We start from the raw sequence: 72,089 nt of genomic DNA on the forward strand, positions 1-72,089 counted from the left end.
TCATTTCTTCTTTTTGTGTGTCTTGGAGCAGTTGGGCCAAGAGTCATTCTGTATGCAGTTATGGCCAGTCCCGGATATAGCCAAGTAGGTCTTTCATCTTCAAGTGGTACTTGGGCATCGATGCATAGTCTGATGATGGTGCTAGGGAAGTGGAGCCAGGATTCAGGGTCACTTTTCTCACTAAACTCTTGTATCTGTTCAGCAATGAGTTTATGAACTTTGATTTCCCCTCCCACCATAATGCAATGTAGCAAGATGGCTCTTTTAGGGACTATTTCTGAAGAGTTTGCAGTGGGTAGGATGGATCTCCTAACTATTGCATACCACCCTTTAGCTTCCGGTGTTAGGTCTCCCCTTCTCAAGACTCTTGGAGCCCCTCTTGTTTTTCTCACCCATTCAGCTCTGATGGCACAAAGGTCTTCAGCAATAGTTGTATAGTCAGGTTCTCCTATCATCCTTTCTTCATAACTTGCTTGGCTGAAATGTATGTTTTTCAGGCCAAGAGTTTTCATGATTGCTTTGGGACTGAAGTCAACTTCCACCCCTCTCACATAGCTTTTGTATGTGGGTTTCTTGGTTGAGTCTTCCCTCACTGCATTTGCATAGAACTCCTTCACCAAGTTGATGTTGATTTTAGTGATTGGCTTAGTCAGGAGCTCCCACTTCCTCTTTTTGATCTTCTCCCAAACACCTGGGAACTCATCCTTTTCAAGGTCAAAGGGAACCTCAGCTAGTACCCTTTTAGGTCTCATCCATTCGGCTTGAATCTCATGGAAAACTGATTTGTATCTCCTTGCATCGAATTCCCTGTTCTCCTCCATTGGTTGCTTGTCTTTTCTTCTTTTGTGGCTAGATGAGGCTGCCATTGGTTCTTTGGTTTTGGTAAGTTACAAGCTAAAGTTGACAAGGTGAAGCAAGAAGTGTTGTTGGAAGTGTGGTGAGGTTGTTTTCGGCAAGATATATTTATGCTATGATGAAGGAAAATGTGCATGAAGGAGAATTGGTGGTGTGGAACTCGTTCCCCAAGTGGTTCTTTATAGTGCTTGTAAGTGAAGACTGGACGGCTAGGGTGATTTGTGAAGGGTGGCTTGATGGTAATACATGAATTAGGGAGAAGGACGAATTGCTTTTCATTTTCTTGGAAGTATTCTGAGTGCATTAGGTTGTACATGTAGCTATCTTTTCATGCAGAACTTCCTTTTCCCATATGTTAGTTTCAAAGACTTGTGAACTTCCTTTTTGACCAAGCACGGCACCTCCCCTTTGTCTTTTTCCTCCATTTTTATCTTTCCTTTTGTACCTGCACAAACAAACAAATTTGCTATCATTTTTTTCGTGCATGTGAATAATGAATAGTACTTGTACATGTCTTTTTTTTCTTCTTCTTTTTGAATTGTAAATCAATGATTGACTTCCTGAGCTTATAGCCGTGACTTTTGTATGTATGCACACTTATTACTGGACACCAAACTTAGTGTTTGGTAATGTGTCCTGATGACATGAAATCCATGTTGGTTGTCCTTAATGAATGTGCATAATTCTAAATAATCCTAGTCACTTTGGCGCTTTGATCCTAAACAATTTTACTACCTAAAGTAATTGAAATCAAAGTATTAAAACATGCAAATGGTATACTTGTCATGAATTTCTAAATCCAGAGGAATTTCTTGCTTTTCATAAACTGTGTTCAAAAGGAACACCAAACTTAATGTTTGGTCGTGCACCTTGAATGAAAGATGGAATCCAATTTGAGTAAGATTTGGGAGTGCCTTCAGGCACACCAAACTTAGAGACCAATTGTAATTTACATGCAAAGTTTAGTGCACTTTATCAATAGTTGTCCTGAGGATTCAAGTTCATGCATAAGAAACCAAGCTTTATTAGATGTAAAGCAAAGCACTAAAGAGTAAGGATACTAAAACATGGGTTGCCTCCCATGAAGCGCTTCTTTAACGTCACTAGCTTGACGGTTGTCCTTTGTTAGAGTGGATTGTAGTGCTTGATGTCTTCTCCTCTTACTATGAAAACGTCCCCATTTGATTCCTTCATGACTTCTAAATGTTCCATAGAAAGAACCTTCCTGATTGTGAACACTTGAGGGAGCTGGGAAGGGATGGTTTTGAGGCCAGGTGGGATTGGCAGATAATGACTTGATATCACTTCATCTCCCGGAGAGAAACCTTCAGTGGGAATTTTCTTGTTTCTCCACCCTCTTGGCAATTTCTTTACAATTCTTCCCTTTCTCTTGAAGCTTTCTTCATTGACCCTTATGCCGGGAGGATCCTTCTGATCTGTTTCTATTGATTCTTGTGGCTTTAACTCTTGCAATTCTTGTTTGCTTTCCAAGGACTGTTTCAGAGTTTCAGCTGCCGGATTGCTTTCCTCCAAACACAGATGGCTACTATCATCCTTAGGCTTTTCAGGTTCTGGTTCAGGCTCAGATGCAGGTTTGAAAACTTTGAAAATGAGCTGTTCATCATGTATTCTCAGAATTAGCTCTCCTTGTTCTATATCTATGAGCGCTCTAGTAGTGGCTAGAAATGGCCTGCCCAGAATGATAGGGTGTAAGTAGCTTTCCTCCATGTCCAAAATGACAAAGTCTGTGGGGAAGTAATAATCTCCCACTTTCACCAGCACATTCTCAACTATCCCTTCAGCTTGCTTCTGAGTTTTGTCAGCCAGTTGTATGATTACATCAGTGGATCTCACCTCATTCAGTTGTAGCCTCTTCATAAGAGTTAGAGGCATCACATTTATGCTAGCTCCTAGATCACAGAATCCTCTGTCAATTTTTGTTTCCCCTATGATGCAGGGGATATGAAAACTTCCTGGGTCTGTTTTCTTAGAGACTGTGTCCTTCTTGATGAGGGCACTGCATTCTTTGTTCATTGTTACCGTTTGTCCTCCCTTCAAAACTCTTTTCTTGCTCAGCAATTCCTTTAAATACTTGATATGTGTAGGCATCTGCTGGAGGATCTCAAGGAAGGGAATATTGATATGGAGAGACTTAAATGTCTCTAAAAACCTTGAATAGGTTTTCCCTTTTTCACCTCCTCCTAACCTCTGAGGAAATGGTGCTTTTGGTTGGTATATTCCCAGCATGCCTTTTTGCAGTTCCTTGGCTTGCTCAGTTCCACTTTCCTGCTTAGCTTCTTCCACACCTTCCTTCAAGATTTCTGGCTCCTGCTCTGAGGGCCTGATTCCTTCTTCTTCTGAGACTTCCTTCAATATGGTGATGGCCTTGCATTCTTCCCATCTCACTCTCTTTTGTTCCCCTTTAGGATTCTTTTCTGTGTCACTAGGGAACACTGCAGTTGATTTGGGGGCCTGTTGAGATAGCTCTCCTACTTGAGACTCCATCCTCTTGAGTTTTTCACCATGGTTTCTTAAGGTAGCTCTCACATCATCCCTGAAGCTTTTCAATTCGGTTATGTCTTGACTCATGGTTGCCATCATTCCTTCTATCCGGTTTAATTGATCTTGAAATTGTTGGTTCGGGTTAGGTTGGGTAGGTTGATTATTTTGGCCATGATATGGTGGTTGAGAGTAAGTGTTTTGTGTGGCTTGGTATGATCTTTGGTTGGAGTTTTGGTATGTGGAATTGTTATGTTGGTTGTGGTTGTAAGGTTTGTGGTTTTGTGGTTGGGTTTGTTGGTTCCCCCACCCAAAGTTTGGGTGATTTTTCCATCCTGGGTTGTAAGTGTTGGAATGTGGATCATATGATTGCCTTTGTTGGTTTCCCACATAGTTGGCCTCTTCCCAATCACCTCCTTCAATGCTTACTTCCTCTTGATCTTGTGTGTGTATTGCAGCCACTTGCTTTGTTTCTAATTGCCTGGTAAGCTCTGCTAGTTGCTTGGCAAACACCTTGTTTTGGGCTAGAATTGTATCAACATGGTTCAGCTCCATGACTCCCTTAGTGTTGTGCCTCTCTGATGCATAGTAGTACTCATTCTCAGCCACTGTCTCAATCACTTCAATGGCTTCTTCCACAGTCTTTTTCCTGTTCAATGAACCTCCTGATGAATGGTCTACAGCCTTCCTTGATTCATAAGACAGTCCATCATAGAAAATATGCAATTGCACCCAATCATGGAACATGTCTGGTGGGCATTTCCTTGTCAAATCCTTGAATCTCTCCCATGCCTCGTAGAGAGTTTCACCATCTTGTTGTCTAAAAGTCTGAACCTCAGATCGAAGCCTATTGACCTTTTGTGGGGGGTAGAAACGTGCCAAAAACTTGCCTTCCACCTCATCCCATGTTGTTAGACTCCCCCTTGGGAATGATTCCAGCCACTTAGCTGCTTTGTCCCTAAGTGAAAATGGGAACAAAAGCAGTTTATAGGCATCTTCCTAGACTCCATTGGACTTCACAGTGTCACAAATTCTCAGGAATTTTGTGAGATGTTGGTTGGGATCTTCATTAGCACTCCCACCAAATAAACAATGATTCTCCACAAGTGATATTAGCTGTGGTTTGAGTTCAAAATTGTTGGCCTGAATGGGTGGTTTTTGAATGCTGCTACCACAATTCCCAGAGGTTGGGTTTATGTATGAACTAAGAACCCTCCTCTCAGGAATGGCATTGTTTCCATCAGCTCTCTCATGGTTGTGAACTTCTCTATCCATGTTGAGATCTAGAGCTTCCTCAAAATTGTCCTCAGATTCTCCTTCAGATTCTTCTTCTCCCAGTACTCTCTTCCCTCTTGCTTCCCTTCTAAGTCTATGAAGGGTCCTCTCTGGTTCGGTATATGGAGGAGTTGATGTCTCTCCTCTCCTACCTGTCATACAAGAACACAGCACAGGCAACAAACAAGTGAAATACTCTTGGTTAATGGAAGAGTATGGTTAGAGCAATTGAGGAATTAATTCAAACAGTTAGTGAGTCAGTGAGTTAGTTGCTTGAATTTAAAGGCATAAAGAAAGAAAGCATATAACAGAGTGCAGAAATTAAAATTCAACAAGTAACTTGTACTGAATTAATCAAAACAAAAAAAATGCTCAATCTAGTTAACTTCCAATTTGAGAATTGTCAATCGAAAACCAATCCCCGGCAACGGCGCCATAAACTTGATGCGCATAAACTTGTTATGCTACAATTTAGGAAATTGCACGATCGGCAAAATTCCTTCCGGCAAGTGCACCGGCTATCGTCAAGTAAAAACTCACAATAGAGTGAGGTCGAATCCCACAAGGATTGGTTGAATGAGCAATTCGGATTAGAAATGTGTTCTAGTTGAGCGGAATCAAGATTTAGATGAGAATTGTGGAATGTAAAATTGGCGGGAAAACGTAAATGACAAGAAATTGAAATGGCGGAATCTTAAATTGCATGAATTAAAGAGCAGAAGCTAAATTGCTGAAATTAAAAGGGAATGGGGGTGATTGCATGAATTGAGTTGCAGAATGTAAAGAGAAAGTGGAAATCAGAAATGGGGAATTCATTGGGTATAGGAGATATTGAGATCTCCGAATCAAAACATGTTTATCTCTTCATTCAACCAATGCATTCATTAAATTTTGCTTGGCAATCTTATATGATTGGATCCCAATCCCTTGGCTCACCAATTCTCTCTAAAAACAAACAAATTCCCAATCCCTTGGTTTAAATGTTCATAAGAAGAGATGATGCTCGATCACTGATTATACCACACAGTTTCATGAACCACAATTTGGTAGGATTACATGTCACAATATCCATCCAAACCCCAATCCAATTCACTGTGAGAAAGCTTCTCTAGCATGAATCCTCCATTCCTTTCCCAAGGTTCCGAAGGATTCCAATTATGGGTAGTTTCTTTCCCAAGACAACTACCCAATGGAATTAGATCAAGAAGCTTTCTAACAAAATTCAAGAGAAAAGATTGAAGAAGAATATAAAATATTATTGATTCATTGAATTACAATAGAGCTCCCTAACCCAATGAAAGGGGGTTTAGTGAGTCATAGCTCTGAATTCAATTACAAAGATATGAAAACTAGCTCAATGAAAAGGTCAAAGTCCTTCCTAACTTAAATTCTATCCTATTTATACACTTTCTATATTGAGCTTCTGTTGTGTTTCTTGGGCTTTGAGGCCTCTCCCTGCTTTCCTTTTGCCTTGGGTTTATGATCCATAATCTTGATGAGGCTGTTGATCCAAATTCTGTAACATTCATTGAGCCAACTTAGTGATAATCAAATAATGACACATGACTCAATAAATGGAAATTTCAGACTCATCAATCCTTCAGGCCCAATCCCATAAACCATGATATTCAATTGGGTTTCATACCAGAGTAAGTTTAAGTTAATGTTTGTGCTCAAATACTAACTTAAACCGCAATATTTTTGGCCCGGAAACCTTTTCCAAGAGTGGCGTTTAAGTTGCAGTTTAAGCTTAAACAGCAGCTTAAACGCCAGACACTTCCAGTGATGCCTTTTGTGGAAGCACGTTTAAGCTTCAGTTTAAGGTTAAACTGAAGCTTAAACGTGGAAATGGAAGAAGGCAGCCCTGGAGGGTAATATAGTCGAACACGTTTAAGCTTCAGTTTAAGGTTAAACTGAAGCTTAAACGTGGAGATAGAAAAGGCAGCCCTGGAGGTCGAACACGTTTAAGCTCCAGTTTAAGGTTAAACTGGAGCAAACTGGAGCTTAAACGTGGAAATAGAGAAAGCCATCCTGGAGGTCGAACACGTTTAAGCTCCAGTTTAAGGTTAAACTGGAGCTTAAACGTGGAAGCTGAGAAAGGTAGCCCTGGAGGTGTCGAACACGTTTAAGCTCCAGTTTAAGGTTAAACTGGAGCTTAAACGTGGAAATGGAGAAAGCAACCCTGGAGGAGAAAACTTGGTCGAACACGTTTAAGCTCCAGTTTAAGGTCAAACTGGAGCTTAAACGTGGAAATGGCTCCCTGGTGCTTTTCCCTTTTCTGGCGTTTAACCTCCAGTTTAAGGTTAAACTGGAGGTTAAACGTGGAACTGCCCCCCTTGGTGCCCTTCTCACTTCTGGCGTTTAACCTCCAGTTTAAGGTTAAACTGGAGGTTAAACGTGGAAATGCTTCTTTGGTGAGACTTTCATTCTGGCGTTTAACCTCCAGTTTAAGGTTAAACTGGAGGTTAAACTTCAATTCCAGCATTTCTTAGCCTTCCTGATTCTGGCGTTTAGGCTCCAGTTTAGGCTTAAACTGGAACTTAAACTCCTCATGTGATATTCAAGCTTCCTTTATTGATTTTGTTGCTTCCTTGCTTAGCCTCTTCTTCCCTGAAATCATCCAAACAATTTGCATCAAAGCCTTGCAAAATTTCATGAGAAATCTTCCATTCATAGCATTCAAGTAATATAACTAAAACTCATGGAATTTGCATTAAAATCATACTGTTTGGATGGTTCATTGCTTTGTTATTCATTTAACCATTCTTGGTTACTTTAAGCTCAAGAAAATGCATAAAACAACTAAAACTAACAGAAAAATGCTAGTGAAACTAGCCTAAGATGCCTTGGCATCAGTGTCACGGATCATCACATTCATCAAGTTGAAGAACGAATGAATATCTTAGAAAAGAAGTAGGCGTGAATTGAATAGAAAAACAATAGTACTTTGTATTAATTCATGAAGAACAGCAGAGCTCCACACCTTAATCTATGGTGTGTAAAAACTCCACCGTTGAAAATACATAAGAACATGGTCTAGGCATGACCGAATGGCCAGCCTCCAAACGTGTCTAGGATAGCATAAGACTTATCAAAGATCAAAAGTATGAAAATACAATGGCAAAAGGTCCTATTTATAGAAAACTAGTAGCCTAGGGTTACAGAAATGAGTAATTAATGTAGAAATCTTCTTCCGGGCCCACTTGGTGTGTGCTTGGGCTGAGCATTGAAGCTTCAATGTGTAGAGACTTTTCTTGGAGTTAAACGCCAACTTTTGTGCCAGTTTGGGCGTTTAACTCCAGCTTTTGTGCCAGTTTTGGAGTTAAACGCCAGAATTCTTGAGCTGACTTGGAACGTCTATTTGGGCCGTCAAATCTTGGGCAAAGAACAGCAGAGCTCCACACCTTAATCTATTATATATTGCTAGAAAGCCCAGGATGTCTACTTTCCAACGCAATTAAGAGCGCGCCAATTGGGCTTCTGTAGCTCCAGAAAATCCACTTTGAGTGCATGGAGGTCAGAATCCAACAGCATCTGCAGTCCTTTTTCAGCCTCTGAATCAGATTTTTGCTCAGGTCCCTCAATTTCAGCCAGAAAATACCTGAAATCACAGAAAAATACATAAACTCATAGTAAAGTCCAGAAGAGTGATTTTTATTTAAAAACTAATAAAAACATAATAAAAACTAACTAAAATATACTAAAAACATACTAAAAATAATGCCAAAAAGCGCATAAATTATCCGCTCATCAATCAACTTGATATCGCTTGTTTGGTGTGTATAGGAACCAGATAGTGCCTCGTGAACGCGGTCGAGGCCGTGGGTGAGGACGTACCGGCACTCATGAGCCGAAAACCAATCCGAATGATCCGGTGGACTTCATGGCTTCATTGCAAAACATGGCTACTGCTATGCAGGCCACTGCTGAGGCTCTCGGACAGCAGATGAACAACAATAACCATAATGGGGGGAATGGTGGAAACAGGACTCAAGGTCTAATGACATTGGCGACCTTCTTAAAGGTCAATCCACCGAAGTTCAAGGGGATTACTAATCCAACTGATACCGACACTTGGTTTCAAGCTATAGAGTGGGCACTACAAGCACAGCTGGTGCCTGAAGAGCAGTGTGTCGAGTTTGCTACTTATCTGATCACTGGGGAAGCGTCACATTGGTGGCAGGGAACCCAAAGTCTCATACAACAGGGTGATGATCCTATCACCTGGGATGCCTTCCAGGTGAAATTCTACAAGAAGTACTTTCCGAATTCCGCCCGGACGGCCAAGGAACTGGAGTTACTACAGCTGAAGCAGGGTGCAATATCGGTATCTGAGTATACGGATAAGTTTGAGGAGTTGTTCAGATTTTCCCGCATGTGTTAAGGGGCTCCGGGAGACTTCGAGGAGTGAAAGTGCATCAAGTATGAGGGAGGACTTCGGAGTGACATTCTGAGCTCCGTTGGACCGATGGAAATTAGAGTCTTTTCCGAACTTGTGAACAAGAGTCGTATCGCTGATGAATGTGTGAGGAAGGCTGCTGAGGCAGATTATGACCACCGGGAATCCCACCGCAGGGAGCACAACCAAGGATTCACAACAAGAGGATAAGAGTTTAAGAGAAGAGGATACCCACAGCATTACCCCCAAGGACGAAATGACCTTGCGATGAACGAGGGTTTACAAGGAAAAGGTAAGGGAAAACAGACAGCGGCTACTTCAGATGTTTTGAGCTGTCAAAGATGTGGACGTCATCACCCAAATAGGTCGTGTCGTTATGGTTTGGGTTTGTGTTACAATTGCGGGAAGTCAGGGCATTTGGTCAAAGATTGCCCATACAGGAGGGATCGAGGTACTGCCGGATCCGATCCTCAGATTTGAGATAATAAGAAAACCGATAACTTAATTCTTTGCTACTTTAGACAATATTGGAGATTGGTATTCACTCATAACACATGGTCGAATAATTATGATATGTTCTAGACGACACTAAGTTATTTTAATAGAAGGTTTGGCTAGCATAAATGAATAGGTAGGTCCTTAATAAAATGTGATCAAAGTGACACAGCGGAAGCGAGAGACTCCAGAGGTGAGGCGCTGCAAAGATTGGTAAAACGCGAGTGACTATTGGCTAGGTGGAGAAGGGAACCACTCACGCAGACTCATGGAGCGAACAATATTTTCAAGGATAAAGTGAAGTCTCTTGGCCAAGTAGTGGGTAAACAAAGGTAGCTACAGATCCTTCTAAGGTGGAGGTAGTGATGGATTAGGGACGACCGACCTCAGTTACTGAGATACAGAGTTTTCTGGGATTAGCTGGCTACTATCGGAGGTTCATCAAAGGTTTTTCGCATTTGGCTTTGCCATTGACAAAGTTAACCCGCAAAGACGCGCCATTCGTTTGGACTTCTGAGTGTGAAGAGAGCTTTCAAGCGTTGAAACAAAAGTTGACTACCGCACCTATGTTGGTGTTACCTAAACCAAATCAACCTTTCGAGGTGTATTGTGATACCTCACTAAAGGGCCTGGGGTGCGTGCCGATGCAGCACCGGAATGTGGTGGCTCATGCCTCACGACAGTTGAGACCTCACGAAGTTAATTACCCAACGCATGACCTGGAACTTGCCGAGGACTAGAACCGCTATTGATGTTGTCTGGGTAATTGTGGACCGACTGACAAAGTCGGCTCACTTTGTGAGATTTCATTGTGTGCCTACGACTATAATTTCTGACAGAGATCCCCGCTTCACTTTGAGGTTTTGGGGTGCGTTTCAGAAAGCTTTTGGAACCCGTTTGAGCTTAAGTACAGCGTACCATCTTCAAATAGATGGTCAATCTGAGAGGACGATCCAGACCCTAGAAGATATGCTGAGGGCTTGTGTTCTAGATCAGCCGGCAAGCTGGGATCGGTATATGCCGCTTGTGGAGTTTGCGTACAATAATAGCTACCATGTGAGCATCGGAATGGCTTCGTATGAGGCTTTGAATTGGGGAAAATGCCAATCTCCACTATGATGGTATGAAGCTGGGGAGAAGAGTCTTTTAGGGCCCGAGATGATAGCTGAACCCTCGATACATCGAACCATTTCTGATTCTTAAGAGAATTACACCGGTGGCATATCGGATGGCTCTACCGCCTCATCTTTCGAACATGCACGACGTATTTCACGTGTCGCAGCTTCGGAAGTATACTCCTGATGCTAGCCATGTGTTAGAACCAGAATCGGTGTAGTTAAGAGAATATTTGACTCTACCGGTGACTCCGGTCAGGATTGATGACACAAGTATTAAGGAGTTGCGCGGAAAAGAAGTTTTATTAGTGAAAGTGGCATGGAGTCGAGCCAGTGTTGGGGAACACACTTGGGAACTTAAGTCAGAGATGCGAGTAGACTACCCACACCTGTTCTCAGTTAACTAAATTCGAATTTTGTGGGCAAAATTCCCATTTAAGTGGGTAGAATGTAAAATCCGGTTAATTAATGGCTAATTAACCCATAAATTAAAATATATTCTAGAAAGTGAGAAATGAGGTTTTTATGGTGTAATGTGATAGAGAAATTAAAAACAAGAATTTTGACACAAACTTTAAAGAAATCGGCTCAAGATTGGGCTGAACGGGACAAACCGGGCCAACCGGATCCAAGTTGGCCCCAAGGTCCCAACCAACTCTCATTTAATGAGAAAGCTCAGCTCTCTCTTCCCTCTAAAACACACACACACACGCTGGAAATTAAAGAAATGGGGAGGGGGAAGATTGAAACCCTTGCTACTATTCACCTCAAACTTTCATGGATCATAACTTTTGATTCGGAGCTCCGATTGACACACCGTTTACAGGCACACGACCACGGCGTCGAGCTCTATAAAACCCATACAAACAATCTTGAGGTAAGCCACGTTTTCTTCTTCGAAATTTCAGCCTTGATTTTCGAGTTTCTTGGGTAATAATGTTGAGATTTTGAACTCTTTTGTGTTATAGGATCAAATTAGCTTGAGAAAAAGGCTTGTTCTTGCTCCCTTGATCCTTGGGTAAGGTGAGATTTTCAATCCTAAGCTTAAGACTTGAGATTTTGTGATTTGGTGATTGGGTTATTGTGTTTTTATGTGATATTGTGGCTTAGGCATTATATATATGTGTTTTGGAGCTTGATTGGTGATTTTGGAAAGTTTGGAAAGGAGCCTTGTGTGGGAAATTTGTTGGTGATGCTTTGGAAACCTTGGAAGTTGAATTTGAGAGTGTTCCGGGTGGAACGGGAATCAGCTAAGGTATGGTTTCGGTTTCCTGTATCTAAAATGTAATGTTGTGTAAAAACGTAGGCTAGTGGCCATAGGATAGGGTTTTTGAAATAATGAGTTAGTTGATGAATGATGTAAATTGTGTCGTTATGCATGAACATTGGTGGGTTGTGACATATTGATATATTTGATGAATTATGGAATGTTGATGTAATTGTGGGGTGATTTGGATTTGGATTGGATATGTGAATTATGATGATAATGGTGGGCAAGCATGTGATGTCGTATGTGATGTGCATTAATGTGTTTAATTGATGATTATGTTGAGGCTTTTATTGGTGAGCATGTGTTGAAGGGTGATATTGAAATATGTATGTATATATGGTAATTGATGGATTGAAAATTTGTTTGGAACTTGAATTATGAAATGTTGATTATGAGGTGAAACTTGTTAAATTGAAGTTTGGTTAAATATGGTAAAATTGGTGGATTGTTGATTGGAAAAGGTTTGAAAATTTTTTATGTCGGAATGGATGAGTTTTGGGTTGATTTTATATGGAATTGGTAAATGTATGTTTAAAAATGCGGAGTTTATAAGTTTTGGTAAAATCGAGATTTTGATGAACTTTAACGGATCATATATTGAGCTTTTGTTTTCAAAATTTGATGATTTTTATATCAATAAAAAGATAATTTCATAAGCTTTAAAATGGTTTAAATTTGGTTGAAATCTGACTTTTGTGGAAAGAGATATGATCGATGGAAGTTCTGGCAAAAAATCTGAATTCTGCAACTTCTGCAGAATTTGTAATTTCTAGTTTGTGTGCGGACGCACAGCCCTGTGCGCACGCACACTAGGCTAGAATTTGGTCCTGTGCGCACACACAGCCTTGTGCGTACGCAGAGACTGGGCTACTGGTGGCAGCGCCAGCATGCCCTGTGCACACGCCAAACCAATGAAGGATTGCGAGCTGTGCGTACGCACAAGCCTGTGCGCACACACACGTTGGGAATGGCATGCTGGTGGTGGCGCTAGCACACCTTGTGCGCGCGCTGAACCCTGGAGATTTTACTTTCTGTGCGTACGCACAAGCCCGTGCGTACGCACACGTTTAAAAATACTTCTGGGCATGCGCACGCACACCCCTGTGCGTACGCACGCGACCCAGTTCTTTTCTAAACCTTTGTTTTCAAGCTCTTCACATTCCCAACAAGCTCGTAACCTTCCGAGACGTTATTTCAGGCTTATAAACCCCCAATTTCATCCCTTAATCTTAAATTAATATAGAATGCCTAGTGAATGAGAGTAAGCTAGGGAAGAGGGTGACTTGTGGGTGAAGAAAGGGGATGTCATGATGAGTTATAATGAAAGATGATGATATGAGTTGTTGAGGAGGATGGTGGAGTGTTGTATATGATATGGGCCGAATGGCTGAGTGTGATATGAGCCGAGAGGCTGAGTATGATGTGAGCCGAATGGCTGTGTGCGATGATGGTTTATGGTTGATTGTGAATTATGAACTTGAGCCGGGCGGCTGAGATGAATGTTGAGTATGGCTGAGGATACATGCATGTGTAATTCATGAATAATATAGTAAATGAACAATGAATGGAAAAGGTTGGATGTGAGTATGTTTGTATGTTTTCTCTCTGGTTGTAAGGGTGACAGGACACCGATACCCTCGAATAGTAAATGGGCGACAGGGCGCAGATACCCTCTAATGGTAAATTGGTGACAGGGCACAGATACCCTCTAATGGCGACAGGGTGCATATACCCTCTAACGGTGACAGGGCACGTATTCCCTCTAATGGTATTGACGCGCAACAGAGAGACTGTAGCTGGGTTAGCTACCTGACTCGTCGAGTTGGCTAGATAACCGACAGATGAGACTCATCAGCCACTAGGACAGGCATGCATCATATGCATTATGTATGATTTATCTGGATTGCCTAATTAACTGCATCATTATTTGCTAATTGCCTAATTGTCTTATCTGCTTCCTACTTGTGCATTTCTTTGTTTGATATACTTGTGTTTGCCTCTCGATTACTGTTGGCGGTTGGGAGGTTTGCAGGACTTGGAATGGGGATTTGTAGTTAGACTGGAGACCCTTAGTTAGTTACATGTGTTTTATTCTTATGGTCTAGACTTGTTTATACGCTTTGATTATAATCTGGAAGTTCTAGGATTGCCTTCGCCTTTCCCATGACATTACATGTTAGATATTTGGGCACTGTTACCATGCTGAGAACCTCCGGTTCTCAGCTATGCGGATTTTGTGGTTTTCAGATGCAGGATGTGAGGCTCCTCGCTGAGGCATGCTGGAGACTTCCTTTTGGCGGAGACCCTTAGTATCTTGGATTTTTATTTTGGTTATCATATACCTGTTTAGATACTATATTCTCCACTGTATATGTATTTTGTATTTACTCTTCTTAGAGGTTATTTTGGAGAAGCAGGTTTTGTATTTTGTCTTTTGGGGTTGTTTAGGTAATTCTCTTATATATATGTATGTATACTTATATGCTCGGACCGGTTATCTTCGCAAGCCGAGTCCCGAGTCTTGATATATGTATTTTGACACTCTTTTGTATATCTTTTAGCGTCATCTTACTCTCTATCTGTTAATCTACGTTACCGATCGAAGTGTTGCGCGTTTTGATTTATCGGTTTTAATTTACCCCTTTTTCTTCAAAAGCTCCTAGTTATGAACATCCTTGCAATACTATACATACTAAATTTTATTTTTAGAGGTCGTAATACCTCGCCACCTCTGTTTCATGACTTAAGCATAAGACTCTGTGTGGTAGGGTGTTACAACATATACAGTTATTTATTTAGATTTTCAGACAGTATTTACACGTATATAAAATAAATAATTTGTAATTCCATAAAAATAATCATACGGTGATGTTGATAAATAATTATAAAAAAGTTTGTAAAAAAAGTTTATGTTAATTTATAGAGCATACAAGTAAATTAGTATTAAAAATGATCCAAAAGTAATAAAACGAATTTTGTTATGTTAATTGAAGAAATAGTTTGTAAAATGGTATCAGAATTTTTATGACTTAATAATTTTTTATTTTTGTTGCCTTAAAAAAGATTTATAAAATTAATAAAAAAAAAACTTATAAAAAAAATTCACACCAAAGTGAAAATCACTTGGATCCTTTTAGAGAAATTAATGCAATATATAACCTTGTTGCCTAATAACCTTCATCCATTGATCATTCATAAGCAAATCATTCTATTCAGCAAGTACATAATTTTTACTCTCACTCTGTTCTGTTTCTTGCTCTGCAACATTTGTTTCTGCATATTATTGCTGCAACAAAATTGATTGTTGATTTTGTTCTTCTATATTATATTAATCCAATATAATAATAGTCAATTTTCGTTTTTCCTTTCATATACTCCTCTTTACACATTTTCGTGTTTATGACCCTACTGAAAACAGGTGCTATAAATGCTTTTTGAAAAGTCATTGATGATTGATCCACATTTCACATTTAAGTATATATATATATATATACATTGCATGCATCTGCATGTGCCGGGTCTACTACAAATTTCTACTTTGACAGAACACTTTAAGTTAGAGAGAACTGTGGGTTAGAAGAAAAGTATGTGTATGATAAATGATATACTCGTCATAATAAAATCTATTTTTTTAAATCTATATTTACTGAACATTCAAATATTAATTTAGAGAGTTTTCCCGTTCATTATGAAACAACTTCTTGCTAATCCCTAACCGATTCAGTTTATGTATTCAGATACATAAAATCGCCTTTAATAGTTATTAAAGGACAAGAAATTCATGCATTTCACATTGTCAAAAAATCATCTATACTAGAAATTTAAACAGTTAAATAAAAATATTTAAATAATAAATTTTATATTTTTATTTAATTATAAAAATTTTAATATCATATTATATGAAATTATTTATTCTAAAATTTTATTCTGTTAAATAGAAGTATAAGAATGATTTGAGTTTAATTTTGATGCTATAAAACATTTTAAACAATTATAATTACATCTGTTTTTTTTAATGATTGCAATAATATAAAAGTTAATTATTTTTACTGATATAACATTAATCAAAATTAAATTTATAATGTTATATATAGATAATTTTTTTTAAGAATAAATTCGTCATTTTCAACCCAAAAAAAATTCTATCTGTATAAGCTACGGCTAGTCATAATTAGACTTAGACGAATAAGAATAAGTGAATGGCCATTGAATTGAGTCATAAAACATCTTTAAATAAATAAAAGGAAAAAAAAAAGAAGAGTGCTAGAGAACCAGCAACTTTTGTGTTTTGTAACTATCAATTGGCTATTAATAGTATTTTTAATGGTGTGAGACTACATTCAATGGTTGGAGATCACTCACTTTTTTTTTTATGGTTAAGTGCTGACCACAAAACACAAAAGTTGCTGGACCCTAGACTTTTCCAAAAGAAAAAAAAAATCACCAATTGTAAAGTAAAAAACAAAATTTGGTCGTTGGTATATATTTATAGTTTATACATACATTCTCTTCTTTAAGTTTCCTCCATCATTTTCTCACCGACGCTAAATATCTTCCTCTGCTCTCCTACATATATATGGACATCATAATATTACTTTCTTTAAATTCAATCATCTCTGGAGCTTAATTAGTTTATTTGGTCATCGATCAAACTAAATCAGCAAGTAGCAAGCATGAAGAAAACTTCACCATACATTTCCTTCTTCCTAGTACTCTTCTTTGTCTTCTTTGCCTTTTGCTTTTCCTCTTTGGCTTTTGGACAGGCCACTTTGCCCCAAGATGAAGGTAATTTTCTCACAATATAATGCTTTTTATATATCCATCTCTCTATCATGATGCTTTTTAATATATTTTATGTAGAGAACTTGATTTAAATGTGATAATAAGATTTTGTATGATTGAAGGATATACATGAATGATACACAACTTTATATATTAATGTTAAACTATATTCCATGTTAATGATACAAAACTTATATTAATCTTAATATAATTATGTTGAAATTCATTTTTTTTTAGATCAACAAAAATCGAATTCTAAACTTTTGAGTAATAAAAACTGATATTATTATATAGTGAAATTATTTCTTTAAAAGATTTAAATGAATAAAAGAAATACATGAATAATTATATCTTTAATACTAACAGGATGTTGTGATAGCTATTAATCTGTAGTATTACTTTAAAAGTGTAGTTAAATTTATATATTACAATTCTTTTTGTTATTTGATGATATTTTTTAATTTGATGGTATTTCATATCATATGAATGTATACAGTGGAAGCTCTGAACGACATAGCTAAGACGCTTGGAAAGGAGAATTTGTTTTCTGAAGAAAAAGATGTATGCAGTAGTAGTGAAGAAGAACAAAGTGGGAGCTCGTGCATGATGTTGAAGGGTAATCAAACTACTGTTGTCATCTGCAACTGCTCCTATGCCGATTCCACTCTCTGCCATGTCACTAGCTTGTAGGACTTCTCTATATCTCTCTCACTCCATCCTTCTTATCCCTAATAATTAACGCTAGTGTGTCCGATTCTCAGAATTTATTGTTATAGGTTAATAGTTAATTATTAATATTTAAAAATATGAGTTAAAATATGTTATTAAATTATTAGATTAAAGTAATTAGATTAATGGTTAAAAATAATAACAAAAAATAATAAATTTTGATAAATTTTTAATATTTTTTATAATTAATAAATGTTTTTAAAAAAGAAAATAATATTACAAAAAAATAATAAAATATCATAAAATTATTTATTTTAAAAAATTTAAATTATTAAATAAAAATATATAAATAATTATGTATCTGACAAAATATAAATAAATTTGTTTAAAAAAATTTGGCTATTTTTTTTGTTTAGATAAAAAAAATTAGAGACAATTAAGATAAAATAGAAAAAATATATATTAACTTTGTCATGATATTATTTTTTTAATAAGTTTAAGTTGATAAAGAGAGATATATAAATATAATTTATTCTAAATATGTTTTTTTATACAAAATTGTTTTTGGGTATATTTGAAATTAGGAGGAATTAAAGAGAAAGAAAGCCAAATTATTATGAATGGTTAATATTTTCAACAAACTTAACATGCCGAATAATTAATAAAATGATTAAAAATTACTATGGTATAAAATGAAAATAATAATTAACTAAATTTATGAAATATTATTTTAAAACCATTTTGAACCAATAAACAGATGTGTGAAACGACAAAGTCTCCCAGGTCAACTCCCACCAGAACTTGTGAGGTTGCCTTACCTTCAACAAATGTATGTATCTCTCTTGACTTCACAAAATTCAATACCCAATAATTTCTGGATTTTTTTTTTCTCATATCTTAAACTTTAATATATAGGTTGCGTGCATGACAAAGACTCTTCCTCTGTTTTTATTACAGCGATCTTACATACAACCTCCTGAATGGAACTATTCCAAAAGAATGGGGCCGAATGACGAATCTTACCTTCATGTATATTATTTTATTTTATTAATTATTTCTCTTTTATTAGCTATATATTTTGAATCATTATTCTGTATAATATACGAAGAGAAACTTTAGAGCAATGATTGAATTATCTCTGTAAAACATCAAAATCACAGGTTTAAGCAACAAGAAACTAATAATGTCAACATTAATAATCTTTGTTATTACAGATCCTTAGGGGGAAATCGAATAACGGGTTCAATTCCAAAAGAGATAGCAAACATTTCCACACTCCAAGTTTTGTGAGTTGCTCCTCTTTCACACCTTAGTTACCAAAAAATATTATTTTTTACTATTTTTTTAAATTTAGTTTAAAATTAAATGTATGTGGATAAAATAATTTTTGTGTGTTACTTTGATCAAATAAATAGTTATTTAAAAATTAAACAATACAACAACATAGTTGCATTCAAAGAGTTTTAATTATTTGTTGAACTTAACTATCAATAACTTGAAATGGATATAGTGTTGTTGAGTTCAATCAAATGTCTGGAAAGCTTCCTCCTGAGCTTGGGAATCTCTCACAACTTCAAAGACTGTAAGACCTTTAATTATTAATTACTTACCTTTATCTTATCTTATATTATATTATATTTCACATGCATAATCTTAGCAAACATTTCTTGGATTTTATAATCACTAAATATACAGGCAAATTAACTCAAACAATTTTACCGGAGAGCTTCCTGCAACACTTGCCAAGCTCACTTCATTGCAGATTGTGTAAGCTTCATAGTTTTATCAAAACCATGGAAAAAAAAATGTAACTAAAGAAAATTTAATTTTATGTTTTTCTTTGTTTCATGTGTCCTTATCCTATATGCATGCAGTCAACTTGCCGACAATCAATTTTCGGGGAAGATACCTGATTTTATTCAAAGTTGGACAAATCTTCAGCAACTGTGTGAACTCTATATTTTACTTTATTTTTTATTTTTCTGTTAATTAATTAAAACTTTTCTTATCTGAAGTCGGCTCTACTTGTTATTTATTTTGTTAGAGTAATTCAAGGGAGTGGGCTTAGTGGGCCAATTCCTTCCGGGATTTCAGTTTTGGAACACTTAAATGACTTGTAAGTATCATATTTAATTTTATATTGTTGAATTGTTTTCAAAAGTTGTTTATATAGTATGGTTCTGTTTATTAATTTAGCTATGATTCTGATTATTTTATGCAGGAGAATAAGTGATCTGAATGGAGATGAAAATTCATCTTTTCCTCAACTTAAAAATATGTCAATGAAAAATCTGTGAGTTTATTGTTTTAATTTTATTCCCTTATAAATAATTTGAAGTTGAAAGTAAACAAAATTAGTTTCCAAGATAACAGAGAAAACAGAAAACAAAATACATTTGTTGGAAACTAAAAGAAGCCATTAGGAAAAAAGGATATTTATATTAGTATGTGAATCTATTATGTATCCTATGATAAAAGTATTACTATTTATAGGTGTCAAAGAAATAAAAAGCAAAATACAAAAATAATTGTCTAAATTAAATTCAAATGTAAATTGTATTCTAACAATATTCAAATATAAATTATAATTTAACTAATATTCAAATTTTTTTCCAATAACATTATTTTCAATTTGAAATAAAATTGATGAATATACATATTTTTTTTATAAAATAATGAAAAAATAAAAAAGGAAAAATATTAAATGAAATCTTTCTTCATTGTTGAGTAAATTTTAATTTGATAAGTAATTTTCTTTGGTAAAAAAGATTTATTCCGTGCATTGCGCCAGTTTAAAATACTAGTTAAAATTTGAGAGAAAAAGAAAGGTAGAGTGCAACATGGAGGAAATGTTATCTATTGATTGGTGTTGTCTCTTTTGTTTTCGCAGGATTTTGAAGAGTTGCAATATTAATGGAACACTGCCTACATATCTTGGGAGCATGACAAGTTTACAAACCTTGTAATTGCATACTTTTAACATATTTTTCTTATAATATATTTAGCTAATGTAATTTTTTTTCCTGATTTTCTAACTTTTTTTCAGAGACCTCAGCTTCAACAAATTAACTGGACCAATTCCACCTCAATATGAGAGCCTTATCACCCGATTAGTGGCATACATGTAACTTATTTATCATACTTTTCCAGTAGTCTTTTGGTGCTTATAACTGAATTAATTTCACCACATTATGAGACTTTAGTACTGTTTGTTTTAAAGTACTACGAGTATTATATTTAATAGATAAAAATTAAAATTAAAATTTTAGTCTTGAAAAATAAAATTTTAATCTCTTCAATACTTTTAAAAAATAAAAATATATGAAATTAAAATTTTTAGAAATATAAACTAAAATTTTAATAATATTTATTTTTAAAAATACTCTTATCTAATCTTTTGAATTCCAAGTCTATCCCTTCCACCAAAACAGAAGACAAAACAAAGTTAAATAGGATAGTAACAATTTTTTGATGGGCTCTCCTTCTCCGGCATGAACACATCAGCAGAGCAACTCGATAAGAGTAAAGGTCGTAGCAACGACGGTAACAGCAACAAAGAAGCTTGCCTCGCAACCTCCTCATCCTCTCTCTCTCTCTTTTTCCCGTATCTTTAAATCCAGTGGTGGCAACGGTGACTTTCTCCGGCGTTGCACCTTTCTATCTCGACCGCTTCTCCTTCGTTCTTCATCGGCAATGTCAGTTTGTTGTTGTCGTTCTCCCTTCTTTTTCTCCGATTGTTCTCTGGTTCTCCCCTTCCCCCCGCCTCCTGCTAGGGATATCAACGGGGGCGGGGAGATGCCTCCCTGCTTTCCATTCCTGTCCCCTCATTTGCTCTCTGTCCCCATCTTCGTTTTTTGTCGTAGAAAAATATTGCTCCCCATTTTCATTCTCCGTTGGGATTCTATTCCCCATCTCTCTAATAGTTCTAACTAATTATTAATTTCCATAGAAATAAAGCTGAAAGTATCCATCCTATACAAAAACAGCAAGATTTTATACAAAAAGCCTAAACAACAAGATGGTGACTTCTTTCAAAATGACGTAGTGGGGATGCCACGGCGAGCCAGAGCATAGAGCAGTGGACAAGGTGGGGGACGCAGCATCAGAGAGGAGAATGGACATGACGACAGAATTGTAGAAAGGAAAGCCACGAATATAAAGAACGACGCGGTGAGGGTAATGGAACAATGAGGGATGACAATGCGGTGAGACTGGAGAGTGGCGAGAGGGTCACTACAGAAAAGTTGGATGGAGTATGGGCGACGCTAGGGATCTATGAATTGAAAAAGGGTTATGCGAATAAGGATTAGGAATTTTGGGTCTCTCTCTCTCTCTCTCTCTCTCTCTCTCTCTCTCTCTCTCTCTCTCTCTCTCTCTATATATATATATATATATATATATATATATATATATATATATATATGGCATGTGAAATGACTAAAAAACATATATGAGAAACAAATTATTAAGGACAATTAAGTAAAAATTTATAAATTTTGGGGATTAGCGAGAACGCCACGGGGATCCCTGCTCGGGTTCCTGCGCCTGCCTCAAAAAAATTTTGCCCCTCGTTTCCATCTCCACAAAATTTTTTTTTCACAGTCATATCTTCATTCGAGACAGTTTTCGCAGGGATCTCTACATCTCAAAGAGTTTTGCCATCCCTACCCCTGCGATTTCTCCTCTCCAACAAAAACTATGGTGTGGTTGATAAGGAGCCTAGCCATTCAGGTCACAACTACTTCCAATACCAACACACTCTTGTTTCTACAATGCAAGATTTGAAGACCCTCAACCTCACTTCCTCCATTCTTGTTTCCTCTACAAAAAGCACTTGAGGAAAACAGAGACATCTTATTAATAAACAAGTTAGAATCAAGTTTCAACAATTTAAGATCCCTTGACCCAATTTGGCAATGAATTTTTGTTATTTTAGATAATTGGAATCTGATTTTGAAATTTGATGACTGAGGTGACATGAAGAAAAAATTTGAGGAAAAAAAAAGAAAAAAAGATATTTAAATAATTTTGTTTGTTTCAATTTTTGTATTTATATTAAATCTAATAGATATTGAGACATAACTTAATCTTATGTATAATTTAGTTTTATACACTTTACACCAAATACAATATAATAATTTGATTTAGTCTTTATCTGTCAGTTTCTGTCTCTTTTCTAAATGTAGTCTATCTATTAATTTTATAAAAGTATTTCTTAAAAGTTGGAATAGAAAAAAATGTATTTGGGTAATGAAATAAATAAAAAAATATTTGATTTTTAAAATTAAAATTATTTAATTGTGTGTTCCTTAAAAAATAAGGACAATCAAGACAAATATTATAACGTTTCTATATTTATAATATGTTAAATATGTTCTAAGAATACAAATATTTTTCATCAAAATTATTAAAATATAATTATTCAAGTATCTTCTTTAACGACATAATATCAAAGTTTGTATGACTTAAAAATCTAAAATTCGATCATTGATGGCTAAAAAAAATTTTTCAGCATAAAATAAATTTTGTGTATTTTAGGCTATTATTCATATTTAAAATCATATAACACACACAAATTTGACTACAAATCTTAGCTTTGTATATTTTTAGACTATGCCCCAATTATAAAGGGTACAAGTACCTTACACCAGAAGGCAAAATCATTATTTCAAGGTATATTCTCTTTGATGAGATTATATTTTTCTATTAATCTCTTTTTTCTTCTGAACCTAAAGCCTCATCTAAAACTGCAACCTCACCCCAAACATCTTTAAATTTTCATCCTCTCATTACACCTTCACCATCACCACTCACCATTTCCTCTACCACTCTAAATAACTATGACATCATTAATTCTAAGCATCTTCCACCTCTTCTCACATAACCTATCCCACACCTGATCAAAATTCTTTGCCATCACTTAATTCTGGTTTACTCCTGATGATTTTTTAGTGGCTAAGAAAAAGGGGAGGGAGTTGAATCTTAACCCCTTTTTTACTTAGTAACACTTGCTGGTCTTTAAAATAATTTTTGGAGACTTTTTGATTTTTGTCTCGTACCCAACCACGAGACTTTTTCTTTTTATCTCGTAACCCGTCACGAGATATTTTTCGGTTTTATCTCCTATACAGCAGAAACAGAAATAGAGTAGAAGAGAAATAGAAAATCACACCACGAAGTATCCTGGTTCAGCTGCCAAGTGCAATGCAGCCTACATCCAGTCTCCATCACCACAATGATGGAATTTCACTATAATCATCATGATTACATACACCAATTCTCCCTAGGAACTACCCTTCCTATCCGGGACAAGTCCAGAATCTAAACCCCAATTCTGAACTTGACTTGGTTACTGCCAAGCTTTCAACTGCTAAGTGCTAACCCAACTTGCAAGGGGATTCCCACATAATCATGAAATACAACACAGATGTACAAAGGACCTCTAAGGACATCTATGACTTTTCTTTTAATTTTGCACTCTCTGCCTTTTTCCGCTCTATGACTTTTTCTTACAAACCTCACTGTTTGCCTTTTTCCATGAGACTCAAGACAGACAAAATTAAACAGAAAATTACAAAACAGAACATTGAAGGAGAAGAACTTCTGTTAGCTTAGGTAGCTATGAGAACTCTGTGCCTTGCATTCTCACTCCTTGCTTCAAGCCATGGCTGTTCATCCTTATTTATAGAAGGGGAAGCCTCCACGGTTGAAAACTGTTGAACCAAGTTAAACTTCTTCTTCTTCAAGCAAAACCGGTTCGGCCAGAGAGAGAAAGGAGAGGAAACCAAATGTAAAACCCAACATGCAATTACCTCTGTGTCTTCCCTTTACACCAAGCTTCATCAATCTGGGCCTTCCATCTTGATTTGCACTCCAAGAAGGATTCCTGGCCCTTGATGAGTTCTTGATGATGACAGCTTCATCTGCTCCAACTTCTGCCTCATCCACCACGTAGCTACAGTGGCTACCTCCTGTAGTGGTTGAGCAAAATCAGAGACAAGCCATCCCTCCAAGGATCTTCTTCCTCTGACCGAAGTGGATCTCCACCATTTTTGGTCATGGAGAGCTTGAGACTTCCTCGCCACTTCTTACCATAAGTGGCAAAGATCTCAGCCACACCATGCCTTTGATTTACTTTTTCTTGATGCCATCATCACTATGACTTCAAGCTTGCTTCTAGCTTCTTCTTTTTGTTTCTGATAACTTGTGATAACTTGCCTTAACTTCCATCTTCTTCTCTGTGAAGTGACCGAAGGCAAGAAGAGAGATGAGAAAGAAGAAAGAAAAAGGCTTCCAAATGAAATAAAGAAAGGAATTAAAATCAATTATATTCAATTAAAAATCCACTTTTCTTTCTTTTCTACCTTGTAACGTGTAGCTCACATTTAATTGCATCAAATCATATTTGCATTTTCTCTCTCATGTTACCAAGGCATTAACTCCATTTAATCAAATTTAAATTCCAACCATGGAGTGATTTGGTATCCGTGGGAAGCATGCAGCATTTGTTTTCTTTCCTTTTCAATTTTTGGACCAAGCCTTTGTTGGTCTTGCAATCACTATGATTTTGGGCTGCACCAAAATTTCTTGGCCCAATTTATGTTGCCTAATAATTCAGCCACATATTATAAGAACATTTTTGCACAATGCTGATTATTTTTGCCAACATTGTTGGGCTTTAAGTTGCATTAAACCCAATCACCAAAATCTGCATGTAACATAGAAATTATTAATTAAACATATTTAAAGCATAAATCAATTTAATAATTTCTAATTACTATTTTAATAATATTTGATCATTTTCTTAATTTGGAGTTTTCAAACTCAACAATCCCCTACCCAAGTTACTACTACAAATAATCCTACTACACCCACTATCCCTATTTTAGGCATTTTCATTGATTTGCCTATCTCACCACCATCCTCATATGCCACTAATATTCACCCTATGATGACAAGATTAAACTCTGATCACTCAATGACCAAAGTTATCACTTCACATGTTTCTCAAATTTTGAACCTTATTGGTTTCAGGCTATGAAATAAGAAATGGTAGCTTTAAACAGAACAAATACTTAGATTTTGCGAACTACTCCTCTAATAGCAATGTTATTAGATGTAGATAGGTGTTTGCTATTAAGAAACATTCTTGATGGTTCAATTTTAAAATACAAAGTCAGGCTTATTGCAAAAGGTTTTCACCAAATCATATTCTGAGTCATACATTCTCACTCAATCTAAATATATTAGAGACTTATTAAAGAGGGCCGGCGTGAACTTTTCTATTGTGACAACATTAATGTTGTTCTCCTCACAGCAAATCATATCCTTTACAACAAAACTAAACATTTTGAGTTAGATCTTCATGTAGTAAGATAATGTGTACAGCAGAAGAAACTATATGTTGTTGTTCACATCTTTGCTTTTGATCAATTTGCTGATGTTTTAACAAAACCACTATCAGCTGCCACTATTGATCGTTTTAGAAACCAATTCAGAATCTCCTCTAAAAATACCATAAATTTGGGGGAGAGTATAAGAAATAAGTTAGTTATATAGTTAATAGAATTAATTGAATTATGTTTAGCCTTCTATACATAGAAAGAGCATTAGTATATTGTGTTAGAGAATCAATTAGAATCATTAGAATCAATTTAGATCAATTAGCATCGTCTATATTTATATAGCATATCTGTACATTAATTGTAGGATTCTATGTCTTTATTACTTTGATTTATTTAGCACCTATAAATACCCCTTGTATATTGTACCTGACACACAACTCAATAATACACTTTTCACATCATTCTCTCAGTCTCTTGTTTCTAACATGGTATCAAGAGCTTAGGTCCTTTTTTTTTTCAATGAATATTAGTTCATAGCCCCTTTGTTTTTTTTCTTGTCGGCAGTGTTCTTTGGCCTCCTTTTTCGTACTTTTCTTGACGCTTTGGTTCGTCACCCCCATAACCTTCTTGTTCGTCTCCTCGCCGTGATTCCAACGCAACCAGAACCGTCGCCATCCGCCGCCGGACGCGCCTCCACGCGCCGCCTAAAGACGTCGTCACGACCAGGTTGATCTTTCACCCGTGCCTCTTTGCTCGCGATTTTCGAGCTGTTTCCGACGCTTTGGTTCGTCACCTCCGGTATCATCGTGTTCTTCTCTCCGTCAGCTTTCCAACGCCACCAAGATCGCCGCCAACGACCACCACACGCGCCGTCAGAACATTGCTGCCGACCACCATTCTTTCTCATCCGGAGGCTTCAGCAGCCGTTGGATCTTCGTGCAGATCGGACGTCCCTGGAGCGTCCACGTGTCACAAGGTAAGCTGGTTGGGCAACCCGACCCGCGACGACCCGACCCGACCCGACCCGAGACCCGCGTGCCACCTGTGCGCCAGCGTGTCTCCTTCCGCCTCTCCCGTGCTGACACGTGTCATCACCCGCTGACGTGGCGCTGACACATTGCTGACGTGGCGCTGACGCATCGCTGACGTGGCTGCCAAGTGGACCATCCCTAAGGTTTTTTGGTGAGCTCTTTCCGATTCCGCGCTCTGTTTTCTCGTTTTCTGCCCCGAATTTGCAGTTTTTTTCTTCCTTTGCTATTTCTTCTATTACTATGGAAAAACCGGATGTCTTTCAGCCTATCCCTGTTATTCTTAATGGCTCCAACTATGCACATTGGGTTGAAGCCATGCGAGGATTTCTTAAAGGGAGAAAATTATGGCGATATGTAACTGGTGATATTGCTTGTCCTGTTAAGCCAACTGTATCCAAAGATGGTACCTCCAAATCCAAGGAGGATGCTGAGAAGGAGAAGGACTATGCAGAGAAATTGGAAGATTGGGATAGTAAAAATCATCAGATTATCACTTGGTTCCGCAACACTTCTACTCCTGGCATTCACTTACAATTTGGGCGTTTTGAAACTGCTAAAGAGGTATGGGATCATTTGGCGAAACGTTACACTATCTCTGATCTCTCTCATCAGTACCAACTGCTTAAGGAACTTCATAGCCTTAAGCAAGAACGTGGCCAAGCAGTTTTTGATTTTCTTGCTCAAATGGAGATTATTTGGGATCAGTTGACCTCCTGTGAGCCTGTTCTTAAAGATCCCACTGATGCTAAGGCATATGAGGATTATCGGAACCGGACACGTCTCATCCAATTTCTGATGGCACTTACTGATGACTATGAGCCGGTCAGGGCTTCTCTTCTTCATCAGAATCCCTTGCCTAGTCTTGAAGATGCTCTTCCTCGTCTTAAGTCTGAAGAAACGCGCTTGGGATTGCTTCGTTCTAAAAGTGAAACTGTCTTTGCTGCCACCGACAGAAAGGGAAAAATCTGTCGCAATTGTAATCGGCCTGGGCATTCCTTCTCCGACTGTCCTTCTATTGAATGTCGTAAGTGCAAACAAAAAGGCCACATTGGCTCCAATTGCCCGAAACTGTTCTGCCATTATTGTAAGCTCTCGGGTCACTTGATTGCTACCTGTCCTACTCGACCACCACGCTCAGATCAGAACAAGTATCAACCTCGTCCCAACCACTCTTCGCATGTGCCTGCCTCTGCTGCTGCTGCTACTGAGTCCACCTCTTCCACATCTCTCAACACACCTTCTGTCTCTCCATCAGATATTGAAACCCTTCTTCGGCAACTTCTCTCTTTCTCTGGTAATACCCCCGCTACTCTTTCCACCCCTCCAGGTAATTCTAAATGGTATTTTGATTCTGGTTGTTTCAATCATATGTCTCCTTTGCGTCATCTTTTTTCGTCGTTGTCTCCCACTACAAATGCACCTTCTGTTAACACTGCTAATGGTTCCCTCTTGCATGCAACACATCACGGGGTTATTTCACAGTCCAATATTCATCTTTCTGATGCTTATTTTATTCCAAAATTGAATTTTAATCTTATCTCTGTCGGTCAGCTTGTTGAACTTGGTTTTGATGTCATTTTTTCAAATTCTGGATGTCGTGTGCAGGATCGTCGGACGGGAAAGATCATCGGGACTGGATGTAAGGTTGGACGCTTATTTGAGCTCAAGAACCTTCATGTTCCCTCTACCCATATATGTGCTGCTTCCTCTCCATCTACTCTTCACTTGTGGCACCGACGTCTTGCCCATAGCTCCTTAGGCAAATTACGTCCTCTTATATCTACGGGTGTTTTAGGTCAAGTTCAAAATGAGTCTTTAGATTGCATTTCTTGTCACACTGCAAAACAACCTGCCTTATCCTTTAATAATAATTCCTCTATTGCATGCTCTCCTTTTGATCTTATTCATTCTGATGTTTGGGGACCCGCTCCCACCGCTTCTATGGGAGGGGCTCGATATTTTGTCCTCTTTATTGATGATTATTCCCGTTTTACTTGGGTCTATTTGATGACTAATCGTTGTGAGTTGCCTCAGATTTATATTAACTTTGCCACTATGGTTCGAACTCAGTTTTCAAAGGTCATTAAAATTTTCAGACGTGATAATGCTATGGAATATCGTGACTCCAAACTTTTAAATTTTCTCGCTGAACAGGGTACTTTGTCCGAGTTTTCTTGTCCTGGTACCTCTCAACAAAATGGCAGAGCTGAGCGTAAACACCGTCATATTCTTGACTCTGTCCGTGCGATGCTTATTTCCTCTTCCTGTCCTGAGCGTGCTTGGGGTGAAGCTGTCCTCACTGCTGTTCATGCTATCAATAGACTCCCTTCTTCTGTTCTTGGTAACACTACTCCCTTTGAGCGTCTTTATCGTACTTCTCCCGATTACAGTTCTCTCCGTGTTTTTGGTTGTGTCTGTTTTGTCCTTCTTCAGCCTCATGAACATAATAAGCTTGAACCTCGGGCTCACATGTGTTGTTTTCTTGGATATGCTTCTGAACATAAGGGTTATCGTTGTTGGGATCCTATCTCTCGCCGTATTCGTATATCTCGTCATGTTGTCTTCTGGGAACATCACATGTTCTCTAGTTTCTCCTCCTTTGAGTCCATTCCTTCTACTCCATCACCGTTTTTTACTAACCCAAATGTTGATCTCTTTCCTAGTGATGATACTACAGGGTCTACCCCAAGTCCACCACTCGAGGCTCCTGATCCTCCACCTTCTCCATCTCCCGATGATTCCAGTCCGGACGGCGATCCCACTCCTAGCGTCATGCCTCCTCCTCCCACTCGTTCTTCTAGAGTAAGGAATCCCCCTCCTCATCTTCTTGATTATCATTGCTTTTCTACTATTCTTCATCAACATGAACCTAAGTCATTCAGAGAAGCCTCCACAAATCCAAATTGGCAACAAGCAATGCAGGAAGAAATACAGGCACTTGAAAAAGCACACACTTGGGATTTGGTTGATCCTCCTTCTGATCAGGAAGTTGTGGGCAGTAGATGGGTATACAAGATCAAGACTCGCTCTGATGGCTCTATTGACCGTTATAAGGCACGATTGGTTGCTCAAGGTTGTACGCAAGAGTATGGTATTGATTATGAAGAGACTTTTGCTCCTGTTGCTCGCCTTACGTCTGTTAGAGCTCTCCTTGCCATTGCTGCGGTTAAAAGATGGTCTCTCAGTCAGATGGATGTGAAGAATGCATTTCTTAATGGGGATTTGAAACAAAGAGTCTATATGAAACCACCTCCAGGATATCCTTGTCCTTCCAGTAAGGTTTGTCTCCTTCGCAAGGCACTTTATGGACTTAAGCAAGCTCCTCGTGAATGGTTTGACAAGTTCAGCACTACCATATGCAGTCTTGGCTTTATTTCTAGTCCTCATGAGAATGCGCTTTTCATTCGTAAAAGCGACCGTGGAGTTGTTCTTCTACTTTTGTATGTTGATGACATGATTATTACTGGAGATGATGTTGATGGTATCTCTGATCTCAAGACCTCACTTCAGCGTACCTTTGAGATGAAGGATCTTGGTTCTCTCAGCTATTTTCTTGGTCTCGAGATCATCTCCACAGATGATGGCATTTATCTCTCTCAGGCTAAGTATGCTTCAGATCTCCTTGCCCGCGCTGGGATTACAGATAGTCGCACCGAGTCTACTCCTCTTGAGCCTAATGTTCGATTTACCCCTATGGATGGCACTGTTTTGGATAATCCGACACTTTATCGTCAATTAGTTGGCGGTCTCGTCTACTTGACTGTCACCCGACCAGACATTGCCTATCCAGTTCATGTCCTCAGCCAGTTCTTGTCTGCTCCCCGTACTACTCACTATGCGGCAGTTCTTCGCATTCTTCGGTATGTCAAAGGCACTCTTTTTCATGGCTTTTATTTTTCTGCCCATTCCTCTTTGACCCTTCAGGCATACTCTGATGCTGATTGGGCTGGTGATCCCACTGATCGTCGTTCTACTACTGGTTATTGTTTGTTTCTTGGCGACGCTCTCATCTCTTGGCGTGCTAAGAAGCAAACGTTCACTGCTCGCTCAAGCACAGAAGCTGAGTACCGTGCCCTTGCTGACACCACTGCTGAGGTTATCTCGGTTTGTTGGCTTCTCGAAGATCTGGGTGCTCCTCAGTCGTCCCCTACTGATGTCTTTTGTGATAACCGCAGTGCTATTCAGATTGCCCATAATGATGTGTTTCATGAACGCACCAAACACATTGAGATTGATTGTCATTTTGTTCGGCAACGAATTCTTATTGATGCTGTTCGTCTCGTTGCTGTTGGGACACTGGATCAGACTGCTGATATCTTCACGAAAGCTCATCACCCGACTCACTTTCGGATTTTGTTATCCAAACTCAAGCTGGTATCCTTAGCTCCCACTTGAGTTTGAGGGGGGATGTTAGAGAATCAATTAGAATCATTAGAATCAATTTAGATCAATTAGCATCGTCTATATTTATATAGCATATCTGTACATTAATTGTAGGATTCTATGTCTTTATTACTTTGATTTATTTAGCACCTATAAATACTCCTTGTATATTGTACCTGACACACAACTCAATAATACACTTTTCACATCATTCTCTCAGTCTCTTGTTTCTAACATATTGTATATAAACAGCTACATAGCATCTTTTGTAGTCACTAATCATATACTCAATAATCAATAATTTTCACTAATATTCATTCACATAGAACTCTCTTTCGTTCTCTAAATTCTCTGTCACTTCAAGATCATTCTTCTATTCTAATAGCTTACAATGATAATGTTCATATTGCATTGAGCAATATAGACTCCAAAAGAATAATAATTTCTTGATTCTCTCGATCCCAAATGCAGGTATTTAACTGGAAACTTTCTCACGGGAGATGTAAGTGAGGCATGGATAAATACAGCTAATAGGAAGCACTACTTGTAAGTTCGCTTTCGTAAGCTAATTATATAATTCGTCGAAAAGAATAATAATTAGCTCTTTGTTATTATCTTTAATTTATGTTAATCAATATTCATACGTGTCTTCCTTATTCCCAAATTATAATATTTTGAAACAAATTCTACCACTTGTTTAGAGACCTTTCGTACAATAACTTCAGCATTAGTCAGAGCCAAGATAATCAAGGATGTCAAGACGAAAATACGTAAGAGTGCAGCTATTGCATTATTTGTGTCATTATTTCTTATTCCAAATAAAATGTAATTATACGTGTAGATTAAAATTTAACTATTATTATTATTATTATTATTATTATTATTATTATTATTATTATTATTATTATTATTATTATTATTATTATCTATTTATTTTTTCTTTCATTTAGTAAAGTTAGTATATTAAAAAATTTGATATCATTAATTTTTTTTAAATAAATACTTGTTTAAAATCCACTAAAATTTTAATTGACACGTATTTAAAATTATAAAGTACTTTTGATAGCAAATTTATGAATATATATGTAAGCATATATTAACCTTCTTTTATATGTCTAGGAACTTATTTGCCAGCTCTTTGACCCGAAATGACACGTAAGTTTGGTATTCTGTATGATATATATAGATCTTATACTGTTTATTGTGATATAAGGTTATTATGTTAAATTACTTTGTCAATTCCATCATTTTCGCAGCGGAAAGGTTTCATGTTTGGAAAGCATTGTGTGTTCTAAAAGTAAGTTCTTTTTGGTGAACTTCCTAGAGATGTATATTTTGGGGTCTCATCACTATTATGTTGCCATTGTTAAACAACTACTCTTTCATATATATATATATATATATATATATATATATTAATAAAAATTTTAATGATTCTCTAATATTTCTCTTTATATATACAACTTTATTAATAAACTAGACAGAGATTAAAAAGTGTGAATAAAATAATAAGAAATTTATAATAAATTTTTTAAATTCATTTTCTCACAAAGAATAAGACATTTGATTTGAATGAGTTGTATCTCATTTTATTTTTAAATTTGTCGTCAAATTGCCGTGATCATAATCGTTTTAGATCAATTGGTTAAAGGAGGCGGACTACCAAATGACAAGTATCACTGATCCGTTGAGCGGTAATTTAAAATCGCCACAAAATCAAGAAAACATGCCACTAAGAACTAACTGTATCGAATTCTAATCAACATCCTAAATTTTGAAAATTAATCGTAACCTATTTTAATATGATTTGTGTTGCGCTACTTTTTTAGTGTAATTTTATAGATATTCCATTTTCATATACAAAAGTGATGAATGTAATGAAGAGAATAAAAAGCAATAAATGTGCACTCTTTTATAACAAAAAAATATGGTATGTACTTTAAAGCGTATTAAAAGGTAGGACAAATATTTCTCTCTTAAAATTACACATTCTTAAAATTTAGCATTGTTTATTGAGAAAAATTTCTTTAGAATATCGCCCATAACCAGACTTAACATCTTATAATCTATGACATTTGTAATAGGTGTAACGAACACCTTATGTTAGATACAATTCCAAAGTTATATACACATGGGTCTAATTGATTTCTACTTGTTGTGGTGGCAGCCTCATACTCTTTCCGTATAAATTGTGGTGGAAGAAAGGTAACAATAAATGGAAAGACATATGATGATGACACAGATGAAGGAGGAGCAGCAAAGTTCTATCACAATGAAAATACAAATTATTGGGCATTCAGTAGTACCGGTAACTACTTGGAAAGTAAAACTCCGCCAAACTATATTCCATCTATTGAGTCCAGTACGCTCTCTTTAAACAATAACAATGATGCTGAGCTCTACACCAATGCACGTGCATCTCCTGTTTCTTTGACTTACTATGGATTTTGCCTTGGAAATGGAAACTACATTGTGGATCTGCATTTTGCTGAGATTGTGTTTACTCATGATCAAACATATAAGAGCCTTGGAAGGCGTATATTTGACATCTACATTCAGGTACATATCTAACAACAGGTTCTACTACCATATTATGTTTTCGATATTTTCTTCTACAAGTTCAAAATGTATTACATAAAAAGTTCATAAATAATTTTTATATTTAATAGGATAATTTAATTGATTTCTATTTTTATTATACCTGAAATTTGTAACTATGCAAATCGCATAATAAAATAGTCATCCAAAATTAAAAATACATCACTTGTATATATTTATCAGCAGTTAGACATTTGACGTCTCATATTTTATTGATAAAGAATTTTAAGAACACTTTTAACAATTGTGAATAAAAAAATTTTAATAGTCACAAAAATCCCATAATACTATATAAGTAAAAATTTGTTGCCAAAATTAGTTTTCTTTTTTTTTTAGTGAAGATTACCATACACAAATTTTAATAAATAGTAATGCTTTTTTGTGAAAATTTTTTGTAACTGCCCATAAATTCCATTAAAGATCTAGGATTTAGGATCTAAACAATGGTTATTGCGGCAGAAGATAACATACATATGCTGCCAAATTAACTTTATTTTGCGACAGCTTTTTATCAACCATTGCTAAATGATAATGTAGCAGCAGTTGATATGACATAAGCCTAAACCTAATAAAAAATTGCTACTAACAGTCATGATCCTTATAATGCTAACAACCGAACACACTCATTACTGAAAGTAAATATTACTTGCATGCACTGAAACACATTGGAAAGTTTAATCGTAATTTGTAACAAAAATTGTAAATGACGAAATTGTCCCATGCAAAAATTATTGATGAATAAGTTGAGTCGAATTTATTTCGAAAACCAGCGATTTAGTTGTAATAATAATAATAATAATAATAATAATAATAATAATAATAATAATAATAATAATAATAATAATAATGTCAAATTGAGGTTGAAATTGAAGTGTTATAGGGAAACCTAGTGCGAAAGGACTTCAACATTGCAGAAGAAGCAGGAGGCATAGGTAAAAAAGTTATAAAATCGTTCAATGCAAGTGTGATTAATGGTACCTTAGAGATTCGTTTTTACTGGGCTGGCAAAGGAACAACTGCTATCCCACAAAAATCAATTTATGGTCCTCTTATATCAGCCATATCTGTCTATCGTGGTAGGTTTTTAGTTCTTAATTTTTTTTTTCTTTTTTGAATTAGAAGCAATATAATACAACTTTTCATTATTCTTTTTTCAAACGATAATTATGCATGCCAACTTTAATTTATGCTTCCTCAGATCATAGAAGTGGAATATCAACAGCTGCTGTGGTTGGAATTGTTGTTGCCGTGGCAATTATTATCATCTTGTTGATATTTGGCATGCTTTGGTGGAAAGGCTGTTTGGGAAAGAGAAATTCAAAAGGTAACTATTAGAAAGGGAAATAATTATTTAGTCTGTTCATAAATAATTTTTAAATTTTTAAATTCTTTTTTTGCAAAATAAAAATTGTCTATTTAAGACATTTTGGTAGCATTATTTTTTTTTAAGTTATAGATGTATATTAAATAATATAATTAAAATAAATAAAAGAGTTGATTTTAGTAAAATAATGAGAGAAATAAAGAAGTTAATGAAAAATAGTTAAGGATATAATTTTATAAAACATCAAATAATTTTTTATCACTTAAAAAAGTAGCTAAGGGTATAATAATTACGATTTTTATCTTGAGTCACACACTATAACATTTTCGACAATTAGCAACGTTTAATATTTGTTATGCTTCAATTTTCAGAATTAAAGGGTATAGATTTGCAAACTGGTATGTTTTCTGTACGACAAATCAAAATAGCAACAAATAACTTTGATATCATCAACAAGATTGGAGAAGGAGGATTTGGTCCCGTGTATAAGGTATTTTACCATATATAGAGATAGAAACACATATATATTTTCTATTTGTATTTTCACATTATTATATGGTATTTGAGAATAATAATCATTTAGCAACTATGATAAAAATGCAGTTGTCTTTATCTGAAGTTTTGATAATTAAAAATTATTAGATAATAATTTAATCAAATATATTAGATCATCTAATAATTTTTTTTTTTAAAAATTAACTCTATATGAAAACTACTACATGTAAATCTCTATCTTATTATATTCCAAGAACTATATGGCATTGTATTCTTTGAAAATGCAGGGAAAGTTACCTAATGGTACAATAATCGCAGTCAAGCAACTTTCTTCAAAATCAAAGCAAGGGAATCGTGAATTCTTAAATGAAATAGGCATGATTTCTGCTTTACAACATCCTTGTCTCGTTAAACTCTATGGATGTTGTGTTGAGGGAGATCAGTTATTTTTGATATATGAATACATGCAAAACAATAGTCTTGCTCGTGCTTTATTCGGTAATCTATTTAGTTAAAGTATTTTTGTTTATGTAAATGATTAAATATAGTATACGGTATTCTTTAATATAATTTAATGATTTTTAAAAGGCCGTGAAGAACACCAAATAAAGTTGGATTGGCAAACAAGACATAAGATTTGTGTTGGTATTGCTCGAGGATTAGCATACCTCCATGAAGAGTCAAGAGTGAAGGTGGTTCATAGAGATATCAAAGCCACTAATATCTTGCTCGATGAATATCTCAACCCTAAAATATCTGATTTTGGTTTGGCTAAACTTGACGAAGAAGACAACACCCATATTAGCACTCGTATTGCTGGCACATAGTAAGATTCTATATTTTTTTTTCTATGCAAAGTTTGATTAATAAATTATTTTTCTTGTTGCTTGAAATAAGAAAAAGTATACATTAATGTATCCTCAATTATTTAACCCTTTTTTTTTTATGAAAATTGAAATGTACCATACACATTTATTTGTCAATTAATAAAGTTGATACATTTGATAATTTGTTTTCAATTTATTATACAGTGGATATATGGCTCCAGAATATGCAATGCATGGTCAATTAACCGATAAAGCAGATGTATATAGTTTTGGAATTGTTGCCTTAGAAATTGTAAGTGGAAGAAATAATACAACCAACCAACATAGTGAAGGGGCATTCGTTTTACTTGATTGGGTAAGTATTCTTGTCTTGATGATCAAATACTAAAATGTGCCTATTTTTTGTGAATTTATATTGTTACTTATAATAAAAAATCTTGTTACAAGAATGTGGAGAAGAATAAATTTAGGTCTCTTAGTAATAAATAGATAATTAACACTAAAAGCTGTTAAATAATAGTCACATTTTGTATTATAATCTTGCACATTAAAACTTACACTTGTGATTTATTCATTTTATTCTCATAGCAAACCACTTCTCTTTCCTTTTCATATATCTAAGTGTTCTTTTAGAAATTTCTTGTACACAAATATTTTAACTAAATTTTACAATTATATATCTAAACACAATAATTTTTGAATTCTAGTCTTCTACATTTTAATCTACTACTTTTAAAGAAGTGTTCTTTATACCTGTTTGTAAGATTAAAATAAACAAGAAAAATGAAACATTTAAGAGAGACACAATTGATAGATGTTGTCAATATTTTAATAGATTAAAATTTTCAAATATTATTTCTCTGTTCTTGCTTACTTATTAGTTTGGGAAACCCTTGTTCCAATAACTTTAACTTATTAATTTAGAAATAAATTTATCACTTTCTGTATTAGGCACGTTTGCTGAGAGAGAAAGGTGATATAATGGAAATAGTTGATAGAAGATTATTGGATTCAAACTTGAAGAAAGAGGAGGTGATGGTGATGATCAATGTTGCTTTCTTATGCACTAATGTGTCTCCAACACTTAGGCCTACTATGTCTTCAGTAGTAAGCATGCTAGAAGGCAAAACCATTGTTCCAGAATTAGCTTCAGAGTCATTGGATGAGAAGAAATTGGAAGCATTGGAAATGTATTATCACCAAGATCACCAAAGTACCTCAACAATGGAGGTGCCATTGACTACTTCATCTACTTCTACAGCACAAGATTTGTATTCGATTCACCTAGACTCTTCTTATTTTGAGAGTAGAAATTAGAAGAATAGAAGTTTCGTAAACTATATATACATCTATCCCAAAATCCTAATTGATTGATGACTACTTTTTCCAATTGTAATTTGTAAATTGCTACATAAAAAGCTATTAGTTTCAAGATGAAAGTAGTAATTGAAGTACTGAAATTTTTATTAAGCTAAGGATACTTTTGGCGTATGTAATTTGATTGTGATGGTAAATTAAAAATGTAATACTAAAACAAAATTAATGAACAATTATGCGTGTAATTTTACAGATATATCAACTAGAATATTATTGAACTATAATTGTTTGACATACATACCTTATCCATTTTGAATTTTAAATATAGTACTATTTCATTCATACTCCTTTAGATATATTTATATGTATAGACTTATTTTCAGGTACATGTGATACTACTCATGCTTACTCATATGTACAATTTACCTATGCATATTCAACACTATTCATTAACTACATTTATGAAAGGGCAAAAAACCATATTAAGCCACATGCAGAAATGTTTAACCAAAATACGCCAAACAGAAATTTGTTTCAGCAATAAGCCAAGAGGCATTTTTATATAAATCGAACCACCAAGGTTCGAACTCTATTAGCAAGTAATTCGAACCATCTTGGTTCGAACTACTACTGGAAAAATGTGAATAATTCGAACCGGTTAGGTTCGAACCAGGAGAGCATGTAATTCGAACCGGTTGAGTTCGAATTATGTGGAGATTAGTCTAGTGTAATAAATCGAACCAGGTTGGTTCGAATTACGGGGAGAGAGGTTGATTGTAGTAATTCGAACCAAGCTGGTTCGAATTACATGTATCATGGTTCGAACCAGGTTAGTTCGAACCAAAGAGAGGTTGGTTGTAGTAATTTGAACCAGCCTGGTTCGAATTACATGTATCATGGTTCGAACCAGGTTAGTTCGAATTAGTAGGACTCAGAGCTCTATATAAACGCTGTAAACGTGATTTGCTCTCATTAGAGGACGTAAGATGGCTAGTGAGGAGGAGAGTTTTGCTATTTTGGTACACCACAGAGGATCCATCAAGAGAAAAACTCGGTCCGGAGTGAAGTTCACAGATAAGAATCCTCTCTATATTGTGGTGAATCGAACGACAAGCTATGATGACCTGGTTAGAGCTGTGCTGATGAAACTTGGCCTGGAAGGTGCGAAGCGGATTAAGAAGTTTTTCTATCGCATTCCAGTCACGATCCTGCACGATACGGTGAAGTATGATTGTCTCACGATTGGTAGTGATGAGGACCTCCAAGTCATGTTTCTTTGTCGGAGGCAGTTTCCGGAGGTCCGCACACCAGAGTTGCTGGCAAAGCTGGTTGATGTGGTATCCAGCTCAGGGGGTTCGAACCGGAATACCGCCAATGTAGCCACGGCAGCTGGCTCCAGTTCGATGGCTGCTGTGGCTTCTTCCTCCGTCCCAGTTTACGAGCCAGCGGCCCAACTTGTCACCTCTCCGTCATTTGCTGTTGATTTGAATGACGGCGTCCGCGACGAGGTAGGATCCTTTGATGTTCTGCCAAACGCTTTACACGGCATTCCACCGGTTGGCGTCGGAGACGGAGAATTGGGTGATCCTGATGAGGACGACGTTGAGCCCGAAACGATTGAGGATGATAGCGGGGACGAGGTTGCAGCGGCTGGGCCTGCATTGGCTGGCGGTGGTTCTAGCTCTGGCACACAGCAGTATCCACCATATTTTTCTTCGCTGGACCTGGACGCCATGACGCATGAGGGTGCGCTAGGGCACCCTGTTGGATTCGGAGCTAGAGATGCGGAAGGGAATGCTGGTCTCACAGAGTTCCAGGTTGGTCAGCAATTCCAGGATAAAGATGAGGCCCTGTTAAGTGTGAAGACTTACAGCATCCGGCGAGGGGTACAGTACAAGGTGGTGGAGTCCGATCACCGCCGGTATGTGGGGAAGTGTTCCGAGTTCGGGAATGGGTGCACATGATTGATTCGACTCAGTCTCCGGAAGCGCAAGGGCATTTGGGAGGTCAAACGGTACAATGGCCCTCACACTTGCCTGGCCACATCCATATCAAGTGATCACAGAAGTTTGGATCATTCTGTGATTTCGGCGTTCATTATGCCAATGGTTAGGGCTGACGCATCGGTTAGCATCAAGGTGCTCCTGAACGCCACGGCAGCGCATTTTGGTTTTAGGCCAACTTACAGGAGGGTTTGGATGGCGAAGCAGAAGGCCGTTGGCCTCATCTACGGTGACTGGGATGAGTCATACAGCGAGATACCTAGGTGGGTGTTGGGTGTCTAGCTGACGATGCCTGGTACTGTTGCGGTCCTCAGGACGAGCCCGGTTATATCGGATAGGCACAACGGCATCAAGTCTGCGCTTGAGGCCCCGGACGGAGGTTGGTTACCGCCATCTGCGTACCGTGCATTCTGCATACGACACGTAGCGGCTAATTTCGCCCTTACCTTCAAGGGCAAAGACGCTAGGAGGCTTCTCGTGAATGCAGCGTATGCGAAGACTGAGGTTGAGTTTGATTACTGGTTTGATATACTGCGGTCTGAAGACCCGGCGATGTGTGAGTGGGCGAACCGTATTGATTACTCCTTGTGGACGCAGCATCGCGATGAGGGGAGGAGATTCGGTCACATGACGACGAATATCTCCGAGTGTGTGAACTCAATCCTCAAGGGTGTAAGAAATCTTCCTGTAGCATCCCTGGTGAAGGCAACATATGGTAGGCTGGCCGAACTCTTTGTTCGCAAGGGGCGAGAGGCTGAGGCCCAGATGGGCACCGGACAGCAGTTCAGTCAGCAATTGGTGAAGTGTATTGAGGCCAACTTGAAGACGGCCAGGTGCTTCACGGTGACGTTGTATGACCGTGATAACTCCGAGTTCACCGTAGCGGAGACCACTCCGACTGATACTTTCTCATTGGGTACTTACCGAGTATCGCTTGCCTCCCGGACATGTGACTGTGGGTACTTTCAGGCGCTTCATTTCCCATGTCAGCACGCACTTGCATGCTGTGCCTACGCACGTGTGAGCTGGAGCTCCTATGTTCATAGCGTCTATCAGATTAGCTCGGTGTTCAATGTCTATCGGATGGGATTCACAGCTCCAATCCCGGAGGGCTTCTGGCCACCCTACGATGGGCCCACGGTGATTCCGGACCCAAACAGAAGGCGTGCGAGAGAGGGGAGGCCTAGATCCACAAGGATACGGACGAATATGGATGAGGCAGATCCAAACAGGCCAAAACGGTGTGGCCTTTGTCGCCAACCCGGACACACTAGACGTAGATGCCCACAGGTAGTAGGATCGTCTCAGACAGGGCGAAATTAGTTTCCATGATGTTATTGTTAGTGTTATTTACATTTAAGTTGTCTTGTTAGATGCATTGCTTGACCACGTATGTAACTTGTTGAGATTAATGCATTGAACTTTGGTATTTGTGAGTAGTAATGAATATGTTGTGTTTCATTACAAGTTATGCTACAGGACTCGTTGATCCTCATTTTAATAACTAAACGAAATCATTATACCATATCATGTTTCATTTAATACAAATAGTCAACGTCCCCGAACACAAGTTACGAACAACATACATAAACAGAGCACTACATAACAAGAAAACTACACCTAACTATCATACATGACTGAAATAGAGGAAACAAAATACATGAAATGTGACTCATCTAAACAGATGCGAACCAGTACCACAGCGACGTGCTACCCGTGCCCTCTGACCTCGACGGACAAGCGGCTCCTCATCCTCTATCTCATCCTCCTCCTCCTGCGGAGCAGGCTGTACTGGTGGCGCAACACGCAACGGTGCTGCAGACGATCCTGCGATAGACTCTGATGCAGCGGTGAAGGCGGATGTCGGGGTACCTCCAAGACGAAACTGCTGACCAGCGGATGAGGATGGAGGCTCGTTCAGATCAACATCTAAGGGGGCCTGGATCCCTGAGGTCTGGCCAGCTCTGCGGGGGGTCACGTCACCCTGCATGATGGCGGTGATCTCATCTAGGAAGCGTGGACTCCCGAAGTCCCCAACAAACGAGTCTGACCCAACAAAGTCTGCCCACTGTGATCCTGATATGCGCCAAGGTGTACCACCCTGCTCAGCTTGATCATCCGCTGGCACACCAACGAAGTAATCTCCAAGCGGGCCCGATCCAGGTCCAGCGTCACCAGTGTCAGCCCCGTCACCGAGCCCTGTGCCATACCACTCACCTCCATGACCGCCATCGTGTGTACTAGTACCTCCATCGTGTGTGCCTCCTCCAACGTGGCCAGGCTGGTCGTCATCGTCGTCCCCATGGTCAGCACCCCTACTCGCCGTATGATCCGGCCACCTCCACTGACGCTGGCTCCTCCGTGTCCCAACACCCATCCTCCTCTCAACCCTGCGCCTGTCAGGCACGTCATCCGGAGGATCCATGTCAGGCACTCGCCCCGGACCCCGCTGTGAGGCCTCAAGTGGTATAGGAACTGATCTCGGATCCCCCAGCTGAGTGTCCGGGGCCAAGAACCTCTTCCCATGCTGACTCCACCACTGAAGGAACTGATGAGACGGTCCAGGGTCGGCAACAACGTCGAACCTCAATACACTGTCCTGACGAGCGTCCCAGTATGCATGCCACTTCGGCATGGAAGAGGGGAACCATCGATCGCCGCCTCTCCCGTCCTTGGACATCAGAAAGTCGATGTTCAAGGCGGGACGCGGAGGGGCCTGTACCCCTCCAAACTGAGGAAGAACACGATCTATCTGATGCCACTCTATGACAGCAAAGTAGATCAGCGCGGTCACAGATCGCCACACCGCCATGTGCCGAGGCTCCAAAACCTCCGGGTGCAACACCTGAAGTACGTCGGGGCTACTGTACGGCATCCATATAAACTGCAGAACAAACCCACCCTTATCAGGGCAACTGTACGACCCAAGTGTAAAATATTTAACTAAAAGAGCATCAGTTATTAATTAGCATACTAACCTCCCTGGACTGTAACCGGTCTATCCTAAGCCTCCACGTCCGCACTCTCGGACCCTTCTCGCTACCGGAAGGGTTGTAACCTGCCCATCTGCACCATACACATGAGTTACATATACTAATATCTGTGTTTACATTATGCAATAGAGTATTAACATACACGCAATTCTGTAAGTCATATTGAAAAAGAATAGGCCCAGTATAGTACCTCGACGCCAACGGCCAGCTGAACGTCTCATATCCTGCAGGCCTAAACTGAGGAAACCGCCAAAAAATCCAAGACTACAGTAGCTGGAGCGGGCCCGCTAACTTCACAACATGTCTGTTTGCCACTCTGCACATGCACCGGTACAACCAGGCCAGTGCTGCCGAACCCTAGCTGTACGTACCCAGCTCCTCCAGCCTCGCTACATATGGAAGCCATCTAATGTGAATCCAGTTGCCAGACTTGTCCGCAAACAGCTGCGTGCCCAGCAACATCATGATGTACGCACGGACGTATCGGCGAACAGTGTCATCATCTGCATCCTCAGGGCACTCACCAAAGGTCTCCTGAAACCAGCTGCAGTTCACTGCGTACTTCTGAACCTGACTGGGAGGAGGTATAACTCCTAGCAACTCCTGGAACCAGACCCAGGGTGGACGGCCGCCATCGATGTATATATGGAACTCTGACAGGCAACCGCTCACGTAACGGCCATTGACTGGCAAACCCAGCTGGTATGCCACGTCCTGGAGGGTGATCGTGCACTCTCCGAACGGCATATGAAACGTGTGCGTCTCGGGATGCCATCTCTCCACGAATGCATTGACGAGCGCCTCGTCTAGCTGGAACCACCGGTCGTTCAGCCTTGCAAGATAGTATAGCCCTGCCATCTGCAAGTATAGAACGTATCTGTCATCAAGACGCATGCCCTGCTGCCGCCTCATGCTCCTAATGCATCGCTCGGGCTGCGCATGAAAAGAACCGCATACTGAGATATATAACTACATAGGTTTTAACAGTAAACCGGTTTACATTAACCATTTTGCTAAATTAAACAGCATAACATTACATGAAAGATAACTAACTGGAAAACAAACCCTAAACCACACAACTAAACCGCTAGCATATACCACAATTAACGAGAGCCATTAACAAGAAACAAATTCAATAAACCGGCTTACTTAAACCACCTAGCATTAAACAACTACCCTAAACCACATAAAAAAACCGCTTGCAAAAACCGCTTACAAAAACCGCTAACATAAACCACCAACATAAACCACTACCAAAAACCACTGACTTAAACCACTAACAAAAACCACTACCTTAAACCACCACCCTAAACCACTAACATAAACCACTAACTTATACCGCTAGCTTAAACCACTATCATAAACCACCTACATAATCCCCTCACCTAAACCACCTACATAAACCAGTAACATAAAGTACCGTCTAACCAAGATACAAAACCACTAAGGCACAACTAACGCTTGAATCAAAAATATTTCCGTACTAACCTCGTCGTTGATGACCCCGGCTATATGAGCGACTCCGTCCAACCGATATAACCGTGCCGGATCGTCCCCCATCAGCAGAGTAGTCCGTTCAGGTCTTCCTCGGAGAGAATCTGGGTCGTTTTCTCTGAGATTTTGTGGGGTAGGGGGGAGGGATAATGGTTCGAATGAGGGTGATTCGAACTCCTTATATAGTCGAATCACACCTAATTCGAACCAGCCTGGTTCGAATTATGAAGGAGTGCACTAGGAGTAATTCGAACCGGCCTGGTTCGAATTACATGGAATTGAATTCAAAGCATAATTCGAACCACCCTGGTTCGAATTATGTATGAGAGAAGTTCGAACCTTAGTGGTTCGAATTATGTATGGGAGAGGTTCGAGCCTTAGTGGTTCGAATTATTCAAAAACGTACAACACTAAATCGAACCATGTTGGTTCGAATTATGAAGGAGTGCAATTCGAACCGGCTTGGTTCGAATTATATTAAAATACACTTTGGCTCATTGCTGAAACGAAATTGAATTTGGCGCATTTTGGTTACAAGATTCTTGCTTTGGCTCAAATTGGTTTTTTGCCCTTTATGAAAATTCATTTGTGTTATCGTTTTATACTATTTTTCGTATACGCATGAATCTTGTTTATGAATACTTTTCTTATATATGATTGACGATTTGTTGTGTACAACAGTGAATGGAACAAAATAGCAGAACTAAAGTATAAGGGTGAGAAAAAATATGAAATTGAATACTATATTTATCTTTAAACAATAATGAGAATATATAATATTACGCTTAAGTGAAAAAAATTACAAAACTTCATATACAAAAAAAAAAAATATTATAATACTCTTTTAATATATGCGTAATAATTGCATTCATACAAATAAAACTACACTAAGAGAGACCTAATTTTTTCTCTCTAATTAGACTCATCGCCCGCACTTACTAATTATGTTTTTCTTGCAAAACTAATTGCTTACACATAATAGATTAAGCCACATGTCAAAACGTGATTTACAAGTTCTTACTATCTATGATGTCATATTATCGACATCTTTTTGTGATTTGTAAATGTAATTGCTATCTCTACATCTTGAACTACAACTAAAAAATTATTTAATACAGACAAATTTACAGACAGATTTAGTCTTTATTATAGACGAATTTTTGGTTACCGACGAAATTACCGACAGATTTTGTCCTTCTGTAAAAGTCTCGTCGAAAATTATTTACTAACGGATTTTTTCCGTCGAAAAATTACCGATGAATTTTTACCAGTTACGGACAGATTTTCCCTCGGTAAATTCTCCCCTCCATTTCCCTGAAACGTCAAAATTTTCGACGGATTTTCCGTCGGTAATTATAGAGATTTTTCGACAGATTTTCCGTCGAAAATTAGAGACAGATTGTTCAACGGATTTTCTGTCGGTAATTGGCAACAGATTTTTCGTCTGTAATTGAAACCTTGGAAAATCATCCCAAACTCTGAATACGGATAGAAAATCCATCTATAAATCCGTCAGTAAGGTAAAATAGAATTTTTTTTAGATTTTTTCATTGAAAAATAAACTTGTTTTCATACAAAATAAATATGGTACATTTATAACTTGTTTTCATTAGCACAAGTTAATTGTTCTACACTCCACACTTCACAAACTGAAATCCAAAACGTGTATTTAAGTATTAAAATAGAAATTATATTGTGAGCTTTGGCTCTATTATCATCGTCCCCTGGGCCTTGACTAGTTTCATTCTCGGCAAGTAGCTTCTCTTGAATAGTCCCTCAACTATGTTGCCACATACAAAGTTGAAGCATCCAAAATCTTCCTTTCTTCTCATTTCCTGCACAAATATCATTATTATCAAAGCATTAGTTTTGAAAGCAAAACTGATAGAAAGAAAGGTTTGTACTATACTAATACCTTAGGTGGATTATAATCCCAGTTCATGTGAAGTGCTTTCCTTCTGCAGCTTCTTCTTCTACTCATCATGATTAGTTCTCCAAGTGTTGGTACCTTCCTCATCGTCATCTCACTGCCATTAGCACACTCTCCATCATCAACATCTTCTTCTGCCTTTACTTTTGCTGGTTGAGTCAAAAACAGAAAGTTCTCGTCCCTTTTAAGAAAGCCTAATTTTGGTTTCAACTTCAGGTTCAACTCTCTATCTTGTGTAACTCTCTGTCTCTGAGCAAGTTGCCCACAATGTGGTTTCAACTTCAGGTTCAACCAATGACTTTTCCCCATTGATTCATCAATGTCAAACCTAAATGGTTCAAGCTCCATGCCAGTAATAGCTTCACTACTCTCATCATTGGGAACAATGTTAGCTAGTGAAGAAGAATAAAGTGAGAAATTAGGTAGTGGTGTTCCAGGTTTTTCTTCCCAAAAAAAGGAAACTGAGGCTATTAGTTTGAGTGGAGGTTCAGGACAAGGAAACTGACTGCTACATGAACACAACTCTGGCATATATTATAGGTGCAGGGAAGTGGCAGCATTAAAATAGGACATGTTAATACAATTAAAATAGTAGAATAGGACATCTCTTAAGAAAGTGATGGTTTCAGTGGCTAAGAGAAGGGGGGGTTGAATCTTAGCCTCCTTTTTGCTTGATTACACTTTCCGGTCTTTGAGGAGACTTTTCTGTTTTTGCCTCGTCCCTAGCCACGAGACTCTTTATTTTTGTCTCGTCACTTGGCACGAGATATTTTTTGGTTTTAGCTCCTGTGTAGTAGAAACAGAAATGGAGTAGTAGAGAAAGAGAATTACACCCAGATATATCCTGGTTCAGCTGCTAAGTGCAGTGCAGCCTAGATCCAGTCTCCATCACAACTATGATGGAATTTCACTATAATCAATCCTGATTACAAGCTGTAAAGTGCTAACCCAACTTACAAGGGATTCCCACAGAATCATGAAACACAACATAGATGAACAAATGAGCTCTATGGACATCTATGACTTTTTCTTTTAATTTTGCACTCTCTGCCTTTTTCCGCTCTATGGTTTTTTCATACAAACCTCACTGTTTGCCTTTTTCCATGAGACTCAAGACATGAAAAAATTAAACAGAAAAATACTAAACAGAATACATTGAAGGAGAAGAAAATCTGTAAGCTTAGGTAGCTCTGAGAATCCTGTGCCTTGCACTCTCACTGCTTACTTCTAACTCCTTGCTCCAAACAGTGGTTGTTCTCCCTTTTTATAGAAGAGAGAAGCCTCCACACTTGAAGCCAAAACCCAAGCCAACTTCTTCTTCTTCAATAAACAAAACCGGTTCGGCCACATAGAGAGAGAAGAGATAACCATGCAAAACCCAACATGAAATTACCTCTAGTCCTTTCTTGGTCACCACTCTTCATCAATCCGAGCTCTCCATCCTTGGCTTGCTCTCCAAGATGAATTTCTGGCCCTTGATGCTTCATGATGATGATGACTTCATCTGCTTCAATCTCTGCCTCTACCATCACTTCGCCACTCTAGCTACTTCCTGTGGTGGTTGAGCAGAATCAAAGACAAGTCACGCCTCCAAGAATCTCCTCCTTGCTGGCTGAATCTCCTTCTTCTTTTTTTGGGTATGAGGAGCCCGAGATTACCTCACCAAATCTTACCATTATTGGTGATAATCTCAGCCACTACATACTTTTATTTTGTTATGTTTTCTTGCCATCATTGTGATGGTCTTTAAACTTGCTCTTCCTTCACTTCGGTAACTCCATGTAGCTTCCATGGTTCCTTGGATAATAACCGAAGCAGAGAAAGAAATGAGAGAGAAGAAAGTTTGAAGAAAAGCAATCAAGTGTATCTGAGTAAATTAATTAAAGTGAATTGCTTTTACTTCCCTTAGGTGGAGTAGTGTGTAACAATGCTAATCCCATCATGTCAACTTGTCAAATTCTCTCTCATAGTTCCCATGCAATAAATGGCAATTGAATGAATTTTGGAATCTATCACATGTTTAAATTCTTGGATCCGTTGGAAGCAATTTTGCTTTCTTTCTTCATTGGTTTCGGATCATGCATGAGGAACTTCCATCAAATATAAAATTGGGCTTAGTTACAACAACATTTAATTTCTAGCCCAATAATAACATTTGCTTTCCTGATGAATTTTTGGATCATGCATTGAGCAAATAGGAAAGCATTTATTTGGGCTTGTAGTAATAATAACTCAATCTGGCCCGATTAGAACAAGAAACAATTCAGCCATACTCATCATATATTCTAGCATCAAACCAAAGCTGAATTTTTTTTATTTAATTGGGCTTGTATCAGAATTTTATTTTTGGCCCAATTAGATACCTGCATCACAAAATTATTAATTAACATATGTTAAATGAAAATAAAATTAATAATTTTGTAATTAATTATTTCAATAATGTTTGTTCATCATCAAAATTAAATTAGAGTTTTCCAAACTCATCAATCTCCCCCTTGATGACAAACATTATTAAAATTGAAATGGAAAGAAATTCTAAAGATTGGAGTATAGAGTACTCCCTTTGAATATGTGAATTTCTCCCCCTTTCTAATTGTCACATGGCTCCCCCTTAATATATGCTGTTTTTACCAAGGGAGGCACTAACCTGTAACAACTTTAATCAAGCTTCAAGTAACAATGTTATTCAACATATTAATTTTGAAAATGTTGAATGCTTGATTTATGAGCAGAATTGGATGATAATCAAAACTCATTTGTTATCAATAAATTGATTTTCTGCTCAAACTACACCATAATCAACCAAAATTTGTTTTTAGCAAAAGACTTGCTGTTCAAAAATATTTTTCAATAAATCAGAGCAATCTTTGTAGGAAAAATATTTTTCAATCATGATTTAATCTTTTCAAACACAGCAATTTTCATCATTAACAGAGGTGATCATGAATTCTTTTCTCAAAGAATTTCATCCCCTGTTCCAGTTTCAATTTTTGGGATTATTTTCCTCCCCCTTTTGACATCAAGGGGCACCTGCAAGAAATATTGAACATGGAAACATAATATGCAAAATATAACCCAGAACATAATCCAAAAGTGTTTAACAAAGTGTCACACAGTTATACGACTATCAGTTTGCAACCTAACATAACAAAATAACAAATTGAGCCAAAGTGTGCCAATATCAAATAGTAACCAGAAAGTTAATCATCAGAGAGATTAAAGTCAGATCCCTCAGCTCCTGCATCACTACCAACTTCATCATCAAGGCTTTCAAGCATTAGACCGACCCTTTCTTGACATTTCTTCCAAGCCGACTCATTTTCATATGCAAGTTTGCGAGCAGACTTGTGAAATTGAACCATGAGTTCGGACATGTTGGAGAATTCTGTGAGGATTTCTCTGAGGAAACCGGTCGTCTTTGAGGATTCTGGGCGGCTCTCAAAGTCGTCATCAGAAGCCATTGATTTCTTTCCCTTTTTAACAGTCTCGCCTCCTTTGATCATAGAGACCTTGTTCTCTACATCTTCATTGGTTAAATCTACCTTAAAGTACTCAAAAATACATGTGAGAAACATTCCATAAGGTAGATTAGCCTTTTTTGTACTCTTCACAGACTCCCACATGTGTCTAATCATAATATAACTAAATGAAATGGAAGATGAAGTAACAAGAGCAAATATTATGAGACAGTCAGATACGGTTACCCTGTTGTGAGAACCACTTTGAGGAGTGAGAATGTGAGTTATGATGCGGTGCAGCAGAGAGTTAGTTGGACCCAAAGCTTTGTGAGTAGGAACAGTTCCATCCAGGCCAGACAAGTTTTCACAAATTTGATGAAGAACCTGCTTGTATGTAACCCCTACATGTGAATCCCATTTATCACTCATGTAAACTTTTGGCCCTTCATCAATGTATCCAAGGGCAGAAGCAATGGTTTCAGAATTCAGGGTGATATGAACCCGTTTCACATAAGAATGAAGGCTGCCATCAATAAACCTCAGATTCGCATAAAACTGTCTTACCAACCCTGGGTACACCATTTTATGAATAAGGAGCAATGGTGACCATTTGAGACTATCAAACAGGGGCTGGAGATTAATTCCTTTGGAGGCCAGAGACTCGAGATTCACTAAGTAAGAGGGGCACAGATGCCGTTTTTCTAAAACTTCTTTGTGAAATTCATAGAAAGCGCACATAGAGAACCTTGAAGGATCAAAATGTGAGTGAGGTTTGTGAAACTTGTTCTTGAAATCCATTGAACCAAGGTTAGTGGGTTCTCTGGTTTCATGAAGCACGAAACCCTTGGCCTTGTGAGAACTCTTTCCGGATGCATGGGGAGTTGATCTCTTCGGAGGTGATGGTGGAGGGGAAGGAATAGGTGATGTATGAGACTCTTCTTCTTCTTCCACGGGGGCCGTTCCTTTCTTCTTTCTTGAGGAGGTTTTTGTGGCAATGACCTTTCTTCTCATTGTGTCTGTTTGTTTTGAGGGAGGTGAGGGTGATGATGATGATGTAGAGTGAATGTGAATGTGAGTGTGTGATTGTGGAGTGGACTATTTTTGAGAGAATAAGAGCCTTTCACTTTTCCTGGGAGCAGTTTTCTTTTTCATGGTTAGGAGAGAAGAGAAGTTGAATATGAAAGGGTGAGGAAGGCCGAACGAAGTGAGGGAGGAGGGAGGTTAGTGGTGCAATAAATGTGGAGTGGAGAGAGATAATAGATGGAGTTATTAACCATTAATGGCGCGGTTATTAACCAAGGGGGGTTTCAAAAACTGAAAAGGATTTTCCTTAAATCAAGGGATTAGTTGGAAGGAAAGATTTGATTTGAAAACATGCTTTTTCCAACAAGATTTGATAAGACAACTAAGGAATTGTGATTTTATTTTAAAAAAATGAGGAACTAACTAAACTGTCATGGTGGGGTCAAAAACTATTAGGTGGGGCCCATAAAATTGAATTCTGCATTGCCTCCCCCTTAATTATTGCTCTTCCATCATGTCCTCATTTTTATCTCGTTCAAACCTACGAGACAAAACTGAACAGAATCAAATATTCACAAGTTATCAATAGAACTTAAATCAACCATTCCCAAACATTTTCTCAAGGTACAGAATCTGTCTTCACAGAGGGGTTTTATAAAAATATCAGCAATTTGGTCTTTAGATTTTACAAATTGAATATCAATAGCACCCTTTTGCACATGCTCTCTAATAAAATGATATTTTATCTCAATGTGCTTGGTTCTTGAGTGCAAAACATGATTTTTTGAAATGTTTATAGCACTCATGTTATCACAAAATAAGGGAATACTATTGATTTTTAATTTGTAATCCTCTAATTGTGTTTTTAACCATATTAATTGTGAACAACAAGCAGAGGCAGAGATATATTCAGCTTCGGTTGTGGATAGAGCCACTGTGGCTTGTTTCTTGCTTGACTACATATTAAGTGAGCTTCCAAGGAAGCAACACATGCCAGATGTGCTCCGTCTATCCACTCTATCTCCCGCATAATCTGCATCACAAAACCCTACTGCACAAAAATCATCAGATTTAGGATACCATAATCCAAAATTACAAGTCCCCTTAATGTATCTAATGATGCGTTTAACAGCCGTAAGATGAGATTCTTTTGGGTGAGATTGAAACCTTGAGAAAACACCCACACTTTGGACAATATCCGGTCTAGAGGAGGTAAGATACATAAGTGAACCTATCATTCCTCTATACCTTGTTTCATCCACATCTTGGCCATCATCATCCTTTTCAAGTTTTGTGTTAGGATGCATTGGTGTACCCATTGACTTGGAATTTTCTAGGCCAAACTTTTTGATAAGCTCTTTTGCATACTTTCCTTGGTGAATAAAAGTACCACCAGGAGTTTGTTTAATTTGGAGGCCAAGAAAGAAGGTTAGCTCTCCCATTAAACTCATTTCAAACTCACTAGTCATAAGTTTTCCAAACTCTTCACACAAGGATACATTGGCCGATCCAAATACAATGTCATCAACATAAACTTGAACAAGAAGTATATCATCATTAGATGCTTTAATAAATAAAGTAGTGTCAGTGGTACCCCTTTGAAAATGATTTTCCAACAAGAAGGCACTAAGCCTTTCATACCAAGCTCTTGGAGCTTGTCTAAGACCATAAAGAGCCTTAGTTAATTTGAAAACATGATTTGGAAACTTTTTATCCTCAAAACCGGGGGGTTGTGCCACATACACCTCTCTATCAATAAACCCATTAAGGAAAGCACATTTAACATCTATTTGAAACATTTTGAAGCCCTTATGGGCAGCATAGGCAAGAAGCAACCTAATTGCTTCCATTCTAGCTACCGGAGCAAAAGACTCATCAAAATCTATTCCCTCTTCTTGATCGTAACCTTGGGCCACTAATCTAGCCTTGTTACGAACAACTTGTCCATCCTCACCAAGTTTATTTTTAAAAACCCACTTAGTACCCGTTACATTCTTACCATCCGGATGAGGTACTAGTGTCCAAACCTCATTCTTGTCAAATTGAGCAAGCTCCTCTTGCATGGCCTTGACCCAAGATGGATCTTCAAGAGCTTGTTTGACATTGTTGGGCTCCATTTGTGACAAGAGAGCAAAGTTGTTAGGTTCGGTTTGCCTTTTGGTGGAGGATCTTGTTGTTACACCTTGAGAGGGGTCACCAATTATGAAGTCATAAGGATAACCCCTCATAGACTTCCATTCTCTAGGCTTTCGGATAAACGTTGAGCTTTGATGAACTTCTGGTGGTCTCACTGTTTCAGTTTCTCGTGCCTGCTCAGGAGACAAAATGGAAATGTCTCCTCCAATCTGACGAGACAAAATCGGGCTGACAGATTCTACATTTTGCACAGATTTGAGATTTTCTTTGCTTGTTCCAGCTTCTTCACCATCTGAATCATTATCTATCACAGTACTGGGAATTAAGTTAGAATCACAAAAAGTAACATGTATGGATTCCTCTATAGTTCTATACTCTTTGAGATAAACTCTATAGGCCTTGCTTGTGGTGGAATATCCAACAAACATTCCTTCATAAGATTTTGGATCAAACTTTTCAAGGTTTTCCTTATTGTTAAGTACAAAGCATTTGCATCCAAAAACATGAAAGTACTTAAGATTTGGAAGGATTCCTTTTCATAGCTCATAAGGGTTTTCTTTAATCCTTTTCTAATGATTGTTCTATTCAAAATATAACATGCTGTGTTCACAGCTTCAGCCCATAAAAATTTAGGAATCTCATTCTCACATAGCATAGCCCTAGTCATCTCTTGAAGGCTTCTATTCCTTCTTTCAACCACCCCATTTTGTTGGGGGGTTCTAGGGCATGAAAAATTATGAGAAATTCCTAAGTCATCACAGAATTTTTCAAAATCTTGATTTCCAAATTCTCTTCCGTGATCACTTCTCAAATGGGCAATTTTCAAATCCTTTTCATTTTGAATTTTCTTGCAAAGGGTGGAAAAGGCATGAAAGGTATCATTCTTTTGAGCAAGGAAAAGTACCCAACCAAATCTAGAGTAATCATCTACCACCACAAGACCATAGTGTTTACCTCCTAAACTTTGAGTTCTAGTAGGACCAAAAAGATCAATATGTAACATCTCCAATGGCCTTTTGGTTGAGATTCCATCTTTTGATTTAAAAGATGATTTTACTTGTTTGCCCAATTGGCAAGCATCACAAGTAAGATCCTTATCAAACTTAATATTTGGAATTCCTCTAACCAAATTCTTTTTGACTAGCTTAGAAATTTGGTACATGCTAGCATGACCCAACTTTCTATGCCAAAGTCATTTTTTAGATTCAAGAGATGTAAAGCATGTTACATTTTATTCTTTTAAATCCTCAAGAGTTAATCTATACACATTGTTGCATCTTTTGGCTTCAAATAAAATTTTCCCAGTTTTCTCACAAACAACCAAACAAACAAACTTCTTAAAAATAACTTCAAAACCTAAATCACACAATTGACTAACACTAAGTAAATTATGTTTCAAGCCATTCACAAGAAGAACATCATTTATACAAGAAGAAAAGTTTTTACCAACTTTCCCAACAGCCACTATTTTTCCTTTCGCATCATCACCAAACGTGACAAGTCCTCCATCATATTCATAAAGTTTTATGAAGAAGGTTGTCTTTCCGGTCATATGCCTAGAGCATCCGCTGTCCATATACAACATATTTTCTTTTCGTTTGGATGTTAGGCACACTTACAAAGCAAGCTCAAGTGACCTTAGGTATCCAAATTTTCTTGGATCCTTTCACGTTAAACCATCTCCTATGTCCTAAGCCATTGTAATAAAAAACAACTTTACAAACTTTAGCACCAATCATTCTTTCACCAAAGAAACATTGAATAGGAAAGTGTCCATTTCGATTGCATAGCCTACAAAATCTTGGAGTTGCTGTTTTGTTAAAGTAGGTGGGGTCTTGATACCTTGTATCATTTGAAGATGAAGCAATATTTTCAAAATGAGATTTTTCAGATTTATAAAACCCCAACCCCGCCTTGTCATAAAGAGGTTTTTGACTAGCTAAGATTTGATTCAAATTTTCAGAACTTTGGGTGAATTTGGCTAAGTCTTCTTTAAGCCTTTTAACCTCTTTAAGCAACTCTTCATTTCTTTTAAAACAATCTACATATGCAAGAACGGAATGATCACTTTCACAGCTCTTAATTTGGGCTTTTAACTGCTTATTTTCTTCAACAAGATCACAAGCAGTTTCGGCCTCCCTTACTTTTTCTTTAAGAAAACTGTTTTCAGCTTTAAGAATGGTGATTTGTTGTTCAAGTTCTTGATTTTCCAGCAGAAAACATCTTATTTTTTCAGAAAGGTGGTCTATCATAAGATGAAAATCTTCAGTGTTAGGATTATGAAAGACTACCTTATCTATGTGATCTGCCATGAGACAAGGTTGTGACTTGGTCTCGGATTCCTCATCATCATCATCCGAGTCATTTTCCAAATCTTCCCATGAAGCCATCAGTCCCTTCTTCTTTCCTCTTTTTGGCTTCTCTTCCTTCTTCAACTTGGGACAATCAGATTTGAAATGCCCCATTTCCTTGCAGTTGTAACAAGTTACTTTGCTAAGGTCTTTCTTCATTTTTCTTGAGCTGCTGCCTTTGCCTTTGAGCTTCATCATTTTCCTGAATTTTTTTGCAAACAACACAAATTCATTTTCAAATGAGTTATCACTGGATTCATCATCCAGAGGGTTAGTGACAGAAGAAAAAGTTATTCCTTTCTTTTTTGAATCCTTTTTCAAGTAGGTGTTTTCAAAAGCAAGTAAATTTCCTCTCAAATAATCATAAGTCATAGAGTCAAGACCACTACTCTCAGAGATAATTAAAGCTTTTGTTTCCCACTCTTTTGTGAGACATCTCAACACTCTTCTTACTAGCACAGATTCAGGATACTTGATTCCCATAGCATCCAAGCCAACAATGATGGTGTTAAAGCGTTCAAACATCTCATCAATGGATTCTCCTTCCTTCATTGTAAACATTTCATACTCTCTGTTTAACATATCAATCCTGGTCTTTTTCACAATGGTTGTTCCTTCATGAGTAACTAGGAGTTTATCCCAAATTTCCTTTGCTGTTGTGCAACGTGATACCCGTCGGTACTCCTCAAAGCTGATAGGACAGTTGAGCAGATTGATGGCCTTGGCGTTGAGCTCCACCTTTTTTCTATCTTCATCCGTCCAACTTGCTTCAGGTTTAAGAGAAACAACTCCTTCGGCACTTGTAACAGTTGGATATTGAGGCCCTTCCAGGATGATCTTCCACAGTCTGTAATCTACTGCTTGTACAAATATCTTCATCCTCTCCTTCCAATAAGTATAATTTTTCCCATTGAAAAGAGGAGGTCTGTTGCTTGATTGTCCTTCGGTCAGATTGTAGGACACCACATTTGAGCCACTGTTTTCTGCCATGAGGATCTTTACTCCAAGCTGCAAAGCTTGATCTCTTTGAGACCAAGCTCTGATACCAATTGATGGTTTCAGTGGCTAAGAGAAGGGGGGGTGAATCTTAGCCTCCTTTTTGCTTGATTACACTTTCCGGTCTTTGTGGAGACTTTTCTGTTTTTGTCTCGTCCCTAGCCACGAGAATTTTTATTTTTGTCTCGTCACTTGGCACGAGATAATTTTTGGTTTTAGCTCCTGTGCAGTAGAAACAGAAATGGAGTAGTAGAGAAAGAGAATTACACCCAGATATATCCTGGTTCAGCTGCTAAGTGTAGTGCAGCCTACATCCAGTCTCCATCACAACTATGATGGAATTTCACTATAATCAATCCTGATTACAAGCTGTAAAGTGCTAACCCAACTTACAAGGGAATTCCCACAAAATCATGAAACACAACATAGATGAATAAATGAGCTCTATGGACATCTATGGCTTTTTCTTTTAATTTTGTACTTTGCCTTTTTCCGCTTTATGGCTTTTTCATACAAACCTCACTGTTTGCCTTTTTCCATGAGACTCAAGACATGACAAAATTAAACAGAAAAATACTAAACAGAATACATTGAAGGAGAAGAAAATCTGTAAGCTTAGGTAGCTCTGAGAATCCTGTGCCTTGCACTCTCACTGCTTACTTCTAACTCCTTGCTCCAAACAGTGGATGTTCTCCCTTTTTATAGAAGAGAGAAGCCTCCACACTTGAAGCCAAAACCCAAGCCAACTTCTTCTTCTTCAATAAACAGAACCGGTTCGGCCACATAGAGAGAGAAGAGATAACCATGCAAAACCCAACATGCAATTACCTCTAGTCCTTTCTTGGTTACCACTCTTCATCAATCCGAGCTCTCCATCCTTGGCTTGCTCTCCAAGATGAATTTCTGGCCCTTGATGCTTCATGATGATGATGACTTCATCTGCTTCAATCTCTGCCTCTACCATCACTTCGCCACTCTAGCTACTTCATGTGGTGGTTGAGCAGAATCAAAGACAAGTCACGCCTCCAAGAATCTCCTCCTTGCTGGCCGAATCTCCTTCTTCTTTTTTTGGGTATGAGGAACCCGAGATTTCCTCACCAAATCTTACCATTATTGGTGATAATCTCAGCCACTACATACTTTTATTTTGTTATATTTTTTTGCCATCATTGTGATGGTCTTTAAACTTGCTCTTCCTTCACTTCGGTAGCTCCATGTAGCTTCCATGGTTCCTTGGACAATAACCGAAGCAGAGAAAGAAATGAGAGAGAAGAAAGTATGAAGAAAAGCAATCAAGTGTATCTGAGTAAATTAATTAAAGTGAATTGCTTTTACTTCCCTTAGGTGGAGTAGCGTGTAGCAAAGCTAATCCCCATCATGTCAACTTGTCAAATTCTCTCTCATAGTTCCCATGCAATAAATGGTAATTGGATGAATTTTGGAATCCATCACATGTTTGAATTCTTGGATCCGTTGGAAGCAATTTTGCTTTCTTTTTTCATTGGTTTCGGATCATGCATGAGGAACTTCTATCAAATATAAAATTGGGCTTAGTTGCAACAACATTTAATTTCTGGCCCAGTAATAACATTTGCTTTCCTGATGAATTTTTGGATCATGCATTGAGCAAATAGGAAAGCATTTATTTGGGCTTGTAGTAATAATAACTCAATCTGGCCCGATTAGAACAAGAAACAATTCAGCCATACTCACCATATATTCTAGCATCAAACCAAAGCTGAATTTTTTTTTATTTAATTGGGCTTGTATCAGAATTTTATTTTCGGCGCAATTAGAAACCTGCATCACAAAATTATTAATTAGCATATGTTAAATGAAAATCAAATTAATAATTTTGTAATTAATTATTTCAATAATGTTTGTTCATCATCAAAATTAAATTAGGGTTTTCCAAACTCATCAGAAAGTAACATACCTGGGACAATATCACTAGAATAACCAATGCATGGAGCCCAATTTCAACACAATTTTCCAACTTCATAATCCAAAGAAAACCAATGATTTCACAATGTGCTATTTGTATAATCAAGAGCTTATCAGAAAATGCCAGATCGAGTCACATTTGAAGTTAGAGTGATCTCTAAACTAATAATGAAAATCCTCATATAGAGCATATTGCCTACTATAAAATTAATCCACATCAACCATCCATTGCAAATCTTATATTTTTTTTCTCAGGTGTTGTTAACATATAATAGGTTCTATGTGTATCCATAAAAAACTTTTTACAATGTAATTACTAGTTTGACTAATCTCACATTTGATATTATTACCACATTTAATTAATAAAAAGATGGATGAATGTATATTAATTTTGGTGAATAGAGATGAATAGTTGTTGATTTTCAGTGTGTAATAATTTTTGATCAAGTTTAGTTAATTTACCATTCTGTCCAAGCCTTGAAGGAATTGAACCAGTGAAGTTATTCTGCCAAAGCTTCAACACTTGCATAATGATGTAATAGTCAATGGATCACGGTACTATTGAAAGAGTACATAAAGTAGCTGGTAAATGAATAGATCCAACTACACACAATTGAAAAATATATATGATGTAAAGCATAATTAAATAAATAAAACTAAAACTGTTCTTATAGCATACCTCGTAAACTGAGATTCTTGTAACATGTGATCTATTCTGTTCCAAAAAAAGTTTCTTTTCCTGGGAAAGAGAATATCAGTCAAGCAAGTAGTTTTGAAGCTCACAATTTATTATTATCACAAGTGTCAAAGGTAATAAACAAACTAATAGATTAGCAATCTAGCACTTTAAGCAATTCAAGGTCCACTAATCACAAAAGCTTACCAATGGCAAAGTCAACAAGCTCAGTAGCAATTGCTACTGCTGAACCACTAGAAGACCCTCCTTATAACAAATATACTACCATTATTAAAAGAATAATGGTTTTTTAACTATCAACAATTAGGCAATAAATAAAATGGTAGATGAAAAAAAATTAAAAGAATAAAAAGAAAATAATAGCTAATTATTTGCTAAAAAAAATCGTTCACAATCTTTTCTTATTCATGAAATTGTCATGTCACTTTGATAAAGTGAAGTGAATATAAGTTCTTTTTAATGAAAATGTAGTTCATTTTATTTACGATTTGGGTATTTTGTTTAAAGAATTGCCACTAAAAAATTGTTTAAAGAAAAGATAATCATGAAATTTTTGGCTATGATGGAAACGTCTCTCACTGTCCTCATAACTTTAGAATCCTGTATGCACCTTATTATGCCATCTATGGAAAACGAATATCCTTTTATCTAAAAATAAAATTAAAAAACAAAAAATCAAAACAAAACTTACAGAGTATTGCCGCATGGCATATTCATTCTCCTCTCTACCTCAAAACTCAATGTTCATGCCTATAATAACACTTATCACGTTCTCTTTGAAGATGTCTATATTATAATTTACCTTCTGTTACACTCATCTCCGGCCACCGGCCTTTCTTGGAGGAGGAGCAGAGTCTTCGTCGTCGGATTGAATGTCTTCATACTGCCAAATTCCGTGACGGCTAGTCTTAGCTTCACTTTGGAACCTCTCCAAATTATCAGGGGCTAGCTGCCTATCTTTTTTGTCCCACCTGCTTCTTTTCTCTATCCTACCAAGTCCTTGCTGGAAGTTTCATAAGAGAAACTGTTCAGGTGGATTGCATTTTGTAGGAAAATATGAATAGTACAAGCAAAATGAAAAATGTGTAGAAAAATACAAAACCTATAGCATAGCAGCATTAACACTGATCTCGGCGTCCACAGCAACGAGAGTAACTGCGAGGACTGATCCGGTACCCTGACCTTTAGCTATATTAAAAAACCATTTTTTTAAAATATCGAAAAATCTCCAAACCTTTGATGAAAATGGTAGTTCTGTAAAAAGTTGATGATGAACTAGGATTCAGCTGTATTTCTCCATCAAGTATCAGAAGGTTGAGCCAGACTAGTTCCATCAGCCTGTTCTTCATTGGGCTCCGTTCAAGAGAAGAGCACGAGCAGTGGGCGTCTGCCTTAAAGGTGCTCGTCACTGAGAGGAAAAGTGGGGCCATCGGCCTGAAAAGAGCCATTTGTGGGTAAAATGTGTTCTTAATTTTTATTTATTTAATAGTCTTTTTCACATCTTCTTCTCATTTGAATTTTAGAACTTTTTTGGCATACTTAAAAGCAAAATTATATCTATAAAACTATGTATATGTTTCGTGTTGCAGAGTGAAATACATTGTGGCTAGCTTAGAAGACATTAATGTTTTTTGCTATTGTGTGCCTTGGCTATCCATCGACGATTTTATGTTCTTTCTAATGAATTAATTTACATACAGTAACATAAAAGAAGGAAAATAGGAAGTGAATCAAGATGAATTCACTCCTAAAGTAGTATTAGTGGACTAAGAAAATGCAAAAAAAAAAAATCAAAATATAATAGATCTGAGCTTCCTAGCTTTAATTTGTGGAGCTGAAATTTAAAATAGCTATCAGGTAATTTTTTACATGAAAGGGGAACTAAAAAAATATAAAAAAACACTCAATTTCTCACAATCAATTTACTAGATACCTGATTAGTGACACTGCTGCAGAAATATGTTTGGATTCTTTCTCATTTACAGCCTCATGAGTCCTCTTCATATGCTCTAAAGCTGATCCAGCGGTACTTACACTACAGATATAAAAATAAGACACTAAGAATTTTGCTAAAGGAGGACTTGATCAAGAAACCATGGGCAAGCCACTAACCTTTGCTGCATGAGTAACTCCATACGGCAATGCTTTGCTGCAGAAGTTCAAACAAATGTGCAAACTATATAGTTCAAAATTGCCTTATATATATATTTAAAAAATATTTTAACATTTAACGAAATATCATGCAACTTTAATTTATTCATTATTAGCACATTCTCTTTATTTGAACTTGACTATCACAGTGTCTTCAATCAAGCTTTTCTGCTTCAATTAATTTTTTATACCTTTTGTTTTGCTTTATATAATAGTTGGAACCATTAATAAGATTCCTAATAATAATGTATTTAATCAAATATATAGTGACTGATTTTTTGTATGCATATAGCATTTTTTATGATAAAATTACAAGTATTTCATAAAAAAATTTGTGCAGGTAAATGAGAGAAGCAAAACAAAACAACTATAATTGTAGTACCTTTAAGGCAGAACCAGCCAAGATGATATAGCCAGCATTTATCATGAAAAGGTTGATATAATGCAGGGCTCATGTGAGAGAATATGCTTTTCTACCTGAATTAATGAATGAATGAATGAAAATAAGAATTATGCTACTAGCATGGAAAAAAATTGAGTACAGAAAAAACATTTTTCACATACCATAGATAAAGCCAGCTAAATCTCTGTATCTAATATGCCTTGTTCAACCAAATTCATGGAGCTTAGCAAGAAGAGCATTGGCGGATAGGAAAATTGCAGTTGCAAGAATCAAACCCAGCACACCACCTATCTTAAATCCATCGCTTGCTCGACGTGATCAATAGACAAGGGTTCCTTAATCAGATGATGTGCTGCAGATTTGACTTGATATTCAACAACCCTGTCAATCAACAATTATATCATAAAGTTACACACTAGTATCACATAAATCACACAAAATATTGCATTTAGGTAAAAAAATCTTCCAATTGCAGAAAAAAATTAATCAAAATCAAAGTAAACCCGCAGATTCATGAAGCACAAAAGCAGAGTATGATAAACCTAGCTAAAACTGGCGCAGAAAAATTGAGCCCTAAGGTTTATTGGTGTAATTTAAACAATGCATACCTGAATCGGCGTAATTTAAACAACTATTGGTAGATGATCTGGTTCTCTTTGGAGCAGGAACTGATTGGGATCGGGTCGAATTCCATCGATTCGCTTGTGACAGAGCGCGATAGAGCAGCGACGGTGACAGAGCAGTGACAGAAACAGAGCGCAACGACCTTGAGTCTGAAACGCTCGTGAGAGAAGCGATATACCGGAGAGATAGAGACAGGTCGACGGTGAGACCAGCCGTGAGAGAGGTGAGACTCAGTGAGCTTGAGGGTGAGAGTGTTGAGAGAAGAGCGAAGAAATTCAAAGGAGGGTTAGGGGTTCTTCATCGCGGTTAGGGGTTCTTCGACGGAGGCATTTCGAGTGCCGGTGACCGGCGACGTTCTTCGCAGAGTGCTGTTAGGGGTTCTTCGTTGCTGTTAGGGGTTCTTCGATATGGGGTTCTTTGTCGTGGTTAGGGGTTCTTCGTGAGGCACAATGAAGAGAGGGTTAGGGTACGGTGAGGCAAAATGAAGACAGGGTTAGGGTTTGCTAGGGTTAATCGTCTTCGTGAGGCACAATGAAGACGATGTTCATCTTCGTGTAGTGCTTTTTGAATTGAGCCCTAAGTTATTTGTGAATGGAGCTCGAGAGAGGGGGTAGATTAGGTTTAAGTTTTTTTTCTCGGCAGAATATTTTAAATTACAGATAGATTTTTTGTCTGTAATATTTTAATAAAATGCAACGTTTTATTCATTTAAATATAGATGGATTTTCCGTCGGTAATCATTTTTCACAAAAAAAATTAACTTTTTCGACCGAATTATCGACGAATTCTCTTTTCTATATGATGCTAATTCATTTTTTTTATTTCTAACAAAAAAATCCCTCGCAAATTCTGTTTGTATTTCCGTGGGATAAAATTCGTCGAAAATATCCATCTGTAATAACTAGTTTTCTAGTAGTGAATGGTGTCTCCAAAAATATAGTAAAGACTGGTTGTAAGTAAAAGGTCTCCAAAATATAGTGGAGACTGGTTGTAAGTGAAAGGTATCCATAGCTAAGGAAAAGCGTGCGCGCACAGAGAGAGAGTGGGTTGTGAAAATGAGAAAACAACCAAGTTGGTCCAATAATTTAAAGATTGATAACTAAAAGTTTTAGTTCAAGAAAAAGGAGGAGATAGAGGAGAGGTATAAGGAGAAGAAGAAGGTCTTAGTTATAAAAATAACTTCTTCACCTAACATTAGTTGTAAGATTACTATTTAAAACAATGCTTAGTAACTAACTCCGACAGCCAAAGGCAACATAGCATAAGTTAGGAGTGATAAATACTACAAGAAAATTGTTGATTACCGTCGTCCTGTAGTTGACGGTATAAACGGCGTCGAAAATTCCTTACCGGTGGATTTTCCGTCGGTGTTTTCAATGGATTTGTCGAGTTTGAGTTGATGATTACCGTCAGATGCATAAGCCGGTATTATTTTTATTTTTTATTATTTGGCACAATTTAGCCAAAATTAATAGTCAAATCAAATTAAAACTCTTGTTAACAAAATTGTTATTAGAAATATAAAATTAGAAGAAATTAACAAATTATTTTATTAAAAATAAATGGTATGAATAAAATAAAATGTCACAGAAGAAGAGTATTGTATCCTAAACAAAGAAAATGCATAAAATCCTAACTCCTATAGATCTTGATAATGGTCGTTAGCGTTGTGGTCCCCCTGCTGAGGCGGCGGAATAGGCGTTGCTGTCGGTACCCTACCAGCAGTGTCGCCTCTGGAACCAGCAGCGCCACTGCCTACAGCATACATCTGTTGGCTATACTCTTCCATCTATTGTCAAAATCGATCGAGCTACTTCAGCCTCTCTGTCAGGTCCAAGCTGATGGCAATGTGTGCATGAATTTCTCGATACCTCTATTCAGACAGCTCCTGCTACTAGTGAAGCTCTTGTGTTAGCTTTTGCACCTCCTCCCTCAGGTCGACAACTTCTTGGAGATCAATAGGGCTGGTGGCAGAGACAGAGGCAGAGGATGCCACCAATGCGGAGGAGCAGTGGGCACTGGTGATAAACCACTATTTTATGGTTTATCTTGTGCTCAATTGAGTGGTTTTTATCAAGTCTTTACTCACTTATTCATATAATTTGCATGGTTTTACAATTCCTTCCTTATTCTGTGATATATATGAAAACATGTTTCCTAGACCTTAAAAATGTAAATTTTAATTATCCTTTATTACCATTCGATGCCGTGATCTGTGTGTTAAGTATTTTCCGGCTTTATAGGGTAGGAATGGCTTAGAGGACAGAAAGGAAACATGCAAAAGTGGAAGGAACGCGCGAAAATGAAGTTTTGAAGAAAATGGCAGCGACGCACGTGCATGGACGACGCGGACCCGTGACAAGAAAAATCTCCAAATGACGCGTACACGTGACTTACGCGTACGCGTGACAGCCGCCACGTGCAGAAAGTTGCAGAATTCTCCCCCAGTGATTTCTGGGCTCCTTTTCGGCCCAAATCTAAGCCCAGAAACACAGAATAGAGACTGCAGAATGGGGGAATCACAAGGGGAGAGGAATCATTCATTCATTATTCACAATTTTAGGTTTTAGATGTAGTTTTCTAGAGAGAGAGAGCCTCTCTCCTCTCTCTTAGGTTTTAGGATTTAGGATTTCTCTTAGTTTATGATTATTTCTTCTCCATTCCAGGTTCAATATTTCTTTAATTTAGTTTTTCTACTTTTATTTATTCTATTACATTAGTTTGATTCTTTTCCCAATTTGGTTTATGAATTCCATGTTAGATTTGATTTCTTTATTTAATGCAATTTGAGGTATTTCAGAATTATGGTTGCTTTCTTCAATTTATGTGATTAATGTTTTCAATATTTAGATTTCCGTCCTTTTGGCTTTGGTTGAGTAATTGGTGACACTTGAGTTATCAAATTCCCTTGTTGATTGACAATTGAAATTTGCTGGTTGATTTGGATACCTCTAAAGCTAGTCTTTCCATAGGAGTTGACTAGGACTTGAGGAATCAAATTGATTAGTCCACTTGACTTTATTTTATTTAGTAAGGGTTAATAAAGTGGGAGTAATGAACAATTCTCATCACAATTGATAAGGATAACTTGGATAGGATTTCCAGTTCTCATACCTTGCTAAGAGCTTTATTAGTTATTACTTTAATTCTTGCAATTTACTTTTCCTGTTCATTATTCAAAAACCCCAAAAAGATAATCTTCCATAACCAATAATAAATACACCTCCCTGCAATTCCTTGAGAGATGACCGAGGTTTAAATACTTCGGTTATCAATTTTATTAGGGGTTTGTTACTTGTGACAACTAAAACTTTTGTACGAAAGGATTTCTTGTCGGTCTAGAAGCTATACTTACAACGGGAATTTATCTGTAAAATTCTTTACCGACAGAAAATCCGAATCGTCAACTGGCGAAGAACGAGCCTTACCCGAATCGGCGATTCTTGTGGGGTTCAAAGATTGTGTCGCACCAAATCTTGTCGGGATCCACGACTGAGGTCTCAGAGCCAGCTTCGTCGGCTACACTAGGCGGCTAAGATTGTTGGGTCACGGCCTCCAGCCTCTGCTAATACTCCTCCTGTGTCACACACGTTAGTTGTGATTAGGATAATAGTTAAATAATTGAGCAGAAACTAAATAAAGTTGAAATTTAGAATTAATTTAAACACACATAATGGGTCGCCGATCGCTCGTCAATAAATCTCTCCTTATTTGCCTTCAAAGTATGGGAATACTTGACATCTCACAATCCAACAACTTAGACTACAAATTAATATATCAATCAAGCAATAAAATAAACAAACAAATTAAATAATGACAGACAAATATATATGAAGCAGGAAATCTTAATTCTGATTTCGAAAACAAAATTTTTATTTTTTTATTTTACTGAAAATCTTTCAAAATTTTTGACAGATTCTCCCCTGAAATTCAGATTTAGCCACCCTTGATGGGTTCCATCCAAACCAAATATCCATAATTATTAATACAGTCGAGCATTTTCCAATCAATTTCAGCAACAGGTGTAACACCCTGCCAAACAGAGTCTTATGCTTAAGTCATAAGACAGAGGTGGCGAGGTATTACGACCTCTAATAACAAAATTATATATATAATAGTGTGGAAAAATATTTATAACTAGGAGCCTTTGAAGAAAAAGGTTAAGAAAAGTCGTTAAATTGAAAAGCACAACACTCCCGAATACGATAACGTAAGCGAAGCTAGGTAAAAGATAAAATAACACGGGTATATATACAGAAGAGTGCCGAGCATATTGGTGCACGGAATTGTGATCCACACTTTTCACAACTTCGGTGCAACTAACCAGCAAGTGCACTGGGTCGTCCAAGTAATACCTTACGTGAGTAAGGGTCGATCCCACGGAGATTGTCGGCTTGAAGCAAGCTATGGTCATCCTTGTAAATCTCAGTCAGGCGGATTCAAATGGTTATGAGGTTTTGATAATTAAAAGATAAATAAAACATACAATAAAATAAAGTTACTTATGTAATTCACTGGTGGGAATTTCAGATAAGTGTATGGAGATGCTTTGTTGCTTCTAAACCTCTGCTTTTCTATTGCCTTCTTCCAACCATGCGTGCTCCCTTCCATGGCAAGCTGTAAGATCCTCTCAGTGAAAATGGTCCTCTACGGTTTCTGCACGGCTAATCAACTGTGGGTTTTCTCGTCTCGAATGAAAAATACCAGGTACAGCTACTGCATGGCTAATCATCTGTCGGTTCCCACTAACGTCGGAATAGGATCCATTGATCCTTTTGTGCACTGTCACTTGCACGCAACATTCGTAGGTTTGAAGCTCTTTACAGTCATCCCTTCCCAGATCCTACTCGGAATACCACAGACAAGGTTTAGAATTTCCGGATCCCAAGAATGCTACCAATGATTCTAGCCTATACCACAAAGATACTAATCTCACGGACTCGGTCCGTGTATTAGATATCCAAGAGAATATACTCCGGCTGTCGTCCAATGACTACGTTGAACATCACGTAGACCGCTTGTGGTTGTCAGGCAAGCGGATCTTGTCTAAGCGAGTAACGAAGATAGTGGGTGATTGTCACGGGTCACCCCTTCATTCTGACTTAACTGAATTAAGAACAAGAGTATATCTTGGAGAAGAAGTAGGCATGAATTGAGAGAAAAACAGTAGTACTTGCATTAATTCATGAAGAACAGCAGAGCTCTACACCTTAATCTATGGGGTGTAGAAACTCCACCATAGAAAATACATAAGTGAAAAGAGGTCTAGGCATGGCTGTAAGGCCAGCCTCCAAATGTGTACAATGCTCTATGATAGCATGATCAAAAACTTCTAAATTAAATCACTAAAAGTAGTTTTTATACTAAACTAGTAACCTAGGTTTACAGAAAATGAGTAACTAAGTGCAGATAGCACAGAAATTCACTTCCGGGGCCCACTTGGTGTGTGCTTGGGCTGAGCATTGAAGCTTTTTCGTGCTTTGGCTGTTCCTAGAGTTAAACGCCAGTTTTGGTGCTAGTTTGGGCATTTAACTCCAATTCTGGTGCCAGTTTGAGCCATCAAATCTCGGAAAAAGTATGGACTATTATATATTTCTGGAAAGCCCATGATGTCTACTTTCCAACGCATTTGAGAGCGCGCCAATTGGGCATCTGTAGCTCCAGAAAATCTACTTAAAGTGTAGGGAGGTCAAAATCCAACAACATCTGTAGTCCTTTTTCAGCCTCTGAATCAGATTTTTGCTCAGGTCCCTCAATTTCAGCCAGAAAATACCTGAGATCCCAGAAAAACACACAAACTCATAGTAAAGTCTAGAAATGTGATTTTTGAATAAAAACTAATAAAAATATAATAAAAACTAACTAAAATATACTAAAAACTATGTAAAAACAATGCCAAAAAGGGTATAAATTATCCGCACATCACAACACCAAACTTAAATTGTTACTTGTCCCCAAGTAACTAAAAAAAATAGGATAAAAAGAAGAGAATATACAATAAATTTCAAATATCAATGAAGCTCATTTCCAATTAGATGAGCGGGGCTATTCGCTTTTTGGCTCTGAATAGTTTTGGCATCTCACTTTATCCTTTGAAGTTCAGAATGATTGGCATCTATAGGAACTCAGAATTCAGATAGTGTTATTGATTCTCCTAGTTCAGTATGTTGATTCTTGAACACAGCTACTTTATGAGTCTTGACCGTGACCCTAAGCATTTTATTTTCCAGTATTACCACCGGACACATAAATGCCACAGACACATAACTGGGTGAACCTTTTTAGATTGTGACTCAGCTTTGCTAGAGTCCCCAGTTAGAGGTGCCCAGAGCTCTTAAGCACACTCTTTTTACTTTGGACCACGACTTTAACCGCTCAGTCTCAAACTTTTCACTTGACACCTTCACACCAAAAGCACATGGTTAGGGACAACTTGGTTTAGCCGCTTAGGCCAGGAATTTATTCCTTTGGGCCCTCCTATCCATTAATGCTCAAAGCCTTGGATCCTTTTTACCCTTGCCTTTTGGTTTAAAGGGTTATTGGCTTTTTCTGCTTGCTTTTTCTTTTTCTTTCTTTTTTTTTCTTTATATTTTTTTTCGCCAAATTTTTTTTCGCAAGCTTTGTCTTTTCACTGCTTTTTCTTGCTTCAAGAATCAATTTTATGACTTTTCAGATTATCAACAACATTTCTCCTTTTTCATTATTCTTTCAAGAGCCAATCAATTTTAACATTCATAAACAACAATATAAAAAATATGCACTGTTCAAGCATTCATTCAGAAAACAAAAAGTATTGCCACCACAGCAAAATAATTAGATTATTTTCAAGATGTAATTCGAAATTCATGTACTTCTTTTTTTTTTTCAGAAAATATTTTTTTCATTTAAGAAAGGTGAAGGATTCATAGGACATTCATAGCTTTAAGGCATAACACTAGACACTAATGATCATGTAATAAAGACACAAACATAGATAAAACATAAAGCATAGAAATCGAAAAACAGAAAAATAAGAACAAGGAAATTAAAGAACGGGTCCACCTAAGTGATGGCGACTAGTTCTTCCTCTTTAAGATCTTATGGAGTGCTTGAGCTCCTCAATGTCTCTTCCTTGCCTTTGTTGCTCCTCTCTCATGGCTCTTTGGTCCTCTCTAATTTCATGGAGGATGATTGAATGCTCTTAGTGCTCCATCCTTAGTTGACCCATGTTGGAACTCAATTTTCCTAAGGAGGTGTTGATTTACTCCCAATAGTTATGTGGAGGAAAGTGCATCCCTTGAGGCATCTCAGGGATTTCATGATGAGGAATTTCCTCATTCTCATGTTGAGGTCCATGAGTGGGCTCTCTTGTTTGCTCCATCCTCTTTTTAGTGATGTGCTTATCCTCTTTAATGAGGATGTCTTCCTCTATGACAATTCCAGCTAAATTGCATAGGTGACAAATGAGATGAGGGAAGGCTAACCTTGCTAAAGTGGAGGGCTTGTCTGCCACCTTGTAGAGTTCTAAGGATATGATCTCATGAACTTCTACTTCCTCTCTATTCATGATACTATGGATCATGATAGCCCGGTCTACAGTAACTTCAGACTGGTTGCTAGTAGGAATGATAGAGCGTTGGATGAACTCCAACCATCCTCTAGCCACGGGTTTGAGGTTATGCCTTCTCAATTGAACCGGCTTACCTCTTGAGTCTCTCTTCCATTGAGCTCCTTCCACACAGATGTCCAAGAGAACTTGGTCCAACCTTTGATCAAAGTTGACTCTTCTAGTGAAAGGGTGAGGATCTCCTTGCATTATTGGCAAGTTGAATGCCAACCTCACATTTTCTGGACTGAAATCCAAGTAATTCCCCCGAACCATTGTGAGCCAATTTTTTTGGATTCGGGTTCACATTTTGGTCATGGTTCCTAGTGATCCATGCATTAGCATAGAACTCTTGAACCATTAATATTCTGACTTTTCGGATGGGGTTGGTGAGAGTTTCCCAACCTCTTCTTCGAATCTCACGTCGGATCTCTGGATATTCACTCTTTTTGAGCATGAAGGGGACCTCGGGGATCACCTTTTTCTTGGCCACAACTTCATAGAAGTGGTCTTGATGGACCCTTGAGATAAATCTCTCCATCTTTCATGACTCGGAGGTGGAAGCAATTGCCTTCCTTTTCCTCTTTCTAGAGGTTTCTCCGGCCTTAGGTGCCATTAATGGTTATGAAAAAAAACAGAGTTTTTCCCACACCAAACTTAGAAGTTTTTCTCGTCCTCGAGCAAAAGAAGAAAGAAATGAGTAGAAAAAGAAGAAATGGAGGAGATGGAGGTGAGGAGAAGGTTCGGCCAAGGGGGATAAGAGTGTGTAAGATGTGTGAAATTAAAGGTGGTAAGGAGGGGTATTTATAGGGAAAGAGAGAGAGAGGGGGCGTGTATGAAGGGGTGGGTTTGGGAGGGAAATGGTTTGAATTTGAATGGTGAGGTAGGTGGGGTTTTATAAAGGATGGATGTGAGTGGTGAAGAGATTGTGGGGAAGAGGGTAAGATTTGATAGGTGAAGGGTGTTTGGGGAAGAGGTATTGATGGATTGGTCAAGGGTGTTTGGGGAAGAGTGTTATGAAAATGTGTGAAGAGGAGAGAAGAAAAAGTGGGGTAGGTGGGGTCCACAGATCCTGAGGTGTCAAGGAATTCTGCTCCCTGCACCATTCTGGCGTTTAAACACCCACTGTGCGCCAATTCTGGCGTTTAACGCCAGCTCTGCTATCTTTTCAGGCGTTAAACGCCAGCCAGACGCCAGACACCCCTTTCTGGCGTTAAACGCCAAGAATGCTGCCCATTTTGGCATTTAACACCCAGAATGCTGCCAGACTGGGCGTTAAACGCCCATTTTGCTATCCTTACTGGTGTTTAAACGCCAGTAAGCCTGTTCTCCAGGGTGTGCTATTTTTAATGCTATTTTTGATTCCACTTTAATTCTGTAGTTGTTTTTGTGACTTCACATGATCATCAACCTAAAGAAAATATAAAATAACAATGGAAAACAAATAAATATAATTAAATAACATTGGGTTGCCTCCCAATAAGCACTTCTTTAGTGTCAATAGCTTGACAGTAAGCTCTTAGAGAGCTTCACAGAAACTCAGAGCTTAGTGGTGGCCTCCCAACACCAAACTTAGAAGTTGAGTGTGGGGGCTCTGTTTGACTCTGTATTGAGAGAAGCTTTTCATGCTTCCTCTCCATGGTAACAGAAGAAGATCCTTGAGCCTTAAACACAAGGTAGTCCTCATTCAACTGAAGGACCAACTCTCCTCTGTCCACATCAATAACAGCTCTTGCTGTGGGTAGGAAGGGTCTTCCAAGGATAATGAATTCATCTTCATCCTTCCCAGTGTCTAGGATTATGAAATCAGCAGGGATGTACAGGCCTTCAACCTTCACTAAGACATCCTCTACAAGTCCATAAGCTTGTTTCCTTGATTTTTCTGCCAATTCTAGTGAGAATTTAGCAGCTTGTACCTCAAAGATCCCTAGTTTCTTTATTACAGAGAGTGGCATGAGGTTTATACCTGACCCCAGGTCACACAGAGCCTTCTTAAAGGTCATGGTGCCTATGGTGCAAGGTATTAAGAACTTTTCCAAGTCTCATTACCAAATAATTTGGCATTCAGCTTCATGATTGCTCCTAGATACTGAGCAACTTGCTCCTCAATAATATCTTCATCCTCTTCAGAGGAAGAATACTCATAAGAGCTCATGAATGGCAACAGTAAGTTTAGTGGAATCTCTATGGTCTCTATATGAGCCTCAGATTTCTTTGGTTCCTCATCAGGGAACTCCTTAGTGGCCAGTGGACATCCATTGAGGTCTTCCTCAATGGAATTCACTGCCTCTCCCTCCTCTCCAGGTTCAGCCGTGTGGGGTATATTGATAGCCTTGCACTCTCTCTTTGGATTCTCTTCTATATTGCTTGGGAGAGTACTAGGAGGGATTTCAGTAACTCTTTTACTCAGTTAACCCACTTGTGCCTCCAAATTTCTTATGGAGGACCTTGTTTCAGTCATGAAACTTTGAGTGGTCTTAGTTAGATCAGAGACTATGGTTGCTAAGTCAGAGAGGCTCTGCTTAGAATTCTCTGTCTGTTGCTTAGTAGATGATGGAAAAGGTTTGCTATTGCCAAACCTGTTTCTTCAACCATTATTGTTATTGAAACCTTGAGTAGGCT

General features: G+C 37.7%; 2 protein-coding genes and 1 non-coding gene across 3 annotated transcripts; all 3 read left to right on the forward strand.

The window, feature by feature from the left end:
- The first annotated feature begins 4,099 nt into the window (after window positions 1-4,099).
- LOC148547702 (small nucleolar RNA R71) lies at window positions 4,100-4,203 on the forward strand. Its single transcript, XR_015898082.1, has one exon. It is a non-coding gene; the product is annotated as a small nucleolar RNA R71 (small nucleolar RNA).
- A 12,150-nt stretch (window positions 4,204-16,353) lies between these two features.
- LOC107612964 (putative LRR receptor-like serine/threonine-protein kinase At1g29720) lies at window positions 16,354-37,912 on the forward strand. Its single transcript, XM_016314769.3, has 24 exons — window positions 16,354-16,693; window positions 17,187-17,376; window positions 18,117-18,188; window positions 18,317-18,388; window positions 18,574-18,645; window positions 18,870-18,941; window positions 19,055-19,126; window positions 19,234-19,305; window positions 19,404-19,475; window positions 19,581-19,652; window positions 20,250-20,321; window positions 20,406-20,483; window positions 31,590-31,664; window positions 31,820-31,888; window positions 32,238-32,273; window positions 32,375-32,415; window positions 33,286-33,677; window positions 34,597-34,792; window positions 34,915-35,040; window positions 35,412-35,530; window positions 35,823-36,033; window positions 36,124-36,361; window positions 36,567-36,717; window positions 37,314-37,912. The coding sequence occupies exons 1-24, from the start codon at window positions 16,582-16,584 to the stop codon at window positions 37,677-37,679; spliced, it is 3,048 nt and encodes a 1,015-aa protein (XP_016170255.1). The 5' UTR covers window positions 16,354-16,581; the 3' UTR covers window positions 37,680-37,912.
- A 2,535-nt stretch (window positions 37,913-40,447) lies between these two features.
- Window positions 40,448-41,005, forward strand: LOC148547703 (uncharacterized). The gene has a single exon (XM_088495529.1). It carries the CDS (start codon window positions 40,448-40,450, stop codon window positions 41,003-41,005), a length of 558 nt encoding a protein of 185 aa, XP_088351655.1.
- Window positions 41,006-72,089: the final 31,084 nt, after the last annotated feature.

The sequence above is a fragment of the Arachis ipaensis genome, chromosome B8 (assembly GCF_059453495.1).
Source record: "Arachis ipaensis isolate K30076 ecotype BB chromosome B8, ASM5945349v1, whole genome shotgun sequence".
Lineage (NCBI taxonomy): Eukaryota > Viridiplantae > Streptophyta > Magnoliopsida > Fabales > Fabaceae > Arachis > Arachis ipaensis.

What these genes read in the sequence shown, in the direction of transcription:
- LOC107612964 (XM_016314769.3), top strand. Translation starts at nt 16,582, where the DNA reads ATGAAGAAAACTTCACCATACATTTCCTTCTTCCTAGTACTCTTCTTT. An exon ending in TGGACAAATCTTCAGCAACT is followed by an intron (nt 19,306 to 19,403) that starts GTGTGAACTCTA and finishes TTATTTTGTTAG; the next exon opens with AGTAATTCAAGGGAGTGGGC. An exon ending in CATTCGTTTTACTTGATTGG is followed by an intron (nt 36,718 to 37,313) that starts GTAAGTATTCTT and finishes TTTCTGTATTAG; the next exon opens with GCACGTTTGCTGAGAGAGAA.
- LOC148547703 (XM_088495529.1), top strand. Translation starts at nt 40,448, where the DNA reads ATGGGCACCGGACAGCAGTTCAGTCAGCAATTGGTGAAGTGTATTGAG.